We start from the raw sequence: 71420 nt of genomic DNA on the forward strand, positions 1-71420 counted from the left end.
AAAAAAAAAAAAAAAAAAAGCAAAAGACCTTAGTAGACATTTCTTAAAAGAAGGCACAGAAATGGGCAACAGATATATGAAAAAATGTTCAACATCACTAATCATCAGGAAAATGCACATTAAAACCACCGTGAGATAACCATTTTACTCTAATTAGAACAGCTATTTTTCAAAAGACAAAAGAAAACAAGTGTTGATGAGGATGTGGAGAAAAGGGAACAGTTGGCGTGGGTGGAAAACAATAGGAGGCTCAAGAAATTTATAATCGGCCAGGTACGGTGGCTCACACCTGTGATCCCAGCACTCTGGGAGGCCAGGCAGGAGGATCACTCGAGCCCAGGAGTTTGAGAGTAGCCTGGGCAACATAACAAGACTTGATCTCTACAAAACATTAAAAAAAAAATTAAGGCCGGGCGCGGTGGCTCATGCCTGTAATCTCAGCACTTCGGGAGGCCAAGGTGGGCGAATCACCTTAAGTTGGGAGTTCGAGACCAGCCTGATCAACATGGAGAAACCCCGTCTCTACCAAAAATACAAAATTAGCCGAGTGTGGTGGCACATGCCTGTAATCCCAATTACTAGGGAGGCTGAGGCAGGATAATCGCTAGAACCCGGGAGGCGGAGGTTGCGGTGGGCTGAGATCATGCCATTTCACTCCAGCCTGGGCAACAAGAGTGAAACTCCGTCTCAAAAAAATAATAATAATAATCATAATAAAATTTAGCCAGGCTTGGTGGTGCACACATATAGTCCCAACTACTCCGGAGGCTGAGGTGGGAGATTGCTTGAGCCCAGAAGGTTGAGGCTGCATGAGCCGTGACAGTGCCACCGCACTCCAGCCTGGGTGATACAGTGAGACCCTGTCTCAAAAAAAAAAAAAAAAAAGAAAAGAAAAAACAAATCAAAAACAGAGCTAACTACCATCTGATCTAGCAATCGCATTGCTGGGTATATATCCACAGGAAATGAAATGGTGTGTCAAGGAGATTTGCCCCCTCATGCTTATTGCAGCATTATTCACAGTAGCCAAGTATGGAATTAACCCAAGTGTCCATTAATGGATGAATGGATAAAGAAAATGTAGTATCTATACACAACGGAATCCCATTCAACCATAAAAAGAATGAAATCCTGTCATTTGCGACAACACGAATAAACCTGGAAGACATCATGTTAAGTGAAATAAGCCAGACACAGAAAGACGAATACTGTGTGATCTCACATGTGGAATTTTTTTTAAAAGAGGTGAGGGTAGGTGCAGTGTCTCACAAGTGTAATCCCAGTGCTTTAGGAGGCCAAGGCAGGAAGATCCCTTGAGGCCTGGAGTTTGAAACCAGCCTGGGTAACCTATCGAGACCCTGTCTCTACAAATTTTTTTTTTTTTAATTAGCCGGGCATGGTGGTGTGAACCTGTAGTCCCAGCTACTCAGGAGGCTGAGGTGGGAGAATCATTTGAGCTCAGGAGTTCAAGGCTGCAGTGAGCTAGGATCATGCCACTGCCCTCCAGCCTGAGTGACAGAGTGAGACCCTGTCTGTATACAAAACAAAAAAAGCTGATATTGTAGAAGCACAGAGTAGAACAGACTGGGGAAGGGAGCATGGGGAGAGGTTTGTCAATAGTACAAAATAACAATTAGATGGGAGGAATAAGTTCTGGTGTTCTGTGCACAATGGGATGATGATGATGGTTAACAGTAAGATATTGCACATTACCGTTAAAATAGCTAGAAGAGGCTTGTCATCCTAGCACTTTGGGAGGCTGAGGTGGGCAGATCACCTGAGGTCAGGAGTTCAAGACCAGCCTGGCAAACATGGTGAAACCCCGTCTCTACTAAAAATACAAAATTAGCCGGGTGTGGTGGCGCATGCCTGTAGTCCCAGCTACTCGGGAGGCTGAGGCAGGAGAATCACTTGAACCTGGGAGACGGAGGTTGCGGTGAGCCAAGATCGCACCACTGCACTCCAGCCTGGGGGCAACAGAGCAAGTCTCCATCTCAAAGAAATAAAATAAAAAATAAAATAGCTAGAAGAGAGGTATTTGCAGGTTCGCACTGTAAAGAAATGATACTTGCATGAGGTGATAGATACACTACCGTGATTGGATCATTGTGCAACATGATATGAATTGACATCAAATTGTGCCACCATAAATATGCATGATTACAATGTGTTGAGAAAAAACAAATAAAGCCAAGAAAATAATCTAAAACTCCAGATTTCCTCAATATTTCTTTATAAGAAAAATCCTTGAATAGATTACATAGTTTTATTCTTCATTTAAAAGATAGCTCAATGTCTTCTCTCCAGTTTTATCACAGTATGAGGTATGTAAAAGTGACAATAGGAACACTGCGCTTTAGTTTTTTGCAAGATTTGAGATGTATCCATTATGATTTTCTCTTGAGAAATTGTATTATGTTGACCTTTCTAAACCCGTAATACTTACCTTGCAGATCACGTACGTCAGCATTTTTTACACTAAATATCTAAGGTTTTGTAAATGTAAACATGAGCTGAGCTAAACTGAGTTATAATAATGAATATCTGTATTTTTTAAATCAACCTTTTAAACTTCCAACAATAGCAGTAATTTTGTAGCCCTACAAAGTTACTCCACCTTGTAAACAGAATAAATTTTAGTGTCATATTTGTCAAATTTTATTCATCAAGTGTGATCATATTGTGCTTCAATGTCACCCTACTATAATTTCTTTCTTTTTGTTTTGTTTTCTTTTCTTTTTTTTTTTTTAAAGACAGATTCTCGCTTTGTTGCCAGGCTGCAGTGTAGTGGCACAATCTTGCTCCACTGCAACCTCCGCCTCCCAGGTTCAAGCGATTCTCCTGCCTCAGCCTGCTGAGTAGGTGAGATTACAGGCATTCGCCACCACGCCCAGATAATTTTTGTATTTTTAGTAGAGACGGGGTTTCACCATGTTGGCCAGGCTGGTCTCAAACTCCTGACCTCATGATCCGTCCACCTCGGGGTCCCAAAGTGCTGGGATTACAGGTGTGAGCCACCACGCCCGGCCATTCTACTACAATTTCTAAGACTCCCTCATCTACTGACTTTGAGACCTGCAGTGGACAATAAATTGAGGTAATTAGCAAGTATATTTACCTGGATAATCTCCAAAGGAATTAAAATTCATGAAGACAAAATGCAAATGCACACAGTTATTTCTGACATATGTGTATTCTAGTCTATGCATAAACACAATGGTGCCACACAACACTCATAAATCAGAAAATCACTGTAGTCTAAACATTATTTTGTGCTATGCCTGGATTTTTACTTACTTATTTATTTTTTTAGAGACGGAGTCTCACTCTGTCACCCAGGCTGGAGTGTACTTGTGCAATCCTAGCTCACTGTGGCCTCAAACTCCTGAGCTCAAGTGATCCTCCCATCTCAGCCTCCCAAGCAGCTGGGATCACATGCAGGTGCCACTACGCCTGGCTAATTTTTGTATTTTTACTTTTTGTAGAGATGGGGCCTTGCTGTGTTGCCCGGGCTAGTCTTGAACACCTGGCCTCCAAGCAATCCTTCCACCTTGGCCTCCCAAAGTGCTGGGATTACAGGCATGAGCCACTGCGCCCAACCTATGCCTGATTTTTAAATTTTTGCTATAAAACGTAAACTCTTAAAGCAATAAATAATACCACTACCTGAACATCTCTGTGTGTGTGTGTGTGTGTGTCTGTCTCTCTCTCTCTCTGTGTGTGTGTGTGTGTGTGTGTGTGTGTGTGTGTGTGTGTGTGTGTGATGGAGTCTCACTCTGTTGCCCAGGCTGGAGTGCAGCGGTGCGATCTCGGCTCCCTGCAACCTCCATCTCCCAGGTTCAAGCAATTCTTCTGCTTCAGCCTCCCGAGTAGCTGGGATTACAGGCATGCACCACCATGCCTGGCTAATTTCTGTATTTTTAGTAGAGACAGGGTTTCACCATGTTGACCAGGCTGGCCTTGAACTTCTGACCTCAGGTGATCTGCCCGCCTCAGCCTCCCAAAGTGCTGGGATTATAGGCATGAGCCACTACGCCTGGCCCTGAACATCTTTTAATGTGACTGCATGTAAGTGTATGTTTACATAGACATACATAGAGGTGTATTACATCCATGAATGTTTTTAAAAGTTTCTGTATAATGGAGTGCAGAGGCCTGGGCGCAAGGGAGAAAAGAGTCTTTAAGTAATCAATATATTTTCAACCTCAAGTATCCTATCTAGAGCCAGAGGTTTTTTTTCTCACCCTACTAGGAGCTCACAGCACTGCAAATCTGTTAACAGAGGTGCTTTCATGCTGCCCCTTGGCATGGTTATTTCATAACTGCAGCCAATTGTAAGAGAATAAGCAATCAAACAGAACAGACAGCAAAGGCTCTTCCCTTGTGGAAGAGCTAAAATTCCCACTGCTTCTCACGTTACTTTCTCCTGTGTGTTGTTATCAAATATTGGGACTCTGGTTACACTGCCGAGGCCATGGGCCTTTCTTGTTCTAGGGCAGCTGTGCTCCTCTCTTAAGCAACTGACCCATCTCCCCGGGCAACTCTCTTTGGTACCGCCTTCTCCAAGATCAGTCCTCAAATTAATAACAACACTGACAATGGGCTTCGGACCACCGTGTTTGGTAGCCGGCTGCTTGGGACCATCCAGGTTTGCCCCTTTGCCTGGTTTGGGTAACCCACTGTATGGTGGGTTAAAGGCCGATGCCGAGAAGAATGAGGCTTGTAGTTATGAAAAGTGACTCAATTGGATTATAAAATCTACCCTGCAGGCTGGGAGCAGTGGTTCACACCTGTAATCCCAGTGCTTTGGGAGGCCAAGGCAGGAGAGTCGCTTGAAGCTAGGAGTTGGAGACCAGCCTGGGCTATATAACGAGACCCTGTCTCTGCAGAAAAAAATACAAAAATTAGCTGGGCATGGTGGTGTGTGGCTACTGTAGTCCCAGGTACCTCGAAAGGCTGAGGCAGGAGGATCACTTGAGCCCAGGAGGTCGAGACTGCAGTGAGTTGTGATCGTGCTACTACTGTAGCCTGGGTCACAGAACAAGATCCTGTCTCGGAAAAAAAAAAAAAAAAAAAGTATCCTGTAAATGTACAAAAATGTCACTAATTTCAATGTGTTTCAGTAAAAAGGAATGAAGTCCTGATACATGCTAAAACTGAGATCGATCTCAAAAACATTATGCTCAGTGAAAGAAGCCACACACAAAAAGTCACATATCAGATGATTCACTTTATGTGAAATATCCAGAATAGAAGAATTCATAGATACAGACAGCAGATTAGGGGTTGTCAGGGGCTGAGGGATTAGGGCATGGGGAGTGGCCATGTAATGGATACGGGGTTTCTGTATGGGGTGATGAAATATTCTGAAAGTACATAGTGGTGATGGTGGCACAACGTGCATTAGTAAATGCACTAAATGTCACTAAGTAAATGCACTAACTACAATATTGGCCAGGCATGGTGGTTCACAACTATAACCCCAGCACTTTGGGAGGCCAAGGCAGGAGTATCATTTGAGCCCAGGAGTTCGAGACCGGCCTGGCCAACATGGCGAAACCCCCATCTCTACAAAAAAATACACAAAAAATTAGCCATGTATGGTGGCATACATCTGTAGTCCCAGCTACTTGGGAGGCTGACGTGGGTCGCCTGAGACCAGGAGGCAGAGGCTGCAGTGATTGGAGATCGCGCCACTGCACTCCAGCCTGGGCAACAGAGTGAGACTCTGTCTCAAACAACAACAAAAACACAATATATTTTGGTAATTCATAACTTCTTAGGATGAATTTTAAATGTTTATTTTTTATGCAAGAGCTAACACAAGTGCTCTCAGCATGATGACTTCTTACCTTCTGAAAGATTGTACTGTGAGCTTTAAAATCTCTTTGTCCATTAATAGTTTTAGTGACTCACAAAATGGAGATTTCCAGACCCAAGATAGCTAGAAACAAGTGGCCTAGCAGGACAAGGTCATGGTGTACAGCCAAGCTGTACCTTGGTGTGAATGCAGTGGCTAGAATGCATCAACACCAAGGTTTATCAAGTAGTGACACTGTGGACACCAATACTTGGAAAATGGTAGTGCCACCATCATAGACCCCCACTTTCCCCATCAGAGATCCCAGTGCCAAGGATGTGCCAACTTCTTCCTGTTCCTTGGGTTTTCTCTCTTTTTTTTTCTTTTTGTGGGGGGACAGGGTCTCGCTTTTGTCACCCAGGCTGGAGTGCAATGGCACCATCTCAGCTCACTGCAACCTCTACCTCCTGGGTTGAAGCAATTCTCCTGCCTCATCCTCCAGAGTAGCTGGGATTACAGGCGCCCACCACCACACCTGGCTAATTTTTGTATTTTTAGTAGAAACGGGGTTTCACCATGTTGGCCAGACTGGTCTCGAACACTTGACCTCAGGTGATCCACCCACCTCGGCTTCCCAAAGTGCTGTGATTACAGGCGTGAGCCACAGTGCCCAGCATAGGGTTTTCTCTTAAACGTGGGAATGGACGGAACACCTTTCACTTCATGAGGTAGATTGTTTCCAAAGGTGGCTGCTCCCATGGCTCCCACTCTGCATGTCCTTCTACAGCATTACTTGGCACTCTGCCCAACAAGAGGCAGAGGCTTTTTCCCCTTCTCTGGAATCAGAGCTGGCCTTGTGACTTGTTTGGACTACTAGGATGTGGCAGACGGAACATTAGGTGACTTCCAGGCCTAGGCCATAACAGGCTTTGCAGTTTCTGCCGTTGCCCTCTTGGAAGCCAGCACTGTAGACAGAAGTCTGGGCTATCCTGCCTGAGAGGCCGCATGGAGAGAGAGGCCCTGCAGGATGAGACGCCATGTGGAGGAGAGTAATACAAGCCAGCTAACAGCCAGCACCGACTGCCAGACATGGGATGGAGGCCATCTTGGATGTTCAAGCCTTGGCTAAGCTCCCTGCTGGATGAAGTCACATGAGTGACCCCAACCAACACGAGATGGAGCAGAAGAACCAAGCCTTACAGGTCAGTCAATACATAAACTCATAAGAACTCATCAATTGTTATTTTATGCCACTAAATTTGGGGGTGGCTTGTTGGGCGGCTCTACACTTGAGATCCAGACCAAATGGAGAGACTATGGTAAGCTCTGGGGAGCAGGTCGCAACCTGAAAGGCCTGGCGGACTCAACTTGTGGAGGAAGACTGCTGGCCCCTACTTATTCCCCCAGCAGAATAAGTAATAATTACAAAGGATTTGAAGGGAAGAAGGGAAATTGATGAGGGAGAGCCGGTTCTTGTTCTCTATCTGTCTTGGAATATTTTTTGGCATCATCCTTAGTGTACTATTTCTAATAGTCATACAATGACGTATTGTCCTCTTGCCCTTTCTCTATTTCTCCATTTAACAGGTTAGGTCTGTGCAGGCTGGATGCTGCAGCTCAGACATCGAGGACCACATTATATCCTATATGCCTCCGTGGCAAGAGATAGTATCACAATGTAGAAAATGTTTGTATAGGCTGGGCGAGGTGGCTCACACCTGTAATCCCAGCACTTTGGGAGGCTGAGGTGAGCGGATCACTTGAGGTCAGGAGTTCGAGATGAGCCTGGCCAAGGTGGTGAAACCCCGTCTCTACTAAAAATACAAAAATTAGCCAGGCATGGTGGTGCTTGCCTGTAGTCCAGCTACTTGGGAGACTGAGGCATGAACATTGCTTGAACCCAGGAGGTGGTGGTTGCAGTAAGCCGAGATCACACCACTGCACTCCAGCCAGGGGGACAGAGTGAGGCTCTGTCTCAAAAAAAAAAAAAAAAAAGAAAGAAAAAAAAAAAAAGAAAATGCTTGTGTAGCAAACAGGTTATGCTTTAGAAAACCATAGCTATCTTTGATAGAGGAGTTTGGGTTGAGAACATATTCAACTTGACTTTTATTTGTTTAAATGATTACGTCGATGACCAACCTCAGGTGAGCTTATGACTGGGCAGGGAATGTGACCAATGTCTGAAGTCTGTGCCACGCCACTGCCCACGGCTGCTCAGCTTCAGAACAAAGTGGTTATTTGTATCAGTGAATCCAGGTTGGTCCTCTTGCCTCCCATGCTATCATTGGATATATCAAGTTTGTAAGTACAATATCACCAGAAATGTCACTTGTAAATACAAAGCTCAAATAATCAGATCCAAGACTCTAAGAAACCCAGCCTTGCAGAACAAGGATGGAACTTGAAAGGGGAGAGAATGTGCTAGAGCTTACCCTGATGACCTGGAGGGTCACAGCCTTACCCAGATGCACAGGGGCTGCAGTCAGAGTGGGGACAAGTTTTCTGTTCAAAGGCAGTAAAAAGCTTTTTAGAACAATGGAAGCAAATAATATCTCTTGTTGCGTCATGTACAAAATGTGAGACAGATCAATGGAATACACACAATAACAGATAAAGGAAATATACAGGAAATGGGCGCGAGAAAAACACCTGGGTCCCTGAATGACAGGAAATAGTGCTGTTTAAATGGGTTTGCACTAAGGTTCTGTTAGAAATTTCTTCCCTAGCAATGAAAGACAGTTAAAGGGAATCATGTCATTGTATGTGTAAATCTTGATATTTTAATTGCATATCTATGGTATAAATCAAGCTTTTGTCTGACTTCCACTGTCTGTAAGAGTTAAAATTAAAAAAATAAACACTTGGCTGGATCACACATTGAATTAATGATCTTAACACAAAAATGATACTGAAGACAATGTGAATGCACTAATGCCACCGAACTGTATACTTAAAAATGGTTAAGATGGTAAGTTGTATGTTATGGGTATTTTACCACTATTTTTAAAAAAGCTTTTAAGAAAAACGGCTAATAAGATTTCTGGGTTCAGGCAGGAGTAGGAAGGCAGTGAAAACCCGAATTCCCCCACTTCTCCTAAAAGAAGTCCAAATACAAGAAGAATGAATGAAACCCCCTCCTTGATATACTGGAGAAAACCAGAACCTATGACATCAGAAAGCGCTAGGGTGTGACAAAGCAGGGAGGGGACTACAAAGGGCCTCAGCGGTCCTGACCAGGATCCACCCTTTCAGGACATGGCCCAGGCCAGCGCAGGATCGCATGGCGGCAGATGCGAGCCCCAGGAGAACTTCCTAACGCACGAACTGTGCGGCGGCGCCAGAAGAGGGCGCCCGGGAGCCGAACAGGAGGCCAAGCCCCGGGCCTTCCCGCGTTCCCGGGGGGGTCCCCGGGCTAAGGCAGATAGAAGGCGCCCACCTGTCAGCAGTGAGAACCAGAATCCACAAAGGCCTACGTGCGGCAGGCACTGGGACAAAGCAAAGCGACCCACAGAGCAAGAGGACCCAGCTGCCGCCGCCGCCGCTCACCGGAAAAAGCGTTGCACAGGGCCCGAGGCAGGGGCTTCGCAGAGGCGTTCAGCTCCTTCCTGCTGGCAGTTGTTCTGGGTCTCCCGGTCCCACGGGCCGTTTGCCCAGCCGTTTCCGAAGCCGCAGCCTTGCTCCGGATTCGTCTTTTTTTTTTTTTTTTTTTTTTTTTGACAGTGCTAGGAAACATGCGTTTAATAAAGAAATTTAGGCATGCAGTTTTCAATTAACATGGCCCATGATGTCTCTCTCCCTCCGCTTACACTGAAGATCAGGACCATGAGGTGAATTTGAATTTCTTTCTTTTCTTTTCTTTTTTTCTTTTTCTTTTCTTTTCGAGACAGGGTCTTGCTGTATGGCCCAGGCTGGAGGATCATGGCTCACTGCAGCCTCCACATCCAGGCCTCCAGCAATCCTCCCACCTCAGCCTCCTGAGTAGCTGTGACTACAGGTGTGCACCACCACGCCCAGCTAATTTTAAAATTTTGTTAGTAGAGATGGGGTCTCACTATATTACCCAGGCTGGTCTCCAACACCTGGGCTCAATCGATCCTCTCACTTTAGCCTCCCAAAGTGCTGGGATTACAGTCGTGAACCACTGGACCCAGCCACAAATTCCTTATTTTCTTTGTCCTACAATATGAGCAACCAGTGAAAAGAGAAGCCTGCCACGGGGAGGGGAGCGCAGACCCAGCAGGCAGGCTCTCAATGGGAGGTTCAAGGCGAGTCCCCCTCCTACGCACCTGTTCCCAGCTGAGAGTCCATCTGGGCCTCTGGTGGGCAAGGACAAAAAACTCCATTTGGTTGAGAAGACATGACTGGCACTGGCTCAAAGCCAAGCAAATACTTGGTGGGCCTGCTTGGAGTTTAGCTCATACTTTTTGATTTTCTATTCATTGAATTTCACTGCTGTAGGAGCCTCATATAAATGGAATCAGATAGTATTTGTTTTTTATGGCAGGCTTTGGGGGATGTATCTTTTTGAAGGCTCTTTATCACTAAACACTAAATAGTTTAATTACAGTGGAAATTCTCTGGACTAGATTGTAAATGTGGATCAGATTTGGAAATAAGACTTTTTTCAAGTCAAAGAAGAAAAATCAATTTAAAAATACAAGGCAATGGCCAGGTGTGGTGGCTCACGCCTATAATCCCAGCACCAGGGAGGCCAAGGCAGGTGGATCACCTGAGGTCAGAAATTCGAGACCAGGCTGGTCATGATGGTGAAACCCTGTCTCTACTAAAAATACAAAAGAAAAAATTAGCCGGGCATAGTGGTGCATGCCTGTAGTCCCAGCTACTGAGGACGCTGAGGCTAAGGAGGATTGCTTGAACCCGGGAGGCAGAGGTTGTAGTGAGCAAAGATCGTGCCACTGCACTCCAGCCTGGGCAACAGAGTGAGACTCCACCTCAAAAAAGAAAAAAAAAAAAAGACATGTCAGAAACAAAGAAAGACACAACAGGCTCAGAATCAACGTCAACCTGGGCAAAGGTCAGAAATGGAGCAAGGACCCTTCTTTGTGAGCAGATTTGAAATGATAGGTTCAGCAACTTCAGCTCTTCTGATTCTCTCTTTCTTCTTGAGTCCATTTGGGTGAGTTGTGTTTTCCTGAGAGTTTGTCCATTCCATCCAAATGTTCACATTAGTCGGGATCTGTGAAGAATGTCAATGGCTGTGAGGCGAGGGCCCCTTGCCAGTCCCCATGTTCGTTATTTATGGATGCCTGATGCCCACAACCTCGACTTCTCAGCTGAGGGCAGCTCCTCCCGTCCTCTCACTGCTTCCACCTAAGCCACCAGGAAATCCTATTGGCTCCACTTACAAAAGCTCTCCAGAGTCTGCTACCTCTCACCACCCCACTGTCGCCTTCCTGACCTGGTCTCCCTGCTTCTGCCCTGGCCCCCACAGCTCGCAGACAGCTGCCAGAGGAGTCTGTCTGAATCAACTTCAGATTGCGTCACTTTTTTTTCAAAATCCGACAAAGCTCCCTATTCCATTCAGAGTGAGAAGGGCCCTGCCATGTAGCCTTTCCTCCTCCTCCTCACCAACCCCACTCTCACTCCAGCCATCCTGATCTCCTTGCTGGTCCTGGAGCAGGCTGGCCATGCTCTTGCCCCAGGGCCTTTGCACTTGCTGCCCCTCTCCTGGGATGCCCTCCTGGATCTCTGGATGGCTCCCTCCTGCCCTCCCTCCCTCGAGTCTTTCCTCACATGTCCCCTTCTCAGAGGGGCTCACCCTGGTGCCCTTCGAAAGTGGGCATCTACCGCCTTCCCACCCTGGCACCTGCACCCTCCTGTCTTCCTTTTTCTGTTCTCCATCCTACTCATCTCCCCCAACTAGAAAGGGAGCTGCAGCTGTCAGAGCATGGGATCTCCATCTGTTCGCAAATGTATCCCGGGACCTAGAAGAGTGCCTGGCCCTCAAAAAGTACCTAATAAGTATCTGCTGAATGAATAATTGGCTGAGTTTTCTGTACCAAAGACTGAGCTAAGACTCTTTAAACGGATGATCTTATTTAAGCCTTACAGCAAGTAAATGTTATCCCCATCTTCCTGATGAGGACACAGTGACCACCACGCTCAAGGACACAGAGGGTGGACGTGCCACATCCACACTCTTGACTTAGAGCGGCTGGATGGACAGGGACTTAGGAAGCCTGCAGCAGCCAGCATGAGATTATGAGGCTGAGCTGAGAATATCAAGACTATACTGAGCAGGGGGCCTTGGCAAGTGCGGAGAGCCCGGCGGCTGAGGAAGAGGTCGGAGTATGGTGTGTGTTTACAGACCTCTTCAAACGAGGTAGGAAGGCCAGAAGTCAAAAAGGAAACAAGTGATATTTAGCCACATAAAAATGAAAATCCAGTGGTTGGAAATCCATTCCAAATACACACAGGCAACGGATAAGTGACCCAGGCCAGGCACAGAAGGCCACGCACCTGTAGGATTGCACTCTAAGCTCCCAAATGCATAGGAATAGAAGGGCGGGTGCCAGGGGCTGAGGGGTCGGGAAAGGGCACGGGTGTTTCATGGGGACAGAGCTTCCGTTTCATGAAGTGAAAAGAGTTTGGAGACAGATGGTGGTGACTGGACTGTACACTTACACATGGTAGCGATGGTACACTTTGCATTATGTATATTTTACCAAGATTTTTTAAAATGTCAAAGGCAAATGACCAAATGGTTCCTTGTCCTGTAGCTGTAGCAGCCATCGGCTATTAGTGACAAAGCCCCTGAGTCAAGATGACAGCAGCCCCCATAACTCCTAATCGGCTCTCCCGCGTGGAGTCATTTAGGAGTAGTCGCATTAGAGACAAGTCCGACATTTAATCTTCCACCGTGGCCAGGGACCCAGCTGGCAGCGAGGATGGGAGACTCCGGGCAGAGCAGAGGGCGCTGACAGTGGGGCCTGGCCTGGCTTGGGTCCCTCTGGCCTTTCACCAGGGGCCACCCTTCCTTGGGGCTTTCTTGGGTCGCCGCTGCTCCTGCTCCTCTCCCCCTATCTTACCCCCTCACCCCCTCTTTCTTCACATCTTTCTCTAGCACTCCCTCCACTTTCACCCACCCTTCTGCAAGAGTGTGGGACCACAAATGAGTTTTCACCCGGCCTGGGGACAAACATGCCCCCACAGGTGCTGGGTGACTTTCCAGGACAGTAATCTGCTTTAGGCTAAAATGGGACTTGATCTTCTGTTAGCCCTAATCATCAATTAGCAGAGCCAGTGAAGGTGCAGAACCTACCACCTTTTCAGGCCTCCTCCCACCTCTGCCACCTCCACTCTCCTTCCTGGGATGTGGGGGCTGGCACACGTGTGGCCCAGGGCATTGGTGGGATTGCGCTGAGCTGGATCATTAGCGTAATCCTGGACAAGGGCAGGCAGGGCAAGCAGAGGGCCAGCTCTGGGGCTCAGGCGAGGCTAGGGGCTTCCCCCAGACACCCTGCTCCTCCTCTGCCGGACCCCCACTTCACAGGGCACTTCGTGTTCTCAAAGGGCTTCCAAACAACATGGTGGCCTTGAATGCCCAGGGAAACCTCAGAGTTGCTTATCTCCCTCTAGACAGAAGGGGAATCTGGGTCAAGAGGGAGAAGTCGCCCTGTCCAAGGCCACTCGGCCAGCTCATGGCGGTGCTGGGACAAGGCTTGCCAGCCGTCCCATGCTCAGAAGGGACCTGGTGGGGCAGGTGATCTCAGAGGAGGCCCACTTCTAGGTCTCACATTCTTGTATCCTTGGATTCTCTGACTCTGGTGGGGACAGGCAGATCAAGCTCTCTTGGACCTGGGAAGAGGGACCCTTGGAAGTCCCTTGGGATTGAGTTCTAGAGACTTGACACTGTTTCAGCAAGTGGCATTGTGAGGTCTATGCCTTGAACACACCTCAGGCATCTCATCCACAGAACAGGGACAATGACCATTCCATCTTGCCAAGGAGTGGGGGCACACACCATGCTGCTGGCAGCCAGAGTAGAAAGTCAAGGGGTCCCAGCTGAAGCACCGCCACAGAGGCAGGATGCAGTCCAAGAGGGGACTTCAGAGCAGGGACCCGAGGCCAAGGCATCAGGGAGGTCTTTCTGCAGGGGGATCTCTTTAGGAGTTGGGCCCTAAAAACAAATAAGAGGAGGAAAGGCACTTGGTGGTTTTGGTCTATTCACGGTGCTGTGCAGCCATCACCACCATCCAGCCACAGAACTCGTTCATCTTCCCAAACTGAAGCTCTGGCCCCGTCCAACACCAGCTCCCCACCCCCCAGCCCCTGGCACCCCCCCTTCCACTGTCCATCTCTATGGAGTTGACCACTCTAGGCCCCTCGTATAAGTGGTAATTTTACAGTATTTGCCCTCCTGTGACTGGCTCATTTCACTGAGCAATGTCCTCAACGGTCATCCATGTTTGAGCATGTGTCAAATTTCATTTCTTTTTAAGGGTGAATCATATTCCATTGTCTGTATAGACCACAATTTGTTTATCTAATCATCCATTGATGTTTGTTTCTTTGTTTGCTTTGAGACAGAGTCTTGCTCTGTCACTCAGGCTGGAGTGCCCTGGCGCCATCACAGCTCACCGCAGCCTCAACCTCCCAGGCTCAAGCAATCCTCCCACCTCTCCACCTCCCAAGTAGCTGTGACTACAGGCGCCTGCCACTGTGCCCTGCTAATTTTTGTATTTTTTGTAGAGACAGAGTCTCACTATGTGGCCCAGGCTAGTCTCAAACTCCTGGGCTCAAGTGATCCTCTCACCTTGGCCTCCCAAAGAACTGGGATTACAGGCATAAGCCACCATGTCCAGCCCAATTGTCTGTTGATGGACACAGGTTGCTTCCATGTTTCAGCTGTTGTGAATCATTCCTGTAATCCCAGCTCTTTGGGAGGCCCTTCCAGACCCTGCTTTCCATTCCTCTGGGCCTATACCCAGCAGTGCGGTTGCTGGGCCCTATGGGAATTCTAGGTTTAACTTTTGCAGGAGCTGCCAAACTGTTTTCCACAGTGGCTGCACCATCACAATCCAATTTTAGAACATTTTTATCACCCATAAAGCATTCCCTGTACCCATTAAGAAGTGATCCTCCATTTCCCTCCCTCCGCTGTCCTGACACCCATTCCTCTGCTTTCTGTGTCTCTGGATTGGCCTATCTAAGCATTTCACAGAGATGGAGCCATGCGCTCTGTGACCTTTTGTGTCTGGCTTCACTCACCGAGTGTGCTGTTTTTCAGGTCTGTGCACGTTGTAGCGTAGGTCAGCCCTTCATTCCCTGTTATGGCCAAATGATACTCCATTGTACGGACAGGCCACTTTTTGATTACCGACTCATCTGCTCCTGGACTTCCAGGTTGCTTCTACCATGTGGCCTGTTGGGAACAGTGCTCTGTTTGTATTCATGTATGGGTTTTTGTGTGGATACACATTTTCAAGTCTCTTGGGTACACAGGCGTAGAAGTGACGGAGTCAGAGAAAAAGCTCACCAGTGCCGCTGGGCATCGAGCCCACCTTTCTAGGCTGTGAATGGACCCTGGCAAGTCTGTGGTCAGGACTCGTCTTCTCTTCCACATGGGGCCCCTAGCTTGGCACCTAGCACGTGGCAGGCAGTGACAGATGTTAAAAGCCATTCTTGCTATGGGTAGCCAGGCTAGGGCTCCATGCAGCCCTGGCCTTCAGCTTGGCAGCCAGGGCCCCCCTGTGCCTGCAGCAGAGGCCATGCTGCAAGGAGTGTAAGTATGAGCCAGGAATGCTGGAGANAAAAAAAAAAAAAAAAAAAAAAAAGAACCATATATTGTCTGAATTTTTTGTACATGTTCATTTTGTTCCCTTCACCTTCAAAATTAGTAACAGATGGCTGCATTTTCTCGAGGGATCTGTGTGACTTTTAAATCTAAATCATCCACTTAGAGGATGTTTGCAAAGCAAGAGGTTTTAGTCCCATTTTCTTTTTCTTTTTCTTTTTTTTTTCCGAGATGGAATTTTGCTCTCGTTGCCCAGGCTGGAGTGCAATGGCGTGATCTCGGTTCACCGCAACCTCTGCCTCCCGGGTTCAAGTGATTCTCCTGCCTCAGCCTCCCAAGTAGCTGGTATTACAGGCATGTGCCACCACACTTCTTTTTTTTTTTTTTTTTTAGTAGAGATGGGGTTTCTCCATGTTGGTCAGGCTGGTCTCGAACTCCCGACCTCAGGTGATCCGTCCGCCTCGACCTCCCAAGGTGCTGGGATTACAGGCGTGAGCCACCGTGCCCAGCCTAAGTCCCCATTTTCTTAATGGGGACTTTCTTAGTGGAATTTGAAATGAGAGATTATTAATATGAGCTGGGCCTAACATCTTTTTTTACTTACAGCTGGGCAGAGCTCCAGAGAGTTGGTTTTCTCCCCTGCTGTGTCTTATCCCCTCCCCCTTTTTAATTAATTAGGACCTGGCTGGACTCACATGCAGGCCGCTTTCTAAGAGCAGCAGTTACTTTGCCAACACTCAGAAAGGTCCTCAGTTACTCTACCATGACAAATTTCTCAGTATGTCACCATTCACTTCCTAAAAGAAATTCATTGTAGAAAGTAGAATGGGATCTTCATGGCATTTCTGGTTAGCAATGCTCCTGAAAGTTCCTCGGTATGTGGAAAGGCCACAAATGAATTTAAGCGTGTGAAAGAATACTCACGTCAGAGGCATAAAGGAAACTTGCCCTGAGTCCACAGTGCTCTGCTGTTAGGAGCTGGCCTCGCTGTGCGCACGGGGAGGGGTGGTGAGGTTACTGGGCTTTAAAGCACCCTTCCAGCCCGTGAGCCCTGCATTCCTTACCCTTGGTTGGATTCTTCCCGGGCTGGGAGAAATGACTGCTTCTATGAGGAGACCATGTGCCAAGATCACGTGTTAGGAAGTCAGTTGCTGTGAGAAATGACCAGTGTCGTGTCTGTCTTTCAGCCACCCTACATCCTGTAGCAGTTCTGCCGAGATCATGTCTGTGCTGTTCTTCTACATCATGAGGTACAAGCAGTCAGATCCAGAGAATCCAGACAACGACCGATTTGTCCTCGCAAAGGTATGCCAGGGGGGAGCCCAGGGCTGCTGTGGTGCTTGCCCGTTAAGCCCAGTTTGAACAGCCACCATGTGGGAACAAGGCCTGAAATGGGCCTCGTTTATCATTTTGGTTCTTTCTTTGCATCTTAAAGCTTTAGTGTTCTAGTGAGGGCCACTTGGAGCCTGTGATAGCATGGTAGGAAGGGTGGCTTGGGAGAGCTGGCTGTCCTTCCTTTCCTTTGGTCATACCCTACCTCACCCCACTTAGCATGAAAGCTTCCTCCTTGGCGGGTTATGCTGCTCCCACCCTCTGTGCTGCCTGAGCAGAGGCAGGCAGCCTCAGTGAATCCCACTCACTGAGCCTGGGGGAAATTGAGCGTAACTGGGAGGGACATCCCACCCCTGTCAGTCAGCTTCCTCTTCTTCTATGTTTCTGCAGATCTGACCTGAAACTGATGGGGCACTTCTCATTAGATTGGGCGCAATACCAGCCACCTCATGATGTTGGGGGATAGGAAAGAAAAAACCTCAAGGTCAATCTGTGTGGCTGGTTTGATGCCATCTCAAAGTACACTGTGTCCCGAAGCAAATTAAAACCTGGCTAGGGGCCGGGCGCAGTGGCTCATGCCTGTAATCCCAGCACTTTGGAAGACTGAGGTGAGCGGATCACTGGAGGCCAGGAGTTCGAGACCAGCGTGGTCAACATAGCAAAACTCTGTCTCTACTTAAAAATAAATAAATTAATTAATTAATTAATTAATTAGCTGAGCGTGGTAGCACATGCCTCTAATCTCAGCTTTTTGGGAGGCTGAGGCACAAGAATTGTTTGAACCTGGGAGGCAGAGGTTACAGTGAGCTGAGATCGTGCCACTGCACTCCAGCCTGGGCGATAGAGCAAGACTCCTCCTCAAAAGAAAAAAAAAAAAAAATCTGGCTGGGTAGAGTACTGTGCCCAAATAGAAATGTCAGATTAGCACAGTGGGAAGTAAAGACAAAAACTATGGGCATAGTTGAGGTGCCTAAAGGTCATAATTGTGACCCTTGTCTTGGTGTCTGAACCATAATGTCAAACGGTTTGGCAAAAAATAAATAGAATTTATATGTGTACACGCATGTGTGGAGAGAGAGAGGAAGTAAATGCCTTCCATTGCTTTTAGTTGGTTACTGGAGGTAAGCAGTATACAGGAAGGAATTCATTGTGCTAGTCTTTAAACATGTCTGTAAACTTGAACTTTTTTTACGTCTTTTTTTCTTTATTTTTGCGGGGAGATAGAGTCTCGCTTTTGCCCAGGCTTGAGTGCAGTGGCTTGGGCTCAGCAAAATGCCCTCCTGACCACCTGGCCTCAAGCAATCTTCCCACTTCAGCCTCTTGAGTAGATGGGATTACAGGCATGCGCCACCACGACCGGCTAATTTTTGTATTTTTTGTAGAGACAGGGTCTCACTATGTTGCCCAGGCTGGCCTTAAACTCCTGGGCCCAAGCACCCACCTCTGCTTCCCAAAGTGCTGGGATTACAGGCAACAAGCCACCACTTCCAGCCCCCTTTACAATGAAAATTGAAAAAAAAATTAGATGTATAAATGCAATATGGGTGTTTAGATTTCTGGTTTAAAATAAGGAAAGGCTGGGTACAGTGGCTCACACCAGTGCTTTGGGAGGCTCTGGCAGGAGGATCTCTTGAGACCGGCCTAGGCAACATAGCAAGACCCCAATCTCTACAAAAAATACAAAAATTAGCTGGGCATGGTGATGCGTGCCTGCAGCTACTCAGGAGGCTAAGGTGGGAGGATCACTTGAGCCTGGGAGACAGAGCGCAAGACCCTGTCTCCAAAAAAAAAAAAAAAGTCTAGACTGTCATGTAACAGCTGCTATCAGAGCCATTGGCCTTAGGGGATGAAGAGGCTTTCTATTGGGCAGCAGCACACCAGGCACTGTTCAGCTGCCAGAATTTGTGTGTTCATCAGATTTAGCTGGTAGATGAAATTGGAACAAAAGAGAAAACATGTGAAGCATAGTCCATTGTGGTTTGCCTGGGGACGGGGCAAACAGCCATCCTCCAGGCAGAGCAGATCTGTATTCTAGCCTTTCACCTCCCTGAATCGTCTACCCCCACAGCATAAGGGTTCTTAAGAAAGACAACACCCATGTGGGAGCACTTCTGCCATAACAGGCATCATACTGATGCCTCACCATTTTCTCAATCTATCCTCACTTTATCCTTAACCTCCTGTCACCTAAGGGGCTCTGGTCTCCACTGCACCCATAAAATCTTTGAGATGGGCCCGCTGGCCTCACACTTCACAGCTAGAGGGAAGCAGAGTTGGTCTGTACTGCTGAGCCCAGGCTCGGTCCATTATTTTGTAGGACTTCCAAGGGCATGCAAGGCGACTGGGAGCCAGAGCTTGTTACCTGAGTGTGGTGGGTGCCATAGGAAGGGAGACGTGACTGGAGACATAGTCAAAAGAGACTTGAGTTGAGTGGGACAGTTGTGCTGGGCTGGTAATGCAGAACCAAAAGGGAGTCTCTGGTGGGCACAAAGCATGCAGAGAATGCCGGAGAAGGTCAAGAGTACCCAGGGAGTAGCAGAGGGTAAGAGGCAAGAAGCAGGAGATCTGAGAATCATAAATACCATCCATCCGTCTACAGTAGTGATGACCCTGCTCTTCTCTGCTGGAAAGGCACTAACGTTTGAGCAGAGGAGGGTGACAGGCAGGAAACAAACTTTTAAGTCAATAGATGGAGTGTCAGGTGGGGCCAAGCATCTGGGATCAAGTAAAAGTGGAGGAGGTAGGAGGCACTGGTTGAAAAAGAATGGTCCAGAAAGACCTCAGTGCTGACGCTTGTGTAGGGATTTGGAAGAGGCAGGAGAGTGAGCTGTGTCCACATCCAGGCACAAGCACTCCACTAGTGGGTGCCATGAGTGCTAAGGCCCTGAGGCAGGTGTATGCCCACTGTGTTCAAGGAGCAGCAAGGAGGCCAGGGTGCCGGAGCAGTGGGAGGAAGAAATGGAGGTGATGGGGGCTGGGGTGGGCAGACAGGTGCAAAAAGTTGAGCTGTACTTGGTGGGAGGTGGGAAGACCTTGAAAAGTTAACAGAGATGTGATCAGTCAACTTCAGTTTTAACAGGCTCCCCCTGGTGGCTAGATTGAGAATGGCTGTGCGGGAGGCTGGGAGGCCACTGCAGTGACAGATGCAAGGAATGTTTAAGACCAGGTCGAAACGGTGGCTGCAGAAGCTGTTGGGTAAATTCAGTATGCTTGCAAGTTGGGCCTCTCCAGTCAGTGCAGCAGCTCTTTGGCATGACCTTGTGGGCCACAGAGGGCCACATTTTCCGCTTGGGTTAGTGATGACCCTGTGCCTGCAAACGGAATGTTGGGGGTGGGGTAAATGCTAGTAGAAAGGGATTCATTTGTAGCATGGGCACTTCTAGATGACCACTTGTAAGATCTCAGTTGACCTGAGTTTTATAAACCAGGGAACCAGAATAGTCTGGTTTCTGTTTAAGAATCCATATCCTCCATAGGATTGAACATCTGATTTGTACATGACCGGGAAAGGCCATGGGAAAATGGCAGAAATCATACTTTACATTTTCTGCTTTGCACTTATGCTCCCTGTCTCTATTCCCAAAGCTCCAGCCACCCTTGCCATACTGTATGGATTAGCTATGACTCCCCAGGCAGGGACAGTGGATGTCTTCGTCACCTTAGTCACCTGAGTTTCCAGCCCGGGCTGAGCCCTGGGCTTGACCCATTGTCCACTTGTAACGTTGATCGGAAGCTTGGGGTGCATATGGGTGTGGGGAAGAGGAATTCACCCAGCGGGGTGGGAGGGGCCGTTTGGATGGAACACTGCTACACAGCTGACAGGAGCAGCCTGCACTCAGTGTGTGAGTCCACCTGATACCATGTCCTGCAGCTGCATCAGGGTTCCCTGGGTCCCTTCTCTTACAGAGACTGTCGTTTGTGGATGTGGCAACAGGATGGCTTGGACAAGGACTGGGAGTTGCATGTGGAATGGCATATACTGGCAAGTACTTCGATCGGGCCAGGTAAGGCTCTTACCCAGAAGCCATTTAACTGCCCTGCATCCCCCTTCCTAGAGTCTTGGGGGACAGCCACCTATCTCTGTGAGGTGGAGAGCCCTAAAGGGCTAGTCCCCATCACATCCCGTGGTGACCCCTCTGGAAGGCTTCCCTGTGCCTTCTCCCCTCCTCGGGCAGCTGCCCCGCTTCCTATCCCACAGGTCTGTTGAAAGGTTTCAGCTGCTGTTGCCTTTCCGTTCTATAGCTTTTTTGAAGATTTCCAGCACTTTAGTGGGGTCTGGGATGTGTGGTTTGTTTTTGAGACTATGTCTCACTCTGTGGCCAGGCTGGAGTGCAGTGGCATGATCTCAGCTCACTGCAACCTCTGCCTCTCGGTTTCAAGTGATTCTCCTGCCTTAGCCTCCTGGGTAGCTGGGATTACAGGCATGCACCACCATGCCCAGCTAATTTTTGTATTTTTAGTAGAAATGGGGTTTCGCCATGTTGGCCAGGCTGGTCTCAAATTCCAGACCTCAGGTGATCCGCCTGCCTTGGCCTCCCAAAGTGCTGGGATTACAGGTGTGAGCCACTGTCCCTGGCCGGATGTGTTTTCTTGATGGGAACACTCACATCGTTGGTTGTGGAGGAATTTACTTCACAGCAGAACACGTTTCCAAGTGGGGTGTTTTGATTGTGATTATTGTAAATAAGTTGTAAGAACAGAACTAGAAAGTGGTGGCTGGGCGTGGTGGCGTGGGCCTGTAGGCAGGAGAGTCACTTGAACCCGGGAGGTGGAGGTTGCAGTGAGCCAAGATCACGCCATTGCACTCCAGCCTGGGTGACAGACACTCTGTCTCAAAAAAAAAAAAAAAAATTAGAAGATGGCAATGCTTTAAAAGGGAACTTACCAGGAAAATGAATGTGTAAATGTTTGGGGAACTTAAGGGTGCTACTTTCTTCCCCTTCCCCTCTGGCCCTGTTTGCTTATTGATAAGGAAATGTGGCAGAAGAACCTAAAAGTTGCTTTACAGTTAGAAAACTAGCCAGAGGCAAAGCCTGTTTGTGAGCCCCAGGCTCTTCAAGCTCGGCTTCCTTAGCTGCTGGGCTGGGGCAGAGTTGATGACGGAAATTGTGGGAAGTGGATGGTCTGAAGCAGCTGCTCCAATTGCTTCCATTTCGCCTCCTGAAACGCATTTGCTTGGTTGGCCCAGATGAGCCCCCACAGGGTCCTAAACCTCTCTTGTCTTGCTCCAGCTACCGGGTGTTCTGCCTCATGAGTGACGGCGAGTCCTCAGAAGGCTCTGTCTGGGAGGCAATGGCCTTTGCTTCCTACTACAGTCTGGACAATCTGGTGGCGATCTTTGATGTGAACCGCCTGGGACACAGTGGTGCATTGCCCGCCGAGCACTGCATAGACATCTATCAGAGGCGCTGCGAAGCCTTTGGGTAACTGTATTCCCTTGCGCTTGATTTCCATTCTGTCCTGCCCCCTTCATCTCTTGTAACCCAGCCTGCTCCTCTGTTGGCAGGTGGAACACTTACGTGGTGGATGGTCGGGACGTGGAGGCGCTGTGCCAGGTGTTCTGGCAGGCCTCTCAGGTGAAGCACAAGCCCACTGCTGTGGTGGCCAAGACCTTCAAGGGCCGGGGCACACCAAGTAAGCAAGCCCTTTCCTCCTGCTCCTGGTTGTTAAAAGCATCTGTCCGCTCAGCAGCAGAGGCGGGGAGAGGCTTAAATGGGCCTAGGAAGATGACTCATTTAGTGAATAGCAATTCTGCCTGGAGTATATGCTGGAGGCTCCTGCTCTCTTATTTTCACTAGCTAGTGTCTGCTTAGCGTAGGAGGGGACATCAGAAGCCCTAGCAGGTGGACAGTGATGTACTGCCTGCACGAGGGAGTGGCTAGGAGTACAGCCCATTGGAGGACTGACGGGGAACAATCTCTACGGTTAGTAGAATCAGAAAGTGTGCTGTGTGTATGAGCAGGTGCAGAAATAAGAGTGCATACTTAAACACGTGCCTAGGTCCACACTTTTCTGGAAGAACCCTGGGAGTTGGGGAAGAAGGGAGCTTGGAATCACCAGCTATCACATTTCAAGGCTGATAGCTGAAATTGTTTATCTCAATTTAACTCATTACAAAGAGTGTAGTTCCTGGATTTTTTTAAAGACTATAGATATTTTAGAATAAAACCGTTCTGTGACTCCTACCGAAAATATAGTTTTACTCTGGTACCCTCCGTTCAGTAACTTATTTTGCCAGTGTGCTCCCAGCAGGACCCTGGGTATTGGCCTTGCCTCTGCCTCCCTCTCATAGGCCCACACATACACCCAGTCCCCTAGATTACATATCTTGGACTCATTCACTCCTCCCCGTCTCTACTACCATGGCTGTTGCCACACCCATCATCTCTCCCAAAGTTCCAGCTGGCCTGCCTCCGCACCAGTCTCTACACTGCCACCACAGTGATCTTTCTATAATGGATCTGATCAGTCACTTTCCCCACTCCAAACCCTTCAATAGTTTCCAATCTTGCTTTAGATAAAATTCAAACTTCTCATACCCACAAGACCCATCCTCCATGGTCTGCCCTACCTGTCTCTCCAGCCTTGTCATCATTCTCCCTTCCACTCACCAGTGGCCCTCAGGGGCATAGCTAGGTGCAGTGGCTTGCACCTATAATCCCAGCTACTTAGGAGGCAGAGGCGGGAGGATCACTCGAGCCCAAGGAGTTGGAAGCTGTGGTGAGTTATGACCACCCGCTGCACTCCAGCTTGGGGAGGAGTCATAGCGTGAGACCCCTGTCTCAAAACAAAAAGCCTCAAGACCTTTGTCCAAGCTGTTCTCTCTGGCTGCAGCAGCATCCCAGGCCCTCCGTGCCAGGTGTTCCTCCTGTGAGTCCTAGGGTGACGTCTTTTTCATCAGGGTCTGTTTTTCAGGTGACCTCATAGGCACTCATTAAATATTTATGGAATGGATGTCTTTTATTTGTTTCATTACAGGTATTGAGGATGCAGAAAGTTGGCATGGAAAGCCAATGCCAAGAGAAAGAGCAGATGCCATTATCAAATTAATTGAGAGCCAGATAGAGACCAGCAGGAGTCTTGACCCACAGCTCCCCATTGAGGACTCACCTGAAGTCAACATCACAGATGTAAGGATGATCTCTCCACCTGATTACAGAGTTGGTGACAAGGTAGGCAGAAAGGTGGATAATTGAATAAATAAGGTATGTCAACTGCTTTGTTCTCTAATGTTGTTCATATATACACAGGATTCTTCATTTATTCTGGTCTCCACGGACGAATCAATTATTAGAGTAATGTATAACAGTTTATAAGCAATAAAGAGAGGTTTGCCGTTTTAAAAAAATAGATTTAGGGGCACAAAGTGCAGTTCTGTCACATGGATAGATTTTGTGTAGTGGTAAGGTCTGGGCTTTCAGTGCACCCAGCATCAGAGTAGTGGACATTGCACCCAATAGGTACTTGATCCTTCACCACTCCTATCCCTCCTTCTCTTTTATTAGGTCTGATTTTTATTTTTGGCTTTCACACGTGTGTCTGAATTTTCTGATTGGTCCATTGCTATTTATTAACTCCTGGTGTGGTGTGCCTTTTTGTTGCTTCCCAACTTCGGTTTGTGCACGGAACTGCTACAATTCTGTATCTCCGCTAAGAATACTGGTCCCAGGCGGGCTGATCTTTTGAACTTACTCTCTGAATTACACAGAGGAGCAGGCCAATTCATCAGAAACCTCAAAAAGGAATAAAATTATGCACAAAACTCTGAATATCAAGTCCTTTTGGTTTTTAGCATGTTTACATCCTGCCTTCTGGTATAGCAGACCTGACATAGGCAAGTTCTCTATGGCCTAGAGGAAGTAAGATGGCGAGCCTAGGGAGGAAGGACACACTTTCTGACCCTTTTTTATTTGGAGAAATTTTGAATGTTGTTTGTGTTTTCTTAGCCTGGTAATGAGGGTTAAAAATAAATGAATTTTGGGCCGGGCGCGGTGGCTCACGCCTGTAATCCCAGCACTTTGGGAGGCCGAGGCGGGCGGATCACAAGGTCAGGAGATCGAGACCACGGTGAAACCCCGTCTCTACTAAAAATACAAAAAATTAGCCGGGCGCGGTGGCGGGCGCCTGTAGTCCCAGCGACTCGGGAGGCTGAGGCAGGAGAATGGCGTGAACCCAGGAGGCGGAGCTTGCAGTGAGCCGAGATCGCGCCACTGCACTCCAGCCTGGGCGACAGAGCGAGACTCCGTCTCAAATAAATAAATAAATAAATGAATTTTGAATACTTGAGAAATCAGAAGATAAAAACCAGAAGAAAGAAAAAGGTGTATCAACAGAGGGTGGGCCAGGCACAGTGGCTCACACCTGTAATCCGAGCACTATTAGGAGGCCAAGGCAGGAAGACCAGTTGAGCCCAGGAGTTCAAGACTAGCCTGGGCAAAGTAGTAAGACCCCATCTCTACATATAATTTAAAAATTAGCCAGGCATGGTGCCATAATGTGGTTCCAGCTACTCTGGAGACTGAGGCAGGAGGATCACCTGAGCCCAGGAGTTTGAGGGGATAGTGAGCTATGATTGGGCCACTGCACTCCAGCCTGGGCAACAGAGCGAGACTCTGTCTCAAAAAAAAATTTTTTTTTTTTTTTTGTTTTTTTTTTTTGTTTTTTTTTGAGACGGAGTCTTGCTCTGTCGCCCAGACTGGAGTGCAGTGGCCGGATCTCAGCTCACTGCAAGCTCCGCCTCCCAGGTTCCCGCCATTCTCCTGCCTCCGCCTCCCGAGTAGCTGGGACTACAGGCGCCCGCCACCTCGCCCGGCTAGTTTTTTGTATTTTTTAGTAGAGACGGGGTTTCACCGTGTTAGCCAGGATGGTCTCGATCTCCTGACCTCGTGATCCGCCCGTCTCGGCCTCCCAAAGTGCTGGGATTACAAAAAAAAAATTTTTTTTTTGGAAAACTGTATAACGCCATAGTTGTATAATTGGTATGAAAACGTGAAAAGCGGGGGGAGCATTTTTAGGAATACATAAAATATCAAAATTGACTAAAAGAGGTACAAAAAACTTAAATGAATCAATAGCCCTAGAAAAAATGGAGAAAGCTATCCAAGGGCTATCCCCCAAAGCTCCAGGCTCACCAGGTTATATAAGAGTGACTCATTTTTAACCTTCCCAAAAAGAGTAATTTCTAAACTGTTTCACATTTTCCCAAATACGGAGGAAGATGAAAATGTCATTGCGATTTATTTATGAAGCGAAAATGTGACAAAGTTAGCCTAAAGAAAACTGTAGAGCAACTTTATTTGTGAATAGCAATATAAGAATTCTAAATAGAACATTAACCCATCTCAACTTCATTAGTACATTAAAAAAGTTAAGTGAATCAGTGAGCTCAAATTAGTAATGCAGGTGACTCATGCCAGGAGACGTAGGAATAGAATTCACTGTTCTAGTATTAGGTCAAAGGACGGGGGGAAGTGTGATCATCATCATACACACTAAACAAAAGCAATTCATAAAATTCAACATTTTTTTTTTTTTTTTGAGATGGAGTCTGGCTCAGTCACCCAGGTTGGAGTGCTTGGCTCACTGCAACCTCTGCCTCCTGGGTTCAAGTGATTCTTCTGCCCCAGCCTCCCAAGTAGCTGGGATTATAGGCACCCGCCATCATACCCAGCTAATTTTTGTATTTTAGTACAGACAGGCTTTCACCTTGTTAGCCGGGCTGGTCTCGAACTCCTGACCTCAGGTGGTCCACCTGCCTCAGTCTCCCAAAATGCTGGGATTACAGGTGTGAGCCACCACACCTGGCCAAGTAATTTGAAAAAATATAATGAGAACCATTGATGTCGGAAATCTCACTCCTGAGCTGTGGAGTGTTTACCTGCTTAGGAAGTGGGGGTCAGGGGAGGGGGGGATGTTAACTAAAAAGAGCACAGTTTGAGAAAAACTTGAGTGCCACATCAGCTATTTAGTATGGATTTAAGATTGGCTAGCAATCCATGTTTATGACATTAAAGGAAATTTTTGGTGAGTCACAAATTTACTTTCTTCAAGATAGATGATAATTTGTCATTCTACGATATGGCACCTTCCTTCTGTAGTCGTTCCTTCTAAATGCATTTGAAGAAACTCTACCCCCTGATTCTTTCTTCTAGATAGCTACCCGGAAAGCATGTGGTTTGGCTCTGGCTAAGCTGGGCTATGCAAACGACAGAGTCGTTGTGCTGGATGGTGATACCAAGTACTCTACCTTCTCTGAGATATTCAACAAAGAGTACCCTGAGCGTTTCATCGAATGCTTTATGGCTGAGCAAAACATGGTGAGTGTATAGTGTCTCTCAGGGCTTCTTACAACTAATGGCCCACTGGACACAGGAGGCCCAGCCTGTGCTAGTTTTTCTTTCCATTTATGAAAGCAAAAGGAGTGGAAAAAAAATTCCAGGGAAACAGGAGGCAAGTAGCCAGGTAGAGTCTGAGAGGTGGCTTCTAGGTCTGCTACGAGGGCCGTAATAGACTACTCGGCACTCTCTGGGCACCCTCTCCAAGTTGGCTGAGGGCAGCAGGCCCAAGGCCACAGACAGTGGGCCCTCTGAGCCTAGAACCATCTGAACCCAGGGCTCTGGGCCTGAAGCATCCCAGGCTCCCTAGTAGCTCATTCTGCCCAATTCTGCAACCACCCAGAGGCACATTGGTTGAGGAGTCACAGGGAATGCAATTTTTTCTCCACTGTAGAGGGGCCTAATATATCACAGAAATGCAAATGTTGTACTTACTGCAATCACAAGAATATCAATACTTAGAGCTGGTGCCTTAGGCAAAGCCATTCTGCTTATCTGTGCCTCAGTCTCTCCCCAGAGGGATACTGATGCAGCGAGTATCTCAAGCACATGCACACAAGCGCACCTCTCTCAAGAGAGGAAGGAGTTACTGCCAGAAAAACCCTTTGAACTCGAAAGCTCCAGAAAACCACAGGCCAGCAGGTCTTATGTGACCACCAGTGACTTTATATCCGGCCCGCGGGATCGTCACTGCAGGCCCTGGAAGAGGGGGTGGGAATTTGGGGAACAAGAGATACGAGAAATGAAGACAAGACAGTGCTCTGATCAAGTCTCTTTTAATGGCGGTAATGCAGTGCCTTATATACACTTGGAGGGGAAGGGGTTGGGCCAAGGCGAAAATGATCTCATCGCGGAGGGTGTGGCCAGATAGGTATTGGTTTCTCTGGTCGAACGTCATGTGGCGCCTGCGCTGTCAGGTAGCAATTTTCACGGGCGCGGGAAAAATAGGTGAAGAAGCAGCAGGAAGAGCGCCATCTTTTATGAGGTATTAATACAGGGGAAAAGGCAAAGATAGGGAGGAGGTGTAAGGTGGAAATGAATAAAGCTCAGGCGTTTTTAATCGTCAATTATTATTCGCTATGGCCGGGGCGTGCAGCTCCGGACAAGTTTATGTGGAACAAGTAGTATTTTTTTTTAAATTTTTTTGAGACGACGTCTCGCTCTGTCGCCCAGGCTGGAGTGGAGTGCTCGGCTCATTGCAAGTTCCGCCTCCTGGGTTCATGCCATTCTTCTGCCTCAGCCTCCCGAGTGGCTGGGACTACAGGCGCCCGCCACTACATCTTGTTAATTTTTTTTGTATGTTTTTAGTAAAGACGGGGTTTCACTGTGTTAGCCAGGATGGTCTCGATCTCCTGACCTCGTGATCCGCCCACCTCAGCCTCCCAAAGTGCTGGGATTACAGACATGAGCCACCGCGCCCGGCCAGTGTTTTAAATTTTTTAAAAATCAGTTGCCAGCATTTAAAAATCAGATTATAGGTGTGGTGGCACAAGCCTGCAGTCCCAGCTACTCGGGACTCTTAAGGCAGGAGGATGCTTGATCCTGGGACTTTAATGCTGCAGTGTACCACTGCATTCCAGCCTGTGAAACAGCGAGACCCCATCTCAAAAAAGAAAGAATCAGGAGGTCTTATATAGAATATACATTTCTGGATTCTTTTGAAAGATGGGAAGAACTGCTACCACAGGGTGGCATTCCCTCCTGACGCCAGTTGACTGAAGCCAAAAAGCACCTCTGTTGAGATGGGTACCCCCACAGCTCCCCATGCTCTGCTGGGCCATTTGATTTTTTTGTTGTTTTTTGTTTTTTGTTTTTTCAAGATGGAGTTTCTCTCTCTCTTTGTCACCAAGGCTGGAGTGCAGTGGCACGATCTCAGCTCACTGCAACCTCTGCCTCCCAGGTTCAAGCGATTCCCTTGCCTCAGCCTCCCAAATAGCTGGGATTACAGACATGCACCACCACGCCTGGCTAATTTTTGTATTTTTAGTAGAGACAGGGTTTCAGAAACCATGTTGGTCAGGCTGGTCTCCAACTCCTGACCTCAGGTAATCTACCTGCCTCGGCCTCCCAAAGTGCTGGGATTACAGGCATGAGCCCCTGAGCCTGGCTCATTAAGCTGTTTTCATTTTGAATGGAAAACAATGCAATCCATAATTTTCTGGATTGACGTTCCTATCAAAAAGTTTGCTCCCCACCTCACTGGTTCCCTCAGCACACAGCCATGTAGTCTTTTCCGTGCCTGCTGATATGTTCTCACAGTTGGAAAAAAGTTGTAAAGAAAAGGCGAGCAGGTGGTATTTAGTGCCATGCCGAAAAAGGTGGCTACAGTGTAGAGCTTGACCGGGGCAGTCAGGGACAGCCTCTCAGAAAAGGTGATACTTAAGCTGAGTCTCACGTGGCGAGGGGTCAGCCGTGTACAGATGTGGGAGACAGCGTTTCAAGCAGGGGGCATGGCCAGCTGTAGGCAGGCCCAGGCTTGGGATGTTTGGAGAGCAGAGGGAAGGCCAAGTGGTAGAAGCATGGTGAACACAGAAAGCTCTCCAGGGCCCAGGTCATATGGGGTCTTACAGAGGCCCTGTTCAGTATCTGTGGTTCTCTTGCAGTTTGCTGGGAAGCAACTGGAGGGCTTTAAGCAGGAAAGTAACAGCCTGCATTTTCCAAAACTCTGAAGAGTGAAGAATGGCTTCACGTAGGAAAGGGAGGAGAAGGAGAGGGTGACTTGGACCAGGGCAGTAGCTGTGGAGTCGGAGGGAAGCAGACTTGTCACATATTGCCTTGGCAGGAGAGCCAGCAGGATGCCAACAGCAGGTGTCAGGACAGGAACCAAGGCTGGCACTTGAGTGTGGGCGGCAGCACCTGAGGGAAGGTGTTATCACCTCTTGAGATTGACAAGACTGGGAGAGAAGTGGACTGGGGGGCACCAGCAGGAGCTCTCTGTGGGCCTAGGGGGTTGGGGCACCGGTTAGATGTACGGAGGAGAGACAGTGGTATCAGATGGCTGGGCAGTAGATCAGTCAGTCATTTTCACATGTGGCTGCTCCACACCGCTAAATGCAGTTTTCTAAACTACATATACCTTGGCATAGTTTTTAAGCTAACATCATTTTTTTATTTTTGTTTTTTGTAGAGACACAGTCTTGCTCTGTCACCCAAGTTGGAATGCAGTGGCACAGTCATGGCTCACCGCAGCCTCAAACTCCTGGGCTCAAGGGGTCCTCTGGCCTCGGCCTCTTGAGGAGCTGGGACTATGAGCATGAGCCACCATGCCTGGCCACATCTAAATTTTTAATCACAAATTTAAATAGTTGCAAAGGATGTAGTTGTTCATATATTGACATTTTTGATACTTGAATACTCAAATCATGCCGTTAAAGATGACACTGGCTAGGCATAGTGGCTCACATGTAATCCCAGCACTTCGGGAGGCTGAAGCTGGAGGATTGCTGGAGTTCAAGAGTTCAAGACCAGGCTGGGCGTGATGGCTCATGCCTATAATCCCAGCACTTTGGGAGGCCAAGGCAGGTGGATCACGAGGTCAGGAGATGGAGACCATCCTGGCTAACATGGTGAAACCCTGTCTCTATTAAAAATACAACAACAACAAAAAAAATTAACCAGGCATGGTGGCAGACGCCTGTAGTCCCAGCTACTCGGGAGGCTGAGGCAGGAGAATGGTGTGAACCCGGGAGGCGGAGCTTGCAGTGAGCCGAGATCGTTCCACTGCACTCCAGCCTGGGCAACAGAGCGAGACTCCATCTAAAAAAAGAAAGAGTTCAAGACCAGCCTGAATAACATAGTGAGACCTGGTCTCTAATTTAAAAAAAAAAAATTCATGCTAAGCCACTTTTCTTTGTCAGAAATTAAATCCCTTTTTCTACTTTATTTCCAATTTCCATTCCATTCATTTCCCCAATATATCTTTATACATGAAAGCCTTTTATTGATTGTCCTTTAATTTTTTCTGCAACAAAAATATGCATATAAATTGATAGCTTTTTAAAAAAAATTATAGGCCTCTGAGCATTAGGTTTTTTCTGAAGTGAGATAGAGTTTTTATTATTATTAGCTAGTATGTTAATGGATGAATATACTTGTAATTTGAATGTGATAGCATTGAGAACAGATTCTGTTCCTGTTTTTCATTTTAATGATGTGCTACGAAACCTTACATGAATAAGTAGATGGGAAGGGAAGTTTTGTTGGAGGAATGTCACTCAATTCTTTGAATTCCTTCCCAGTTATAAGCCAAAAAAATCACATACTGATCTTTCATGTAAAGTTGTTTATAAAAATTATTTGCAGAGTTGACAGTTTCATTAGTTAAGTTCTTCACTTTCTCTCCACCAGCATAGTTATTTCAAATTGTCCTCTTTGCTTGGGTCTGGAGGTTCTTCACTCCAGGATGATCCCCCTGTAAGAGTCAGGTGACTGAGAGGTTGCTAGGAGGTGATTGTTAAAAGAGACAGTGGGAGACCGGGGCAGTGGCTCACACCCATAATCCCAGAACTTTGGGAGGCCAGCCGAGGCGGGTGGATCACCTAAGGTTAGGAGTTTGACACTAGCCTGACCAATATGGTGAAACCTCGTCCCTACTAAAAATACAAAAATTAGCCGGATGTGGTGGCAGGTGCCTGTAATCCCAGCTACTCGGGAGGCAGAGGCAGGAGAATCGCTTGAACCTGGGAGGCGGGGGTTGCAGTGAGCCAAGATTGTGCCACTGCACCGCAGCCTAGGTGACAGAGCAAGACCTTGTTAAAAAAAAAAAAAAAAAAAAAAAGACTGTGGAAGGGAAGTACGGCCCCTCCTTTTGGCAGATGAATGTAGACAGAGTTGATCTGGAGTTTCGGATCTTGAGTGTAACACCCACAGCCACATCCCCTTTGGAAAGCCCATGTGTAGCCCCAGAGAGGTTTGTATTCTAGTTTGAAGCCTACTGGGGTATTTGAGCCCAGACTTCTGGGGAAGTGGGGTAAGGAATGGCAATGTAAAGTGGGGGTCATTAGCAGAATGCAGATCAGGGGAGCATTGGGCCAGATGTGACTTCCCAAGGATGCGCAGGGCCCTGAGGACTTGCCCCAGCAGCGCCCATGAGGCGACAGCACCGGGCCACTGCCACACTGCAGAAACTGAGAGGAGGAAATGTCTTGAGATCAAGGGCCAAGTCAAGTCACAGGCCAGCCAAGGTCAGGCAGCCTCTTGGTTTTGTGGCTTCGAGGTACCTTGTGGGGATGGTAGCCTAGATGAAGTTGGCTGGGAAGAGCGTGGGAAATGAGAAGGAAGGGGCAATGACTCTAGGCAAGTTTTGAGAAGTTTGCTGTGAAGGAGAACACAGATGTGAAGGCAGGACAAGGCAGAGATGGGGGTGTGCAGATAAAAGGTACTGGCACACACCTGAATGGAAATGGAATGATCCAAGAGAAAAGGAAGTAGCACAAGAGGGGAGGAGGAGCTGCATGGCTAGAGATCCCTGTGAGAAAGGAACAGGATGGATTCAGGATGTCCTGTCAGGGCGTGGACCTTGGAAAACTGCGGGCACCAGGAGGGCAGGCAGAAGAGACTCGTCTCTTGCTTCCTAGGAGCTATGAGCTGAGGGCACCATCTGAGCAGGAGGGACAGACGGGTGCCCAGGGTTTGAGGAAAGAGGGGCGTGGGAAGGACGCATGCTAGAACTTCAGAGCAGTTCACCAGGTGCAGAATGGGGGTTATCGTGGGGACTGTGGGAGAAGGGGCAGTGGGGGCAGTACCCAGGGATGTTCTGATTCATATTCTCTGTGTTGCAGGTGAGCGTGGCGCTGGGCTGTGCCTCCCGTGGACGGACCATTGCTTTTGCTAGCACCTTTGCTGCCTTTCTGACTCGAGCATTTGATCAGATCCGGATAGGAGGCCTGTCTGAGAGCAACATCAACATTATTGGTTCCCACTGTGGGGTATCTGTTGGTAAGGGTTTTAATGCCATCATCTTGATAGCCTTCCTCCTTCACAGAGAAAGATAAGCATGTGATTGGTTAAACCATGAATTTCCTTATGGTTCCATGAAGTTTGATTATTCAAGTCTTTTTTTTGAAAGTGCCATGTCGTCCTTTAAAAGTGTCAGACACTCAGGGCAACTTTTGAAGTGCATCTCTCGGTGGTACTGTTGTTTCAGACAGTGAGAAACAGTTGCCTATCCTGAGTGCCCCTTGTGTGTTGAGCTGTGTGCAGGTTATGGACAGGACTGGCAGAGTCATGGAGCCTTTTCTGCCCTCGCTGTGGTTGCAATCTAACTGAAGGTGAATAGCATCACAGAGGACAAGGAGCATTCTGACTGGCTGCACAGCCTGCTCGGGGCGGGGGAGGACCACCACCCCCTCCTTCCTGCCTGGGGCAGCGAGAACCCTGGAGCATGACACAAGGCAGGAACTCTTACAAACACGCCCTTCTCAGAATAGTATTCACCTGGCAGGTGGGCTAGAAGGAAACCACAGGCAATGGGAAGCCGGAGAGGGGATTGAAAGAAGGTGTGCAAGGTGGGAGAAAGCCAGGCGGTGGGGAGGGGGTCTAAGAGTGAAGAGAGAGGTGAATGTGCCTCCTAACAGATGGAGCACTCTGTGATGGTGTGAAGAGCAAAACACACCAATCTCCAGGATTCCTCACTTGGGAAACGTCAGGGAGTCATTTTCATGAATGACAGAAATGACATGGGAAGATGAGCCAGCTGGCGTGCCTGTGGCAGGCAGATGGGCTCAGTAGATATGGCTGCACACACTTCTAGAATGCCAGAGGTGCACATTGTCAGTTTTGAAATAGTCATATGGAGAAAGTGGCCCTAGGTTCCATCCAAAGAAGAACTGGAAGGCTAGGTGCAGTGGCTCATGCCCGTAATCCCAGCACTTGGTGAAACCTCATCTCTACTAAAATTAGAAAAATTAGCCAGGTGTGGTGGCGCGCACCTGTATTCTAGCTACTCAGGATGCTGAGACAGGAGAATTGCTTGAACCCAGGAGCCAGAGGCTGCAGTGAGCCAAGATCACACCACTGCACTCCAGCCTGGCGATAGAGACTTTGTCCAAAAAAAAAAAAAAGCCAGGACAGTGGCTCACACCTGTAATCCCAGCACTTTGGGAGGCCGAGGCAGGTGAATCACCTGAGGTCAGGATTTTGAGACCAACCTGACCAATATGGTGAAACCCTATCTCTACTGAAAATATAAAACTTAGCCAGGCATGTTGGCACATGACTGTAATCCCAGCTACTTGGTAGGCTGAGGCAGGAGAATCACTTGAACCTGGGAGGTGGAGGTTGCAGTGAGCCGAGATCGTCCAGTGCACTCAAGCCTGGGCAACAGAGCAAGACTCTGTCTCAAAATAATGTTAATTAAAAAAAAAAAAAAAAAAAGCTGGGCTGTTGAGGTTAGACAGTGGTCCTAGGCAAGGCAGTGTGCATGGTGACAATCCCCTTCCTAGCTGAGAAGAGCTAAGCCACCCAGTGCACAATAAGATTTCTCTCACATTTCTGGCCAGAAACTGCATTCCCAGATATACCCTAAAGTACCCTGTAGCACCCTCAACGTGCCTTAAAGGTGTGTTAACTACTTGGAAGGCCTGGAGAAATGAAAAAACACCACTTTGGTATGTAAAACCCGGTCTCTGGATATAGAAAAGGTAGAGCAGAAAAGGGAGAACAAAGCCTGAGGACCTTCCTAAAGAGCACGGGTTCAGAGGCTTAGCAGGCCAAACTCAGGCCAATTCTCAGCCATTGCGGACAGTAGCTTGGAGTGATCCATCTGAAAAGTCAACTGGGAGCCTAACCCGAGGCGTCACAGTGTGACCTCAAGGGAGACAGGCGTGCAAGAACACAATGTAAATGAGTTACAAGGATGCAGTAGGACCATTTATGGGGCTCTGCTAGAACTTGGGACATCCAGTGGCAATAGGAATAATTGTTTCTTCAGAGCTAGAAGCGCGTGGAGGGCAGGTTCCTAATGAGGTTATGCTCATGTTTTAATCGGGCTGTGGTTCTCTCAGGTGAAGACGGTGCTTCCCAGATGGCCCTGGAGGATATAGCCATGTTCCGAACCATTCCCAAGTGCACGATCTTCTACCCAACTGATGCTGTCTCCACGGAGCATGCTGTTTCTCTGGCGGCCAATGCCAAGGTATTTTTGAGGAGACACTAGTTTCAGACAGAAAATGCTTCTGGACTCTGCTACTAGTTTCATACTGATGATTGGGCCTTTTTTCTCAGCATAAAAGTGGTAATTCATTTTAGAAAATCTGATGATAGAATTCTTTATAAAAAACAGGCAATTATGCACACAAACACATTTGTTTTGTAAAAGAGTCAAACAGTACAGGATACTGAACAGAACCTGACAGCCTGTCTCAGTCAGGGCTCAGCAGAAGATGCACGGACCATTCTGGGTATTGTAAACAGGAGAAGGTGTTTAACAAAGGTTGCTTAAGAAGCCGCAGGAGCAAGCCCCAGGCAGAGTCCCAGACTATAGTGTTTTAGCCCCCAGTGGCTGCAGCCAGAGGTGAAGAAGCTCCTGCTGCGTCCTGACATCCAGGAAGCTGGAGAGCGGGTGGTAGGATGCCACTACAGACGAATCTGTGTTCCCTGGCCCTGGCTTGCCTTTGGAACAGCTTAGGGCGCCAAGAGTGTGTGGGACCTCATGCAAGGGCATCAGATGGACAGCATCAAATTCCTGTTTAGAACCTAGCTGCACGGGAGACAAGGCAGTGTGGTCTTGATCTTTCCAGCCTGTCCTGCTAACGTTCAGCAGGCTCCCCTTGCCACCCTGCACCTCACCCATGCCCCATACAGGTAACCCCTGGCACAGTTGGGGTGGGGACTATACGTTCCCTTTCCAAGCACTCATGGGTTCTTTGATTTTTTTTTTTTTAATATAAGTGGGCTCCCACTTTACATATTACTATGTACTTTTCTTTCTTTTTTTTTTTTTTTAGACAGTCTCACTCTGTCGCCCAGGCTGGAGTGCAGTGACACGATCTCGGTTCTCTGCAGCTTCTGCCTCCGCCTCCCAGGTTCTCCCGCCTCAGCCTCCTGAGTAGCTGGGACTAGAGGTCGGCTACACCACGGCCGGCTAATTTTTGTATTTTGGGGGAGAGATGGGGTTTCACCATGTTGGCCAGGCTAGTCTAAAAACTCCTGGCCTAAAGCGATCCACCTGCCTTGGCCTCCCAAAGTGTTGGGATTACAGGCATGAGCCACCGCACCTGGCCAATTGTATACCTTTAAAATTAGTTTATCTTGGAGATCGTTCTGTGATTTCACACATACTATAGGATTTCATTTCTAGAAAAGTCAAGAGAGGCGCAAAACAAGATTAGGTGGTAGAAATTAGAGTAGAGGTTGCTTCTTAGTGGGTGGAGACTGACTGGAAAGAGGCACAAGGGCTCTGCTGGCGGAAACACTGCTGGGCTTGGATGAGGGCTCCATGGTGGATGCAGCATTCGGGAAGTGCTGAACTTAGGATGTATGCATTTCACTGCAGCTGAGTTATGCCTCGGTGAAGACACTGAATAAAGATGGGTCATGGCATATGAATGAACAGTAGCGACGTTTCTTGCTATATTCGTTTATGATGCATCCATTAATATGTATGTAAATTAACAAATACTTTAGACATACAAGTGTTCATTTATGCTGGTAAATGTTTATGTGCGCAAATTGGTCATAAAAATGTATTTACATCTGATCGGGAAAGGGGCAAGTCATCTTGTATTCAGATAGATGTTTATGGTCTTTCTAAGGATGAAACATTACAAGCTATTGTGGCAAAAGTTAATGTTTTGACATTCTTTTCTGGGCTTTCTAGTCAATGTGAGTCAGTGCTCCTGCTGTGAGTTAATGTTCTGTGCAGACAGAACAAGTCAGTGAGTATTGGGGAATCTTTCAAGGGGATTGGTGTGATGGCACGGGGAGCTCGTCCTTCAGGGCAACCCCAGGGCCCTGCTGGGACGTGTTGTCCACTGGCTGTATATGCTCACCCCTTGCTCCAAAGCCTACAGTTATAGTAAAAAGAGCTGTCCTGTTCATACCCCTCCTTCACTTCTTTCAATGTCTGTTGTTGGAAATTCATTGTTTGCTTTTCTAAACCATGGCTCCATTTATGTCCTAGGGGATGTGCTTCATTCGGACCACCCGACCAGAAACTATGGTTATTTACACCCCACAGGAACGCTTTGAGATCGGACAGGCCAAGGTAAGGGCTTAAGCGCTCCAGTGTTACTCAGTATCATCTCCTGTAAAAAGAATACTTCTGAATCTATCACCAGGTATCTTCAGGGTTGAGACATCATCCTTTCTTTGCTGTCATTTTTTTAAAAAACAATTGTGATCTTTACCTGCTTTTCCTTGGGAAGGAACATTCTATGAACTTCAGCTTAGCCTGAACTTCTCTGCTTTCCAAATGGAGTCTTTTGTTGTTGAGCTCAAAGATAATAACATGAAGCCACTTGAGCATCGTGGCTGTAATTTATCTTGGCTGCAAGCTAAACAAAACAGAAGCCAGCATTTTGGGAGGCCAAGGTGGGAAGATTGCTTGAGGCCAGGAATTCCAGAGCAGCCTGGGCGACATAGTGAGATTCCCATCTCTACAAAAATTTTTAAAATTAACTGGGAGGCTGGGCGCGGTGGCTCACGCCTGTAATCCCAGCACTTTGGGAGGCCGAGACGGGCGGATCACGAGGTCAGGAGATCGAGACAACCCTGGCTAACACGGTGAAACCCTGTCTCTACTAAAAATACAAAAAAATTAGCCGGGCGCGGTGGCGGGCGCCTGTAGTCCCAGCTACACGGGAGGCTGAGGCAGGAGAATGGCGTGAACCCAGGAGGCGGAACTTGCAGTGAGTGGAGATCGTGCCACTGCACTCCAGCCTGAGCGACAGAGGAGACTCCGTCTCAAAAAAAAAAAAAAAATTAACTGGGTATGGTGGCATGCACCTGTGGTGTCAGCTACTCAGGAGGCTGAGGAAAGAGGATAGAGGAGCGCAGGAATTCAAGGCAGCAGTGAGCTATGATGGATTGCACCACTGTACTCCAGCCTGGATGACAGTAAGACCCTGTCTCTAAAAACAAAACAAGACAAAAAATAATAGAAATTACTTGAAATGAATAATCTGTTAGGTTCAGATTTTACAGATCTGAGGCCAGGAATAAAAGGGAACATGATCTCTGGTATTCTCGCAAAAGCCCTGAGAAGTTAGGTTATCAACCCTATCTTTAGATGAGGATTGGAGAAGGTAAGTGTCTGTCTTAAGGGTTTACAGCTTGTGAGTACCAAGACCAGAATCCAGGCCTGAGTAGTGAGCCCAATCTCCCCAGGCCTACCTACCACACTGACCATCCCCTGCTCAGCCTGCCTGTCAGGGCCATGCATGGGGAAAACCAGAAACTTCTATGGAGAAAATAAGTGACTCTGCTCACCTAGGGAGTGGAGCTTGCAGACATTTTGGCATGCTTCCTTCCTGTCTTTGTTCTAGGCATACATGTATATTTTACACAGTTGCGATCGTACTGCATAGAAAGGTTTGCCCATAGCCACTCTTGAAAGAGCAGCAGGTAACATCTGATTTGGTTGCTAAGGACTAGGCTGCTCCAGAATTCACAGTTGCAAGTGCTCAGAATGGCCAGAGTGCTGCCATAAAGCAGGTGTTTCCAGAACTGTCCACTGTGTGCCATGAGGTAGCTGGAAAACACCACCGAATAGAAAAGTCAGTGTTCACCTTTGGTGTTAACTACAGGTTCTGTTTCTATGGGGAGGGTCTCTTGACATTCACATGGTTTGCAGAGCTTGCTTATTTCCGTCATCTTTTTTCTAATAATTTTCCTGTCCTGACTAAAGCAAGTAAATTTACTGCTAGTAAAGAATGTGAGTTAAATGTGTGTGATAACATGCATGGCATGGATCATTAGAGGGCTGGGCTTTGCAAAGAGGACATGAATATGTGTGCATATGTGTATATGTATTTTAAGAGGCCAGGGCATCCTCAAAGAATGGGGTGGCTCAGAAACCCTATCTGTACCATCAGCAGTGGTTCTTAAGCTACAGGGAAACCTATACAGAGAGGAAGTGGAGAATAATTCCAGATGCCTCCTCCGATGGGTAGCTTTGGAGGCAACTAAACTATGAAAGAAGCCCAGGAACTCTGTCTTTGCTTGCAGAATGGTACGTTACTGAGAGCGAGGGCTTTGATGTCAGCCCCGCCTGGTTGTGGGTCCCAGCCCTGCCCTGGGCCACTTCCTCCTGCTTTGAGATTTGCTTTCCTCAGCTGCAGAATGGTTGTGCCACTGAACAGATCTTACAGGGAGGCTGTGAGGGTTCTCAGAGCTCAGGCACACAAGATCTTAGCACTGAGCATGTTTCCAGTGCCCAGCATGTTCCCATTAACATGTTAGTCATTGGAGTCCAATATTTCCGTGCCATAGTGAGCTCTCAAACCAGACTCCTGGTGGCTATGTGGCATATCCATGCTCCAGGACAGCTGGAGCAGTGTAACTGCCTATCAAAAAGTATGTGTCCTGACTCGTAAATGCATCTGATTTTTTTAGTAGCAAATTATTAAGGAGTGAAATTGTTAGAATTGGAGGATAGCAGCATAGCAAAGTGCCTTCCACTTTGAGATGCATTCTGTGTGTAGTAACCACGGTGTTCTGTTTTGCTGGCACTATACCAGGTCCTCCGCCACTGTGTCAGTGACAAGGTCACAGTTATTGGAGCTGGAATTACTGTGTATGAAGCCTTAGCAGCTGCTGATGAGCTTTTGAAACAAGGTCAGTTGGTTGAGTGTAAGCATTGAAGTTCAAGCTGGGAAGAGGTAGGACTTCAGCTACCTCCTATGCCCTGAGTGCTCTTTTTATTTTTATCCCTGCATGTTAGTTAGCTAAGTCTGTTTCTTGTACCAAGCTGGTTTTTGCTGTTCTGCAGATATTTTTATCCGTGTCATCGACCTGTTTACCATTAAACCTCTGGATGTCACCACTATCATCTCCAGTGCAAAAGCCACAGAGGGCCGGATCATTACAGTGGAGGATCACTACCCACAAGGTGTGTGTGGGCATTGGGAATGCTTTGGAAGGTTTGGTGTTTTTGTTTTCCTTGATTGGCCACATGGCATGCTCTCAGGCATCACCTATAGTCTACCTCTCACCCAGCATGCCTTTGTTGTTTGGTGTTCACTAAGCGTGGGGCCACGCTTATCCACATCTGTGTGTCCCCAACAGAGTGCACAGTGCCCAGTCACCAGGTCGAGTCAGTGGCAACACAGAGGAGTGGCTATTGCAGGCAAGCGAGGTGTCATGAAAAGCATCACTGTTTCTTTAGGTTTGGAATGACGAATAGTATGCCCCAGGTCAGGCATGGTGGCTCACACCTGTCATCCCAGTGCTTTGGGAGGCTGAGGCAGGTAGATCGCTTGAGGCCAGCCTGGTCAACATGGTGAAACCCCAGCTCTACTAAAAATACAAAAATTAGCTGGGTGTGGTGGTGCACGCCTTAGTCCCAGCTACTTGGGAGGTGGAGGCAGGAGAATCACTTGAACCCAGGAGGTGGAGGTTGCAGTGAGCCGAGATCATACCATTGCACTCCAGCTTGGGAAACAGAGTAAGACTCTGCCTCAAAAAAAAAAAAAAAAAGTGTGCCCCGACGAAAGAAGCAGGAATAGTGCCTTGCAAGCAGAGAACACAGCAAGTGCAGAAAAACAGTGTATCAGGGAGAAGGGGCTGGGCAGTGTTTGCGCCTGGAAAGGTTAAGTGGGACAGATGTGATGCAAGGAAGAGCATCATGTGTCCACGCGGCAGGGGCCCTGAGCCTGCACAAGTGGTGCCTGATTCTCTTGAAGGACTCCTGGGACCCAGCACACAGTTGTCCTCACACCTGAGGTTGATGACAGGGAAAGGATGCAGGGTGGGATCCACCAGGGCAGGAACAAAGAAGTCCTGCCTCAGCCTTCCCCTGGTCCCACAAGGGGCATACTGAGAAGTGCCTCCCACGCATTCAGAGGCCTCTGTGTGTTGAGGCTTTAAGGCTGAGGAGCTGCTTTCACGAAAGGGCCTAACATCCTTGTTTTCCCAGGTGGCATCGGGGAAGCTGTCTGTGCGGCCGTCTCCATGGATCCTGACATTCAGGTTCATTCGCTGGCAGTGTCAAGAGTGCCCCAGAGTGGGAAGTCCGAGGAATTGCTGGATATGTATGGAATTAGTGCCAGACATATCATAGTGGCCGTGAAATGCATGTTGTTGAACTAAAATAGCTGTTAGCTTTGGTCTTTTGGCCTCTTTACCCTATGTTTATGTTTGTTCCAAAACCATCATTTAAATCTATACTATCAGGCTTTGTTTCTTAAAAGCAAAGCCAGCTAACACCTTCTTTCATCCCTAGTTTGGAAATTCAAGCTAACTACTTATCCTTTAAACGGTGACTGCATATGCAAGTACCACTGTAATTTTTGAATCATTAAAGGGAGTTACACAACTTTAAGTGAAAAAAATAGGTAACAAAACAACCACCTGATAGTAAGTTTTCTGATAAGACTATAGATAAGTGGTAGAGGTCATCAGTTCTTCAAAAGTGTTTCCTTCGTAACTGGTAGAGGTAATAGTTTTACAGTGTATTTCCTTCATGAGTAAAGAAAATGTGAATTGAAGTATAGATTGCAGTAGCCTAGGTTCCACAGCACAATAACACCATGACACCTACTGCTGTTCCCACCTTGGAATTCTGTGCCATGCCACCTGCAGCCACCCTGGAATTCCCTTCACTGTTTGCCTTAATCTCCCCTCCACAGTTGAGAGGCTGTCAGGCAGCAGCAAAAGCTTGTTAGGATGTCCTATACTGCTTGTGATGAAGGTCTCCACACTGTACTGTTCAAGTCAATGTTAATAAAGCATTTCAAAACCAGCTGCTTTATTCAGCATGTGCCTTCTGTGTGAATCAGTTTCTCAGTGGTCAGTTCCTAAATAAGGAAAGCGCTTTTATCTAAACCAGAAGGAGAATGAGCTGTGGCCCCCCACCAGTAAACCTGGGAAAGAATAATGGGCTGCAGAGGAAGCACTTGCTCGAAAACAACACATGGCCTGAAAAGCTGTCCCTGAGCTGATGCCTTGCTGTCAGCCATAAGCACATAAAGTATGTGGCTAGAGGGCAGGTGCGGTAGCTCACGCCTGTAATCCCAGCACTTTGGGAGGCCAAGGCAGGTGGATCACCTGAGGTCAGGAGTTCAAAGACCAGCCTGGACAACATGGTGAAACCCCCTCTCTACTAAAAAATACAAAAATTAGCCAGGCATGGTGGTGCACACCTATAATCCCAACTACTCAGGAGGCTGAGGCAGGAGAATTGTTTGAACCCAGGAGGTGGAGGTTGCAGTGAGCTGAGATCCTGCCATTGTACTCCAGCCTGGGCAACAGAGCAAGACTCCACCTCCAAAAAAAAAAATTTTAAGTATGTGGCTAGAATCAGAGAGCCAGAAAAAGTTGAACCTGAGCTTCAAAACTAGATTTAAAATTCTACTAGATGTGTCTGCTGTGTCACATTCCTGTTTTGGCTTTGGTTTTGTTTTGAGACAGGGTCTCACTATGTTGCCCAGGCTGGTCTCAAAGTCCTGGCCTCAAGTGATCCTCACGCCTGGACCTCCCAAGGTGCTGGGGTTGGAATTATAGGCGTGAGCCACCATGCCCAGCCCATTCCTTATTTTGCCCAAATTAAGTGGTCAGAGATCTTTGGTGTCATGACCGGTGTGACTGAGGAGTTGTTCCAGAATGTGCAGGATAGAGATGGAAGCACTGGCCTGGGGCTTGGAGTCCTCAGGACCTTTTCCTACTCCTGCCCTTGTAAGTCACTGAGCTGGTTTCCTGGCCTGTAAAATGAGCATGATGCTGCTGCTTATTTCATAAAATTTCAAAATTTATTTTGTAAAAATAGTTCTATAGGGCGATTGCAGAAAATTTAGAAAATGCAAAGAAGCAAAAATTTTTTTACCTCACTTATCTCACTACTTCAAGGTAATCACAGCTTCTCACACTCCAGACAATTTTACTCAAAGTATACAATTTAGTGGTTTTCATTCTTTTTATGGCCACATACTATTCTATTGTACAGAGATAACACATTTTCTTCCATTCAGTTGATGAATGTGGATTAGTTCCACTTTTATCTCTTGTGAATAGTGTTCTGACAATTCACATATTTTGTGAAGGAGTAGATGTCACAAAATATGTGAAAGATTTTGTGTAGATGTAGATTTTCCCTTCTTAGGGATGTGTATACTAGGAGTGGAATTGAATTGCTGTGTTGCAGGATAATTCTATGTACCCTTTCAAGTGTGTGGTGGGGGATGGTGTTTAAATACTGTTTTGCGAGGAGTAGATGCAGTGACACTGAAGGTGGCTGTAAAGCATTACTTTAGAGGAAGGCATTCTTAACAGACAAGCCATGCTTGCTTGTATTCAGGTGCAAAATGTCGGATTTGGTGAGACAACAGGACACAGCGCACTGTGGCAACAAATAGAGCAACAAATTCCATGATTAAAATGTATAATTTCTAAACACATGAAAGAGCCCCCAAAGCCTCACTTCAGTCCCCTAGAAGGTTCTGGGCAGAAACAGTAGGGCAGATCAAAGTAATGAGCACAGGAGCCATGATCGCCCAGCGAGGGGAGTGAGCCCTGTTCCCAGCTTGGCCTGGCTATGGCTTCTGAGTAGACAAGTGTGTTTCTTAGCTGTTACGAGACTGGTAATGAATACTCCCTGGAAGATGCCATGGACCCTGGCCTCGGGCCAGCCCCCTCGCCCTTGAGTCCTCCTAACACCTTGCTGCTCTGATTACTTCCCATGGAGAAGCCACCCAGCAGGGACTCGGGAACAATGTGTCCCAAAACCTGGCTTGAATCCCCAAATCTGCTTCTTGACTGTGGGGCCTTGGGTAGCTGTAGAAGGGGATGATGGCGCTCATGACGGGGACAGTATGTATCACACAGGGCTGTGGTCAGGATGTTAGTGCCATCATTTTGAAACACCCATGCAGGCCTGCCCTGCATACCTGGCAGCTTCCTATTCCCCAGCGCACCCTTGGCTGGCCAGCCCCATTGTCCCCTCCTCACGCTCCTTCCCCGCCTCACTGGGGTTATGTTGGGGTTGGCAGCAACCAACCCACCTGCCCATTCCTGGGCCAGCCAGCCCCCGGGCTGCTCTCCTGTCCCCGCCGTCCCACCGCCCTCCCTGGACACCAGCTACCCACTATCGGACACCGCCTCGCACCAGCCCCGCACACCCTCCCACCCCGGAGGGAACGGAGGTGCAGGTGCGGCGTGGGTGGAGGCGTGCAGCCCGGGCCCTTCTGGACACCAATGCAGGGAGGAAAGTCCTGGAGAGCCGGACACTCGCCTTCACCCTCGGAGCCCGGCCTCCCCTGGGCAGCCAAGAGAGGTTCTACCGCTTCATGAGGCCTCCTCACCCTGCCAGGCCGAGGTTGGGGTTAGAGAAGCTGGGTCGTTAGATTCGGGAGAGCTAGAATGATCCAACGTGTCATTCCGTACTTGGGTGAGGAAGCCAAGCACACAGTTACTGCTCAGGGCAGGACCTGGGCTGCAACTGGTATCAGGGCCCATCTGAGACATTCCCTCCCTCCCTAAGTGTGTACCTGACACTAGTTCTGGGTCTAACGACAACGATCTAGTTGTAGAGGGTCTCCTGGATGATACAAGTGAGTGTCCCCTGGCAAGGCTCCTCCCCAGGTAAACTTGCGACAGAGTTCTCCAACAAAGAAACACCAGTCCCCCAGACACGGGAGGTCGAACCACCTCCACTACCAAGGGAGGTGCAGAGGGACTGGGGGCTTCTTGAGTCTCAGCTTCAACCAAGGCCAACCAGATGGCCCAATTCCGGGTTTCAGGGTCCCATTTTTCCCAAATCACTGCCCACGATTCACGTGTGAAATGTGGCAAGGCTGGGAATTCATCACTTTGGGAATCTGTAACTGGCACAATCAAATGTGATTGTCAGAACTGTCAGCCCTGCAGGTACAAGGAGTAAGGGAATTTTGAGGCCTTTCCTGGAAGCACCCTGGTTCTCTCACTGTGGCTTGAGCTGAGAGTTAGGGAGCCTGAGCCCATCGTGTCTTCATAGTACATAGTCAGGGCCACTAAGGATCATCCCATACCACAGCCCTCATAGCCATCTGCGACCACCATGACAGTCAGGTGCAGCAAGGACTTGAGCTCCCTGGTGCTTACTTCAGTTGGCCCATCATCCCAAGCAACCGAAGTGACAGCTCGATTAACTGTGAAGCCACTGCAGGCCATGGATGGCTCGTGCCCCACTTCCCACTGGGAAAATGCTCAACCCTGCACTCCAGCCCAAAGGCAGGACCAGACCAATCCCCAAACTCCGTATACATAGGCCTTTTCTTCTAGAACCTCACCCAGGGCCAGTTATGGGTTAGTCAGGAACCAGTTAGGAGACAAAAATACACACCTAGTATCTCAAGAAAGGGAATTGAAAGCATGTTTACTTGGGGTTTGAGGGCTGAAAGTGCAAAAGGGACACTGAAGTAACAGAGTTGGTGAAGGAAGAAGCTATAACCCCCAGAGCAGGGGGTGGGGGGGGCAAAAATAAAGACATTGGGGTGGCCAGGAGTCTAGTAGTGAGCCTGGGAGCATGGAAGGCCTAGGGCTCCAGACTCCAAGGAGGGGCTGCTGCAGTGCATCACAGAAGTAGGAAGCCACATTATCTGCTAAGAACGAGGCAAGAGGAAGTGTCTTTGGTATCATCTTCCAGGTCACTCATTCTGTCTTCAGGGGCATCGATTTGCTGTTGAGTTCATCAGATGAGATTTTTATTTCAATGACCAGGCTTGTGTATGTGCTGCTTTTCAAATCTCCCTGGACTTCTAAACTAACTTTTCTCTTTTGTATCCCTTTCTTTCTACCCTCAGGTGGTTGTATCAGAGAGACTATTAGAGATCTGAGGAGTCAGTAGCTTGACATCACAATAATGCAAACATCTATGAGAACTGCTCTGTGATCTGCTGAGAATTCTAAGCTGGTCAGTCTGTGCTTGCAGAGTTCACCCGATTAGGCCAGAGAGGAGAACAGTGGTTCTCATTTTACCCTACTATGTTTTTCGTGTGATGACCCGAGGCCTGTGAGATACTGAGCCAGACTTACCTCTGACTCCTTCCTTCCACATGCACCACAATCCACACACCACACACCACGGGGAATCTCAGAGGGCAGGAGCGGGAGTGAGTGCAGCAAATCCGAGAAAGGGCTCAGGCTCTGGAGCCCAACTTCATGAGTCACATTTCCCTCCTGTTCTTGTCTGAAAATGGGGGTAACACTGGCACCGACATCCTAGGGCTGCTGTGAGGAGGGGGTGGATGCTCCCAGCCATTGCTGACAATGATGTGATTGGGGCTCTTCGATGATTCCACCCCAGAACCGTGACAGGTCCAGCCTGACAGGTCCAGCCTTGCTCTTTGACCTGGCCACTGATTCTCCATGATGGTGGCCAGTGCTGTCATTGTGAGGCTGTGGGCCCCACTTCAGCTTTACCTCCAAAAGTCCTGTGGCAGAATCCTGGGGTGATGTGTCCCCTCTAGGGAAGGTAAGTTGTCTCTGCCAGGATCCCAGCAGTATGACTGCACCAGGGAGGTGAGGTGATCTATCAGCCGGGGCTCACAGAGACCTGAGCCCTTTCCCCGCGCCTCTGGGCAAGCAGGCCATGCTAGAGGGTGCTCAAGGCACCTGCTGGGAGGCGGGCAGATTCCTCCTCGCCTGCTCACACAGACCCAGGCTGATATGGACCTGCTATCCCTGAGCTCCCTGTGCTGAGGGAGGGCTCACGCCATCTTTCCTTTATCCCGGAGGTAACCCTGCAAAAACACTGGATTGAGCTGAGGGGCTCCGTTCGGCACACTCACCACCTGAAGGCATAAAGACTCCTGTCCCAGAGGCCATCAAGACCAAGCACAGCAAGCTGCCACTGCACGGGCCCAGCCTCAGGTCCTGCTTAGGCCTGTTTTTTCTTTGTTTGCTTGTTTCTTTGTTTGTTATTTTTTCCCCTGTATTTAGAGACGGGGTCTCACCTTGTTGCCCAGGCTGGTCTCCAGCGATCCTTCCGCCTCGGCCTCGAAAAATGCTGGGATTACAGGTATGACCCACCGAGCCCCAACCCCTCTGTGTTTTCATTTGCCCTTTGTTTCTACCCAGGGACCGCCCTCACTCACCTGTGGCCCAGGTATGCTTGAAATGACACAACTACAAGTTGTATCATTGCTCCTTTCCTTGCCTTCTCCCAAACTCCACTACGGATGCATGGAGGACAGGCAATGGGGTCTGACAGGATGCGAGGCTCATCCCAGCCTAGTCAGCACTGGCTCATGTAACCTAGACCACAGGCTATAGCCGGACAGGGCTGGTGGGGTGACCTGCCCAGCTTGGGTCAATCAGGAATTTGTAACAGGCACTCAGAAATCCCACCTACAGTTGGGCGAGGTGGCTCACGCCTGTAATCCCAAGACTTTGGGAGGCCAAGGTGGGCAGATCACGAGGTCAGGAGTTGGAGACCAGCCTGGCCAACGTGGTGAAACCCCGTCTCTACTAAAAATACAAAAAATTAGCTGGGCATGGTGGCGCATGCCTGTAATCTCAGCTACTCCGGGGGGGCTGAGGCAGGAGAATTGCTTGAACCCCGGAGGCAGAGGTTGCAATGAGCCAAGATCACACCACTGTACTCCAGCCTGGGACCACAGAGCAAGACTCCTCTGTCTCGGAAAAAAAGAAAAACAAAAAAGAAATTCCACCTACAGTCTCCTCACTCTCTAGTGGGTGTTAAAATGAACTTTCCGTAGCCACTTTGGGCAGAGGGAGGATACAGTCTAATCCTGCATGCCCTAGAAGGTCGTGCAGGCTGTTCTCTGCACAAGGACACCTTCCTGGGGAGTGAGAGGGCTGAAATCCCTCCCGTGTCCTCGCCTCCAGCTGACTACCTGCCTGGAGAGCGGAGTGCCTCTTGCTGATCCGCACACAAGCCTGCAGGGGCGGGTGGGGGCCCTGGAGCCCAGACAGGCACCAAGCAATCTTNCTTATTTTTTTTATTCTTTTTTTTTTTTTTTTTTGAGACGGAGTCTCGCTCTGTCGCCCAGGCTGGAGTGCAGTGGCCAGATCTCAGCTCACTGCAAGCTCCGCTTCCCGGGTTCCCGCCATTCTCCTGCCTCAGCCTCCCGAGTAGCTGGGACCACAGGCGCCGCCACCTCGCCCAGCTAATTTTTTGTGTTTTTAGTAGAGACGGGGTTTCGCCGTGTTAGCCAGGATGGTCTCGATCTCCTGACCTTGTGATCCGCCCGTCTCGGCCTCCCAAAGTGCTGGGATTACAGGCTTGAGCCACCGCGCCCGGCCTCAGCTGTGTTTTCTTAGGGTGGAGACCGAGTGTATTTGGAAGACCTCTATTCATATGCATAAATGCAGATCATTGGCTTTCATTAACCCTTTAGAGTGGGAGCTTCCTTTGAGCTGGAATGTAACTAACCTCTTTTTAATGGACCGTTTCTTTTGTTTGTCCTTGATCTAGGTTTTCTAGGTGTCCCCTGGCCTACGGAATGCTGCCGTTGCTATGCGGGGTCAGGGTAGGTTGCCTGTCGCTTAAAGTTGTGTGGTCCAGGCTAGTCGCCCTTTTTAAATGGGAGGCTAATTACGAAAATGGGGGAGGAACTGATGTATGATTTTCCTGGGGGGTTGTGTGTCAGTTTCTTTGTCACTTTTAATTTCAGCACCAGAGATCTGAGTAGTAGGCTGAGGAGTTTGGATTTTATTTGGTAGTTAGATAAAACCATTAAAAGTTCCTGAGGTGATCTATCTGGGTTTATAAAGACCACACTGACTGCGGTGTCTTGAATAGACTGGGAATGAGGGAGCTGAGGTGGAAGTGTCCAGTGCCTGGGTGAGTTAAGTACACTAGACAGAAAAGACCATGCTCTCAGTTTTGAACTGGCTGAATGGGACAAGTGCCCAGGGTGTGAAGAATGTGCTCAAGTAGAAGAATATGTGTTCTCCCAGGAGCTGGAGCAGAAAACTCTAGCCCGAGAAACACGGCACGCTGCATCCTGTACACCCATTTCTGTGCTTCGCTCTTTGCCAGCCACACCATTGTAAGGGGAGTGTGGAGGAGGTAGAAGGCCCTCATGTATCTGAAGGCAGAGAAGTGAGAGATATTACCGGGTGCAGAAGGCCTGGGGGTGCTTCCTTGCTGGTCTCTGCAGAGTCAGGAAGGTGGGATCTGGAGAGGCACAGGTGTAGAGCCCACCGGGTACCACTGGTCAGCTTACAGGGCAGGGCTGGCTTGCTGTGTCTCTGCTTTAGGACACCTAACCCAAGTTCTCTTGTGTCTGGATATGGCTTACCTCCAAAATTCGGTCTCAGGCGGACATCGTATCTCGACAGCACCCTGTCCAAAATCTTTTGAACCACAGCTTCATTTGCACAATTTTTGCTGAAACAGAGAAGTCATAAGTAAATGCTGGTCGATTTGGGGCCGACTTGCCAGTGGTTGCCTTGCTAGGGCCTTCTCTTCTCCAGCACATACGCAGACATGTCCAGTCATATGTGTACACACTCTCTCTCCCTGCTCCCCTCCCTCCCCATGGTGAGTCAGCCAGAAGCGCAGTGGTGACGCAGACTCCTCTTCCCCCCTATCTTCCCAGCTTTAATCCAGAGGGTGGGGCTCAGAGACTGGATCCCTGTTACCAGGCAGGACTTGTGGGGGTTGAAGAGAGGAGGCGGTAGGAGAAGGGGAGACGAAGAAGAGTGGGCAGATGAAAGCCCTCAGAAAAATGCATTACCTCAGCCCCCTCAAGAGCCCCATCTTGCAATCAGCCTGGGCGCTGTTTTCTAGGTTGGTGGGGGTCCTCCCTCCAGGGGCACCTGCTTGCTCCAGGAAAAGTCATCTTTCACTCTCAGTGCCCTCGTAAGATGAGCTCAAAGTCACATTTTCCTTTACCTGGGCTAGGGCTGGGCATTTTTTAGTCACTTTTATGTCAACCTTGTTTCTGTACACCTCTGTTTTCCAGACTTGGCATATGGCATAAGACACACAGAGAGAGCCTTGCTGGTGTAGCTGAGATTTATGACCCTCATCCAACCAAACCATTTCAGATTCTTGGGGCTCAGAGCTCTCCTCGGAAAGACATCTATTCTGGGAGCAGCTATCTCTCTTGCTAAGCATGTGCTTCCACCCTGGAGGTGTCTTGGGTGAGCATAGGTAAGTGGACCCACCCCAGCTCTGCGGAGAGCTGACCTTTCCAGAGATCTCTGACATGCTCACCCAATTCACCAAGACCTTCAACAGGGCTCCTTCCCCAACAGGGCTTGTGAATCAGAACAGGCCCCGGCATCACTGTGACTCTTCGAATCTTTGACGCATTGCCCAGGGAACGTCAGCCCCTGCAAATGTGTGTGTGTGTGTGTGTGTGTGTGTGTGTGTGTGTGCGCGCGTGCGCGCGCGCATGTGTGCATGTTCACTGGCGCAGTATGGTATGTTGGGCACTGCAGGGCTGTTTGCTGGAACCTTGCCAAACTAACACCACCCCCCCCCCCCGCCTTTTATGAGTACATGTTAATTTCTGGCTTGCCATTTAAACATTGTTAAAAATTACTCCTAATCATCTTTAATCAAAAATTTCATTTTGCAACATTCCAAAATGTGTACATGAATTATTCCCAAATTAAAGCAATGCATTCCCACCTGTTTCCAAGCACACATTACCCATGTGCCAAAGCTCAGGATCTGTGGCCACCCCAAATACACATTTCTGTGTGATTTACATGTAAAGGCTTCAGATATTCGCACATCCAAACAAACTTGAAATCAAAATGAGAAAAAAACCGGAATCTTCAAATATTTTCACACGACTAAGTACAAAAGCATACCCATCCCAGACCACACGATTCGTGGTTATTCAGACACGATCGCACTGTCTGGGCTCCGATGGGTTTGAGTTAATCATTTCTATCTGCCGCATTGGAAAGAGTCCTTCACCCCCTCAACACATGCATGCACGCGCGCGCGCCTCAGGGAATGTACTAAAATGTAGACTCAAACAGGTGTCTCTCCTGTCTATGTTTTGTGAATTGCCCATCATCCTGTACCCTCCTCCCCAATCCCACAGGTGCCAAAGCTGGGGAAAGCTGCCGGGAACCTTAAATCCTTGGGGATGGATGGGCAGATCCTGGGACGAGGGCAACTCCCGCCCCCACCCCTCGGGCTGCGGTTTGGGCACACGCAGGGCTCAGTCAAGCTCCGCAGTAACAGGTGGGCGGAAGCACAGGGCTCCATTTCAACACCCCACTCCCACCTCACCCCTTCTAGGGGCCAATAGGCAGGGCCCGGGCGCCAGGGCTCAGCAAGCCCGGGTCCAATTCCCCCCCAGCCCGCTCCGTCCAAGAGGCCAGAGGTCATCTGCCCGTCTCCATTCCCGTCCCCGCCATGCCTAGCCTGGCGGTGCCCGCTTACCAGTTGAAGAGGTTCAGGACGACTTCGGGCACAGCGGAGGAGAACTCGAAGTGGAATTTCGGGATGGGACTGGGGTAGTTGCCCTCCGCGAGCCAGGTCCTGATGAGCAGCAGGATCACTGCGGCTCGCAGCATGCCTCGGATGCCCATGGCTGGGGCGTTCTGGGCGCCTAAAGGCGCGGGAGATGGGGCCTCGAAAAGCGACAGAGGTGGGGTGGGGAGTGGATCACTACTGGGGCCGGGGAAGGCGGGATTGCTGGCCCTTCCCCAGAGTCGCCTCTACGGAGAGAGCAGCGAGGGCAAGGGAAGTAGGGGTTGCGGGGGTAGGCCCGGATACCGGAGGTGAGAGCCCGGGAAAAGCAACCACCCAGCAGCTCTGCCGGACGCAGCTCCCCCCAGGGCGCGCCCGGCAGCTGCGAGGTGCGCTCCGTCTGCTGCCACTCCTGGCTGCGACTGGGCACAGATCCCAGCTCGCTGCTGGCTCCGCCCACTCCGACGGCGGCGCAGACCCAGCCAATCGGACAGGTGCTAGGAGCCGCACAAAAAGGCGCGCGCTCCTGCCTCCGCCCGCAGCTTGCGCGCCTCCCGGCCCCCGCCCCTTCAGGCTTCTGCAGTCTTTCCCCGGCCATCTCCAGACACAGACAGGGCGGGGCCGGGCTGGGGGAGGGGGAGGAGGGCTGGCTCCTCGGGGGTTGGGCGGGGAATCCGCCTCAAGGGGCACTGGGTCCTCTCTCTTCTCTGCAAAATGTGAAATGTGTGTTTTTCTTGGAAGAAAGAGCCTGTGCGCGAGAGTTGTAATTTATGGTGAAGGGAGTATGGTAATTTGACTGCCATGGCTGAATCTGCATTCTGAAAGACTTGGACAATTTGGGGGATCAGGAAGTACCCAACGACTGGTCACTCAGTACCCTTGAGCCTCCAGTAACCCCGCGTGCCTTGCCTCTGAGTGAGGTCAAGGGGGATCCTAATGGGTTTTGTTACAGGGCTCCGGCCACATAGGAATGCTCCTCCATCAGAACGGACATTGGGCTACAGGAGCCCAAGAGTTGCTTAAGACTTAAATTTCCTCGAGTGCTCTTCACCCCAACTTTGGGTACTCAGGAAAACGACTCAGGGAACTGGAAGGGCTCACCAACTGGGGTCTCTCTGAGACGTGGTCGTGTCTCATCAGCTGGGGGATGCAGAATGATGGTTCAGGGCTGACACCAGAAGGGGAAAAGAAGGCCAAGGTCAGTGTTTGGGGGTGTTCAAGGGAGTTAGGCACTGGAGACCAGGGTATGCTCATGTTCCTGCGTTCTGACTCCATCATATGGAAAAGCCTGGCATCTTGACTAGAGGGCTCTTATTCTTTCCACTACCTCAGACACTGCCCCTCTGGGACAGAAAAATCGTGGAGGATAAGAAATGCCTCCACCCAATTTCCTATGTCCTTCCTATCCCATGACAAAGCAAGTTCAGAAAGCTTAGAAAGTGACCTCACCAGAGCTCATAGGTCAAATGGGTAATCAACAAATAGAGCTGCCATGTTCACCAGCATGCCATCTCCCACATCATGCCATTGAGAAGAGTTGCAATCAAAATGGATTTCAGGTTTACTTTTGGTTAACTGAACATTCACTGAGAAACAAAACATCTCCCCGTTTTTTCCCCCTCAGTATTTGAAGAAATGAGTTGAGATTGCTTGTGCCCAGCAAAGCATGACTTAACCTGGTAGGCCAAGCGATTTTGCACAGCTGAGCGTTTAACTCTTTTACCACTCCCCATTTAAAATCATTTTAGAACCGTACTTTTATTAAAAATGTCGCTCATAGTTTCCTGCCTTCACCTTTCTTTCCCATCTCCCCTCTTTCCCTGTCCATTGCAGTAAGAAAAAGGATGGTGGGACCCATTTGTCAGGATCACATATAAGAGCAGATTAAACCCACCCCTACTGCTATCAGTCCTGCCCCATGACCTCTGGTCACACAGATGTCGTTGTAGAGAAAATCCTTGTTTGCCAAAAATGTTAGGGCCATTCCGGGGCATTTTGTCCAGCCACCTTGGTTGTAATGTAGGGAAACTGAAGCCCAAAGAAGAAAAAGGGATTGGCCCAATGTCACACAGTAGCGGAGGCCAAAACTAAAATCCGTATTTCCAGGTTTGCTTACTTCGAGAAGAGTGCATTTTCAGTCTAAGTCAGCTTTGACTGGAAGTTCAAGCAACCACCAGCAGGTGGGAGTAGATTTGTTTGAATGTGGGATGTTCCCAGCACTGAGGAATCAAATTCCACAGGCAATTGGTCTGGTCCCTCACTTGTCAGAGGAAACAAGCCTGAAGCCTGAAATTTTGTTCTTAGATACCCTTGTGACTATGAAGATCGACAAAAAGTTGATGGCAACGATGAATTCTCTTCCAGAACTTACATCCCAGAAGGCCCTCCCCTACTTCGGGTCTCCCTAGAGGTAATGCTTCATTGAAATTTCTGACTCACAAGAAAAGGATAGGCAAAATGCAACAAGAAATACAAAAATGCCATTATAATTTGTACTTATTAAGCGTTTGTCTAGTTAATTTATTATAATATCCATAAAGATCTAGATTGAATAAGCTTAAGCCTGAATATAGGATAATGGTGTAGGGCAAAGAACACTCATCTGGAAGTTAGCCCATCTGTGTTCTGACCCAGCTCTGCCCACGACAGTGAATATTCCAGTTTGGCTGGAGGGTAGAGTAAGTTTGGAGGTAAGAAAACAGGTGAAATAGGTAAGAGGTGAGAGATTAGGTAGAACTTGACTTTGTAAGCAACACACACTCAGTGCACAATAAATTCTTGTGTAATGAATGAGGCAAGAGAAAGTATCTGGGTCCTAATTTTCCAAAATAAAAAATTGTATTTTATTTTAGAGTCAACAGTAATCTTTTGAAGGATTTGTGCAAGGGAATGACACAATCAGAGTGGCACCTTGGCACTGAAGGAAACACTGGGAGGAAGAGGGACTGGGGGCAAGAAGAGCACACATCTCCTTCTGATAATAGCCAGCTAGGTAGCTTGAACTAACTGTTCCAGTGAGGACAATGAAACAAACTGGCTGAATGTAGAAAGAAATAATTGTTATAAAGAACTGAGAGATACTGAGGCTAAAATCCAGAAGAAGACAAGAACCCAGGGAGGAAAGCCCAGCACTAGAATCCTCTTTTGTCCTGATGGCTTCTATTGAATCTGGAAGAGAGTTATGAAATTGAGCTGCAGTTTTGGTGGCATCATAAGGAAAAAAGTGAAAGCTCAAGGTCCAAGGAAGTAGGGGATTTGATTAGCATTCTTGTCATTCTCAGCTGAAACCTTGAGTGGCTACCCCTTTGGGTTAATGGCGACCCATAAGTAACCAGCCCTTGTGTGGTCTTGTAAACCTAGATACTCATCATGTGGGCAGTCCAAGGAACCTAAAGCCATGATCTTGGGTTAAAATGGCCTTGGACAAGTAGTATCCTCAGGCATTTGAAAATACCCCCAGCAAATGAAAAGACTCTCTACTGGAAGGTATTATCATTTTGGGCTTAGAATCATTTGTACAATAATTTTTCAAAAATATGCCAGCATATAGTCAAAGATAACTTGGAATAAAAGGAAAAACATAGACCATGACAGCCAGTAGAAAAGAATAAACAACAAAAACAAACTCTCAAAGACTTCAGGTATCAGAATTACGTGACAAAGACTACAATAACTATGATTCACTTTATTCCAAAAAATTAAAATTAAGTTTGAAAATATCTGTAAGGAACAGAAAATCATAAAGACTAATAGAGCTATTTTGAAAAAAATCAAGGCAAAAAACGAAACTATAGCTAGTTTAGTTATACTAAAAACTATAACAATGAAACTGGAGAATTTAATGAATAGGTTTAAGAGAAGGCTAAACACAACTAAAAAGAGAATTATTGAATTGGAAGATAGGTCATAAGAAATTGCCCAGAGTTCTGTCTGGAGAAACCAATTATTTGGAAAAATAAAAAAGGGAGGATGAGAGACTCAATTAATAGAGTGAGAAGGTCTGCCATATATTTAATTGAAGTCCCAATTGAAGATGATGGCTGTAAATTTGAATTCACAAATTCAAAAAGCCCAATAAATCATAGGCAAGATAAATAAAAAGAAATCTACTCCTAGACACGTCATAGTGAAAAGAAAGCCAGAAAGCCATAAAGAAAGCCGGAAACAAAGAAGGCTATACTACTGGTCCAATTAAAAATAATGAGTTCATGACCTAGAGCAAGAACAGGAGAGACTGAGACTAGGGGATGGAAGTTAGACCCTGGACTTTAGAATGCTTTTACTCATTTTTTTCCAAGTTGAAAAAGGCACTTGTTAGAATAACCTGACACCCACGAGCCCTCCCTAGTTGTCATGTTTGGAAGGCCATTGTTCTATCAGTGTGTGTCCATCATCTCATGGGCCATCAAAGAGGCAAATATTTTCCATGGGTGTAAAATGCTAGTTGCTGCTGAGGTCTAAGGCTGGAGAAATGTGCTTATATATGGCTTCTTAAGAGAAATCAGAATAGAAGTGAATCTTTGTAGAAAAGTTCCCTTCTGCTTACCCTGCCCCCATCATTCACTATTTCTAAGGAAAAATATACAAAATGAACAGTTCTGTGGTTCTCAGGATGTCTTGCTACACTTGGGCTTCACTATATGCACTTGCTCCTTGGGCTATCTCATGCTGGAGCAGAGTAACATTCCTGCAGGGGTTTATATTATAATACACCGAGCTAAAAATGAAATAGGCTGTCTTTTGAGAGTGTGGGCTCCTTATCTGTTACTAGAGCTGTTTATACAAAGACTGAATGAATGGCCTCTTGTCATGGGTAGAATAGAGGAAATTCTGCTCCATATGGGAAGTTGCATTAGAGCTCCTGTGTTTGGCTCAAAATCCTTCATGCATTTATTCTACTTGAGGGACAAGCATTTTTATGTACCCTTAAGGACTCTTCCACCACCACCACCACAACCACCACCACCACCACAACCACCACCACCACCACAGAAATCTCTTTTTCCAAGAGTGGAGAGTGGGAGGGCAGGAAAGCCTTCTCTATTGCCTAACCTTAAATCAATCAGAATGCTGTCTGACAGTGAAGACACAGACCTACCTTCACTTGTAGCATTCAGTATGTGACCCACACTTTTGACTAACTGTCACAAAGGGAGGGGGTGCTGAATTTTGGTTCTGAGTTTCCATATTTTCTCTTCACTTTTTCTGGGAATTCACAGTTTATGTAGGTCACAGCTCCCTCTCTCCCCGCAAGCCTGCAGAAATGGGTACTGCATTAGGTGTAGCATCTTCTAAAAGCATCTCCCTCCCTAACTATGAAAGGGCAGGAGCAGTGAGAATACTCCACTAACTCTAGAGTTTTTCTCCCAAAGACAGGTTGTATCATAGTGTATTAAAAGGGCATTTGATTATGAACTTGAAGATCTAGATTGGAGCTCTGTCACCAGCTATTATACATAGGCATGTGTCTCAGCCTCTGAAGCTCAACTCTATCATCTGGAATATGGGGGTGATAATAATGCCTACTTGTTAATGGGACAATCCAGACAAAAGGGGCTCCCTTTCCATCACAACTTCCTAGCTTTGGTACCTCACCTCCCTTATCCAGTCAGATTTCTCCTTTCTCCATCTGGAAAGGCTGCAGTCACTACCAGATAGAGCTACTAGAAGGCCTAAGCTCCCCTGGTCTAATTGTGGAACAAACCTTTCCATTTATCTATTAAGTAATTGTTTCCCTGAATCCAATAACAACAGCAAAACACCTTATTCAGAAGCTCACTGAAACAGAAGGGGATAAGCACAGGGAGCAGAGACTTTTTTGGAGGAGGAAGTTTTAGTGCACAGATGGATAGACCTTTATTTCTACACTGGGGTCGTTGCTGCCATCAGCTACTCTGCCCCTCAGTGAGGATGGTGATGGCTAACTTGTGTGCATTCCTGCCCCTGTTCCCAAGGGGTGAGAAACATTGATCCTGTACAAATTGTGAACGGATATCTCCTGGAGTTGTGGAGGGCACAGCCAGAGTGGCCACATGTGGTACACCTGGTGAGAAAGACTGCTTTCTTACCTGACTCCCTTACCCCTGTGATATAGTTTGGCTGTGTCCCCACCCAAATCTCATCTTGAATTGTAGTTCCCATAAATCCCCACGTGTCATGGGAGGAACCTGGTAGGAGGTAAATGAATCATGGGGGCGGTTACCCTCATGCTGTTCTCGTGATAGTGAATGGGTTCTCATGAGATTGGATGACTTTATAAGGGGCTTTTCCCTCTTTTGTTTGGCACTTCTCCTTGCTGTCGCCATGTGAAGAAGGATGTGTTTGCTTCCCCTTCAGCTATCATTGTAAGTTTCTTGAGGCCTCCCCAGCCATGCTGAACTGTGAGTCAATTAAACAAACCTCTTTCCTTTATAAATTACCCAGTCTCGGGTATGTATTAACAGTGTGAGAACCGACTAATACACCCTGCTAGTCTTGCACCTGTCCTCAAATCATTTTGGGTTACATAACCCCCCTTAGCCCCTAATTAATGTACTCTTGTATCTTTAGCCATGTGCTCTCTGCTCCTCCCTCAGGTTAAGTTCTACCTGACCAGAGGATTTTCTTTTAGATAGTCTTTTGACATCAGTATACTCTACATTTGTGGTAACAGCAATAATTCATAAGGCATTGAATCTTTCAGCAACTCTAGTCCCTTGTACTTCTCCAAATTGCTCAAAACCGTGCTTTTCTGCATGATCTCTGAGACAGAGTCAGTAGTACTCACTTCAATCTGCAGGCTCCTTTCAGTTAGTTGGGGCCATGTAACTGGTTTTAGACAATGAAATGCAAACATAAGTGGCACAGACTATTCCCAGGATGAGGCATTTGAGAGTCAGTTTACTATCCTTAAGCTCTCTCTTTCCTTGCCCTGGTGACCCTGAAAGCCATATGTTGAAGTGGGAATCTCAAATATGGAGAGAACCTAGACCCTGAGTCTTCCAATAGAGGATGTGACCTGTATCTGACCATGTGTGACCTGGAAATCAAGCTTTGGTATGCTAAGCGGCTAAGATTTAGGGACTTAGTTATGATTTCAGCAAAGCTTAGCCTAACTTGATAAATAGATTCTGGCACTCCTCTCAGTTCCTGTACCATTATTCTAAAGTCCCATGTGCAACTCTTTCTGCATGCTTCACAGGTAGCTTGAATCCAAAATATCCCAGTCTCCTCCTACTACTCTGCAAACATGCTCCTTTTGGTGTGTTCTCAGTCTCTGTGGTCTCATATTCAGTTGGGACCCGGTTGGGACCTATAATACATCTATAGCATTTCCTTCTATCTCCCCACCCCCATATTCAGAAAGTCATCACTCATTCATTCATTAGCTGTTTACTGAGTACCTTTTGTGTACCAGGTACTACTCTGAGAACGGGGATATAAAAGTAGAAAATAAAACAGTAAAAGAAATCCTTGATATAGTGGAGCTTATATTATATAGGAACAGGAGGCAGATTACACAGAATTGAAATAAATAAAGTATCTGGTTTATTAGATGATGATAAGTGCAACAAAGAAAAGCAAATCAGGGAAGGAGGGTAGAGAATGCTGGGCAAATGAGGTGGTAATGATTGGAGGGCAAAGATATTATTTTAAATAAGGTGGTCAGGGAAGAACTCATTGTGAAGGTGATATTTGAGCAGAGACCAGGGTGTAAAGCCGTATAGACATTTGGGGGAAAATGATTCCAGGAGAGTGGACAAGAAGGGGAAATGCCTGAAGTTTTTTGGTGTATGCAAAGAATAATAAGGAGGCCAGTGAGACTGGAACACAAGTGAGTGAAGCAGAAAAGAAATAGGAGATGAGGCCAAAGTATAACGGGGGCTAGATCATGTTGTGACTTGTAAACCATAAGAACTTTGGCTTTTACACAGAGTGAGAAAGGAAGCTGATGGCAGATTTGGACATAGGAATGACATGAGCATATTTATATCATGATAGTGGGATCATGCTCTTTGCTGATTGGAGAATAGGCTCCTGGGGTGGGGGTAGGGCAGAAGCACAGAGAGCAGTTGGGAAGCTGCTGCAATAACCCAGGTGACAGATGATGGGCTCAACAGACCAGGGTGGTAGCAGTGGAAGATGTGAGATGTGGTCAGATTCTGGATATCTTTTCAAGGCAGAGTTGAAAGGATTTTCTGACAGATCAGACAGAGGATATGAAAGAAAGAGAGGAGTTACAAAGGATTCCAAGAGTTTTGGCCTGACTAGGTGAGGTAACTGATTTGCCATTCATTGAGTTGGGAAAGACTCTGGGAGGAAGAAGTTAAAGTGCGTGAATAGCCAATAATTTTATTTTGAACATTTTAAGTTTGCTTTGATGTTAGGCAGCTAAGTGATGATGTTACATAGGAATTTGTATATATGATCGTCACTTTCCCTGCGCAGAACATTTCTACTCATCCTTTAAGGCCCAGTTCAGCTGTGATGAAGCTTTTCTCCCAACTGGCCAAGCAAAGATAGTGACTCCTTCCTTCATGCTACAAGGGAGCCTTCAACAGTCCTGTAGAACAGCATTTTACTCCTGTATTGTCATTACTGCCTTTCACCTCTCTTCCATGACAGACTGACTGGGCACTCCTTTAGTCCAGGGACTATTTCTGGTTCATCTTGTGCCTGCCTAGAACACAGTCCAGAGTCTGGGTTATGGTAGGCTCTCAGAATATATTTGTTGAATGAAGCATCCCACAAATGAAAATAAATTTTCCATAAGCTGGAGCTCATGAAAAATAAAGACTTGGAAGTGGCCACCATATTTATTGGTTAGAAGGCTCATCGGTGACCCCTGGGACAGCAGAAGCCTGAGAGCCACATTGAGGAGTCAGGAATAGGATACCCTTCTGAAAGTGTTGATATGTGGCCTTTTTTGCCTTTCATTTTGATAGTCTTGTCAGTGTTTCTCAAGTGTTTAGGTGATGAAAGGGATCAAGATTTGTGTCTCTAATTGCACCTCAAAGAGGGCATCCTCTTCCCTGGAAGAAATGCTGTAACTGTAGTAGTGGATGGGATTTATAAGGAGACAGATTGGCTTAGATTTAGTTCTAATGAAGGGAGCACCAGAGTCAGACAAATTTAGCAGCTCAAGTCCCAGCTCTGCCACTCATCAGCTGTGTGACAAGTAACTTTCTCTCCTTAATCCTCAGATTCCTCATCTGTAAAATTTGATGTTGTGGCGATTAAGTGCAATCAAGTTGGCAAAGAGCCTTCAATAGTTACTGACACAGTAATTGCTAGGGAAGAGTGGACAAAAGAGAAGCAATAGCAGGGCTAACCAAAGATAGAATGCGTTCCCCATTCCTGGAGATATTCAAGGACAGACTGCATTCCCATTTTGTGGGAACATCATGGAAAGGATTCTAATGGTTGGACCAGTTGAAAATTGAGGTCCAGTTTAGCCTTGAGTTTTATAATCCTAAGAATCCCAAGGAATAGAAATGCAGATACAAATGTTACTACTGAAACCACTCTACTCATAGTGGAGCACTCATGTGCCAATGGGGTCTTTTCCAAAGGCTTGTGTGTGCATGGCAGCATTGTCTGTGCGGCGATGTTGTGTGGGCAGCAGTGCTGTTGCTGCTTTGAGAGCACACTGCCAGCTGTGCTGCCTGCTGCTGCCACACCTGGCATGCTGCCTCAGCACTACATGTCCCTTCCATAGTCAAATAGGCCCCTGAAGTGACTGCATGTTCATTTTACTCTTTGATTCAGTCAACTGGGGCGTCCCCTGCTAATCTCTCATTTACTCCTTTGCAGTATAATCATAATTGACTCCCGTTTGGGGAAAAGGCTTCAGGAGGTGGTACAGTGAGAATGCTTGCTGCTTATCTTGGTTTTACTGTGTGGCGTTACCACTGATTTTTCAATTTGACCTTTGAGACTATCTCTGTGATGCTTCTCCCCACTGTGTCCTCCTCACACCCTGCTCCTACCCCGAGCTCAGGCCTTCATCCCTGTCTTGCACTCTTGTAATAGTCCCCCTTTGGTGTTCACCCTATCTTTAATCCACTCTGATTCCAACTTACACTTTTAGCTCCTTCCTCTTCCTCCTTCCTGTCATGCCCACCCAGTTCCAGTGCATAGGGGCTACCGGCCTTTCTCTGAGTGACCCCCACCTGGCAGTTATTCAGTTAGTCTCCTTCATCTGCCAAAATTAAATCTATCTTTTAAACCCAAGACCAGATACCCTTTTCCCCAAAGCTAGCTGTGATAGTTTTGACTGGGTGGCTTTATTTGTGCCCTGATCACATGGTGCCTTTTTTAAGAGTCCCATGTGTGCATCTTATTTCCCTTAAAAGTCTGGGAGCTTCATTTCTCTCATCAGTAGCTACATTATCTCCATATCTCTCCTCATTTTGAAAACAAACTCTTTTTGTCCACCATGATTTCTCCCCTGAATCCCTACCTCATTAAAGAAATAAATGAATAAACCCAATCAGGATTTCTGTGGGTTGTACTGAAAAGTAATTTTAACACCTGACATCCTAAAAGCACAAATCGCGTAAGTAATTTTAGGGACTAATTGACAATGTAGAAGTCTGAGTGAAAACAAACTCAGGCTGAAAATGATTGATTCTGCTGAATGTTGCCTAAGTGCTCTTAATTAATCAACAAGGAGCCACATTTGCTCCCCTGGTGCCCTTTTCTCTCCTTTAGAAAAGCCAAGCCCAAGGGAAAGGTGTTTAAACTATTTATTTGATTCATTTCTTAGCTTCTGAGCTTGACTAGCTTAAGCCTTTGGTTTGTTCTTGAGGATTATGGGGCTTTTAAGAATTGAGCCATTCTCTAGTTTGCTCTTCAGGGTATGGGCATATTGCATTCATCTAATCCCTTGAATTTACAGAGTGGGCTAGCATAGAAACCAGAAGTGAGTATAGCATTTATTTGAGCAGCATGAATTTCGATAAAAGAAGGTGACAGGAACTCGCTGCAGTCCTTCTGTCAGCTCCCATATTCCTGATGTTTATAAGAGCATTGCTTATATAGTGAATCGTTCCCCTAGACAAATTTCTTCCACATGATGCCTAATGAGTTGAGGTGGAGCGTGAAGGGCCAACATGCCCTAGTGGACAAACAGCCACCAAAGCGATGTTTACTAACACTTTCACCACTAAAGTATGGCAAAGGGCTTTCAGAACAGGGTGCACTCATATTCAAGTGCATGACACTGTTCCACAAGTTATTATGACCGGAAAAGCTTTATTTTGAATTGAAGATGCTACTTGGGAGTCAGTTTTAGAAATAAAGTCAAAATGACCCTTCTTGTGTTCCATTAGATGTAAATATACTGAGACAGCTTCTTCCCAATGAAATGCACTATTATAGAACTCCCCTTATACAGTACTTCACTTTAGGTTCACTTAGATTTATTAAACTAAATGCTTGTTCCAGACACCTAATTTGCAAAATGTACTCACTATTCCAGCCCACTGCTCAGAAAATGGCCAGCCTACTCCAGAAACCAATAATAATAATTTAATCATAACAATAGTGCTGTAATCTGGGTACTATTATCCTTCCATTTTCCAGCCAGGAGTGGAGAAGACATGATGGGGGTCAGAGCTTGAGCTCTAAAGCCTGACTGTCTGGGTTTGAATCGCAGCTCTGACACTCACTTTCTGTGTGATCTTAAGCAAATTACCTAACTTCTCTGTGCCTCAGTTTCTTCACCTGTAATGGGTATAGTAATAGGAATTCCTTATGGTGTAAAATGAATTAATACATGGAGAGTACCTAAAATTGCTGAGCACATGGTCAATGCTCAAGTAATGGGAAATCTTCTGGAGTTAGGTGGCTGTTTTCTGGTCAATCAGTAAGACAAATGGGATGAAGAGAACAAAAAATGTGGGTCATTGGAGCAGGCTGGACTTACCCATAGTTACTGGGATAAGCTATGTGATTCTGGTTGGGGCAGAGGCACATGTATAGAAAGGTTGCAGAATGCAGGCCAGAGGGAGTCAGTGCTTGGGATGTGTCCCAAATGTGTCTGCCCCAGCCTGAAGCTCCTAAAGCCCAGGAAATGAATAGAGGCCTTTTCCTACACAGACAAGACTATAAGAAGAGTTGAGAACCCCAAGTAATACGCAAACTACTAAGTTCAATGAGCCACAATTCATTTTTAAACAATTAATTCACCTTCTTTTTTTAAAAAATTTATTTATTATTATTATACTTTAAGTTGTAGGGTACATGTGCATAACGTGCAGGTTTGTTACATATGTATACTTGTGCCATGTTGGTGTGCTGCACCCATCAACTCGTCATTTACATCAGGTATAACTCCCAATGCACCTTCTTAATTTAGATGTGGCAATTTACGAGGAACAGCTCCAGTCTCCAACTCCCAGCGCCAGCGACACAGAAGACCGGTGATTTCTGCATTTTCAACTGAGGTACTGGGTTCATCTCACTGGGGAGTGCCGGACGATCGGTGCTGGTCAGCTGCTGCAGCCCGACCAGCGAGAGCTGAAGCAGGGCGAGGCATCTTCTCACCTGGGAAGCGCAAGGGGGAAGGGAATCCCTTTTCCTAGCCAGGGGAACTGAGACACACAACACCTGGAAAATCGGGTAACTCCCACCCCAATATTGCGCTTTAAGCAAACAGGCACACCAGGAGATCATATCCCACACCTGGCCGGGAGGGTCCCACGCCCACCGAGCCTCCCTCATTGCTAGCACAGCAGTCTGTGATCTACCTGCAAGGCAGCAGCGAGGCTGGGGGAGGGGCGCCCGCCATTGCTGAGGCTTAAGTAGGTAAACAAAGCTGCTGGGAAGCTCCAACTGGGTGGAGCTCACAGCAGCTCAAGGAAACCTGCCTGTCTCTGTAGACCCCACCTCTGGGGACAGGGCACAGCTACACAACAACAACAACAACAACAACAACAAAAAGCAGCAGAAACCTCTGCAGACGCAAACGACTCTGTCTGACAGCTTTGAAGAGAGCAGTGGATCTCCCAACACGGAGGTTGAGATCTGAGAAGGGACAGACTGCCTGCTCAAGTGGGTCCCTGACCCCTGAGTAGCCTAACTGGGAGACATCCCCCACTAGGGGCAGTCTGACGCCCCACACCTCACAGGGTGGAGTACACCCCTGAGAGGAAGCTTCCAAAGCAAGAATCAGACAGGTACACTCGCTGTTCAGAAATATTCTATCTTCTGCAGCCTCTGCTGCTGATACCCAGGCAAACAGGGTCTGGAGTGGACCTCAAGCAATCTCCAACAGACCTACAGCTGAGGGTCCTGACTGTTAGAAGGAAAACTATCAAACAGGAAGGACACCTACACCAAAACCCCATCAGTACATCACCATCATCAAAGACCAGAGGCAGATAAAACCACAAAGATGGGGAAAAAGCAGGGCAGAAAAGCTGGAAATTCAAAAAATAAGAGCACATCTCCCCCGGCAAAGGAGCGCAGCTCATCGCCAGCAACGGATCAAAACTGGACGGAGAATGACTTTGACGAGATGACAGAAGAAGGCTTCAGTCCATCAAATTTCTCAGAGCTAAAGGAGGAATTACGTACCCAGCGCAAAGAAACTAAAAATCTTGAAAAAAAAGTGGAAGAATTGACGGCTAGAGTAATTAATGCAGAGAAGGTCATAAACGAAATGAAAGAGATGAAAACCATGACACGAGAAATACGTGACAAATGCACAAGCTTCAGTAACCGACTCGATCAACTGGAAGAAAGAGTATCAGCGATTGAGGATCAAATGAATGAAATGAAGCGAGAAGAGAAACCAAAAGAAAAAAGAAGAAAAAGAAATGAACAAAGCCTGCAAGAAGTATGGGATTATGTAAAAAGACCAAATCTACGTCTGATTGGGGTGCCTGAAAGTGAGGGGGAAAATGGAACCAAGTTGGAAAACACTCTTCACGATATCATCCAGGAGAACTTCCCCAACCTAGTAGGGCAGGCCAACATTCAAATCCAGGAAATACAGAGAACACCACAAAGATACTCCTCGAGAAGAGCAACTCCAAGACACATAATTGCCAGATTCACCAAAGTTGAAATGAAGGAAAAAATCTTAAGGGCAGCCAGAGAGAAAGGTCGGGTTACCCACAAAGGGAAGCCCATCAGACTCACAGCAGATCTCTCGGCAGAAACTCTACAAGCCAGAAGAGAGTGGGGACCAATATTCAACATTCTTAAAGAAAAGAATTTTAAACCCAGAATTTCATATCCAGCCAAACTAAGTTTCATAAGTGAAGGAGAAATAAAATCCTTTACAGATAAGCAAATGCTTAGAGATTTTGTCACCACCAGGCCTGCCTTACAAGAGACCCTGAAGGAAGCACTAAACATGGAAAGGAACAACCGGTACCAGCCATTGCAAAAACATGCCAAAATGTAAAGACCATCGAGGCTAGGAAGAAACTGCATCAACTAACGAGCAAAATAACCAGTTAATATCATAATGGCAGGATCAAGTTCACACATAACAATATTAACCTTAAATGTAAATGGACTAAATGCTCCAATTAAAAGACACAGACTGGCAAACTGGATAAAGAGTCAAGACCCATCAGTCTGCTGTATTCAGGAGACCCATCTCACACGCAGAGACATACATAGGCTCAAAATAAAGGGATGGAGGAAGATTTACCAAGCAAATGGAGAACAAAAAAAAGCAGGGGTTGCAATACTAGTCTCTGATAAAACAGACTTTAAACCATCAAAGATCAAAAGAGACAAAGAAGGCCATTACATAATGGTAAAGGGATCAATTCAACAGGAAGAGCTAACTATCCTAAATATATATGCACCCAATACAGGAGCACCCAGATTCATAAAGCAAGTCCTTAGAGACTTACAAAGAGACTTAGACTCCCATACAATAATAATGGGAGACTTCAACACTCCACTGTCAACATTAGACAGATCAACGAGACAGAAAGTTAACAAGGATATCCAGGAATTGAACTCATCTCTGCAGCAAGCAGACCTAATAGACATCTATAGAACTCTCAACCCCAAATCAACAGAATATACATTCTTCTCAGCACCACATCGTACTTACTCCAAAATTGACCATATAATTGGAAGTAAAGCACTCCTCAGCAAATGTACAAGAACAGAAATTATAACAAACTGTCTCTCAGACCACAGTGCAATCAAACTAGAACTCAGGACTAAGAAACTCAATCAAAACCGCTCAACTACATGGAAACTGAACAACCTGCTCCTGAATGACTACTGGGTACATAACCAAATGAAGGCAGAAACAAAGATGTTCTTTGAAACCAATGAGAACAAAGATACAACATACCAGAATCTCTGGGACACATTTAAAGCAGTGTGTAGAGGGAAATTTATAGCACTAAATGCCCACAAGAGAAAGCAGGAAAGATCTAAAATTGACACTCTAACATCGCAATTAAAAGAACTAGAGAAGCAAGAGCAAACACATTCCAAAGCTAGCAGAAGGCAAGAAATAACTAAGATCAGAGCAGAACTGAAGGAAATAGAGACACAAAAAACCCTCCAAAAAATCAATGAATCCAGGAGTTGGTTTTTTGAAAAGATCAACAAAATTGACAGACCACTAGCAAGACTAATAAAGAAGAAAAGAGAGAAGAATCAAATCGACACAATTAAAAATGATAAAGGGGATATCACCACCGACCCCACAGAAATANATTATAATTCAACATGACATGGGCCCTGGGAATGCACATGGAGCCAGATGTCTATAAAGGGCCTGAGTGTCCACTGGGGCCTGAGGTTCACCAGGAGCACAGACACCCACCTAGGACCTGGTGTCCACCTAATACCTGGTGTTCACCTAGAGCCTGGGTGATCACCTGGGATCTGATGTTCAGCTAAGGCCCAGAGTTCAACTGATGCCTGTGTGTCAGCCTGGTACCTGATGCACATGGGACGACTAGGTGCCCACCTGAGGACTGGCGTTCATGGGGGAACTGGTGTTCAGCTGTGGCTTGATGACCAGCTGGGTCCTGATGTCCTCCTGGCACCTGCTGTCCACCTGGGACTGCATGCTTACCTAGGGCCTGGTGTTCCCCTGGGGCCTGGTGTGCACCTGAGACCTGGGGTCCACCTGGGGCCTAATATACACTTGCACCTAGTATTCAGTTGGGGCCTCATATCCATCTGGAACATCATGTCCACTTGGGGCCTTGTCATTACCTAGGGACTGGCTGTCCTCCTGGTGCTTGAGTGTCCTCCAGGGGCCTGTAGTTCTCCTGGGGCCTGGGTGTACATCTCTGGCCTGATGTCCACCTTGGGATGGATGTGGCCTGAGTGTCCACCTAGGGTCTAATGTCTACCTGGGGCCTGGTGTTTCTCTGAGGCCTTATATGCATCTGTGGCTTTGACATCCATTTGAGGCCTGATGTCTACCTAAGACTTGGTGTTTAATTGGGGCATAGATTTCTTCCTGGAGCCTGATGTTCATCTGGAGCCTGAAGTTCACCTATGCTTGTTGTCTACCTGAGGTCTATGTGTCAACCTGGGGCCTGATGACCACCTTGAGTTGAGTGTTCACCTGGGGCCTGATGTCTACGTGGAGTCTGGGTGTCCACATAGGGCCTGATGTTGACTTGGGACTGAAGTATTTACCTAGGGCCTGGGTTTCTACTTAGAGCCTGACTTCTACCTGGTTCATTGTGTCAACCTGGGGCCTGATGTCCACTTAGGGCCTAGGTAATGTCCTTATGACTAAAGCCCACATGGGGGCTGAAACCCTCTCAGACCTTGTGTTACCCTAGGGCCTAGTGTCCACCTAGGACCTGCCTGCAACCTGGTGACCCCCTGGAGTCAAGGTATCCACCTTGGGCGTGATGACCAACTGGGGCTTAAGGATCTACCTAGAGACTAGTGTCAACCTGGAACCTGATGTCCACTTGGGGTCTGGTGTACACCTTGGGCCTGATGTCCACCTGGGCACAGGTGTACACTTTGGGTCAAGTGTGCCCCTGAAGCCTGAGTGTCAAGCTGGGTCTTGATGCACACTTTTAGTCAAGTGTTTAACTGGGGCCTGATTTACACCTGTAGACTGGGTATCCACCTGGGGCCTGATGCCCACTTGCAGCCAGATGTCCACCTGGCACCAAATGTCTACCTGGAGTCTGGGTGTCCACCTTGAACATGATGTATTCCAAGAGACTAGGCATTCACATTAGGCCTGGGGTCCCCCTGGTTCCTGATATCTACCTGAGGCTGGTATTGAACTGGGGCCTGTGTGTTCACTTGGAGCCCAATGTTCATTTGGAACCTGGTGTTCACTTCTGACGTGGGTATCCACCTGGATCCTGATGTTCAGCTGGGGAGTGGATATAGACCTGGGACCTGATGGCCACCTATGGTATATGTAACCCAACCACCTGGGGCCTGGTGTTCACCTGGGGCCTGATATCCACCTGGTACCTGTGTGTCAATCTAGTGCCTGATGTCCACTTGAGGACTAGGTAGACACCTGAGGCTTGGTGTTCACCTGGGGCCTGGTGTTCATCTTGTACTCAGTGTCCACCTGGACCCTGCATATCACCCTATGGCCTACATGGCCACTTGGAGCTTTATGTGCACCTGGGGCTTGAGAGTTTCCTAGTATCTGATGACTACTGGGGCCCAGGTGTATGTTGGGCCCATCCACGTGGGACATCAGGATCCAGGTGTACACCCAGGCTTCATGTGGACACCAGGCCAGGAGAACTCCAGCCCTTATCTGAACATCAGGTCCTAGGCGGATGCCCAGGCCCCATATGTACTTCAAGCCCCAGGTATACACTGGACTCCAGGTGAACACCAGCACCCAGTTGGATACACACACTCAAGGTGGACACCAGGCCCCAGGTGAATTCCTACATACCAGGTGAACATCAGGTCTCAGGTGGACACCTGGACCCCAGGTGGATACTAGGCTCTAAATCAATACCAGGTCTCAGGTTGTCCTCAGGAGCCATGTGGACATTAGTCATCAGGAGGTTACCGAGGCCCAAAGTGGACATCAGGCCCCATGTTGACAAAAGAACTAGTTGGAAGTCAGGCCCCAGGTAGATACCTAGGCCCTAGGTAAATACTTAGGTCCCAAGATGACAGCAGGCCCTATGTGAACACTCAGAACTCAGGTAGACATCAGGCCTCAGGTGTACATCTGGGTTCATCTGGAATCTGGTGTTACAGGCCCCATGTAAACACCAGGCCTTAGGTAGATACCCAATTCCTAGGTGGATATCAGAGCTCAGATTGACACAAAGACCCCGGTAGACATGATGTACCAATGAATATCCAGGCCCCAGGTAAATACCTAGGCCCCAAAACGACACCAGGGTCTATGTGGACACACAGGCCCCAGGTAGGAAACAGGCCCAAGGTGGACACTGGACTGGACATCAGGTCCTAGGTTGACAACCTTGCTTCAAGTTGACACCAGGCCCCAAGTGAACAGCTGGACACTAGTCCCCTGGTGAATACCTAGGCTCAAGGTTGACATCAGGCCCCGCGTGAACACAAGACCCCAGATAGACACTTATGCCCTTTATGCCCTAAGTTTACATCAAGCTTCAGGTGGTTCCCCAGTCCCCAGGTTAACATCAGGACCCAGATGGTCAGCAGTTATCAAGTGGATTCCTAGTCCTCAGGTGAATATCAGGCCCTAGGTGGATACCTGGCCCCAGGTGGATACCAGGATCCTGGTAGACCTCAGGTCCCAAGAAGACACTAGAACTCAGGAGTACATTAGGCCACAGATTAACACCAAGGCACCAGATGAATACCAGGCCAACTTGTGGACATCAGGCCTGAGAAGTGTCCTTGGGTCCCAGATGGATATCAGGCCCCAGGTGAACATCCAGCCAGCACCCAGATGAACATCAAGCTTCAGGTAAACCTCATGCCCCAGGTGAACTCCAGGCTCCAGCTGAACATCAGGCCCCAGGTGGATGCCCAGGTTCCAGGTGCACATCTGACCACAGTTGGACATTCAACCCCAGGTGACCATCAGGCCATGAGTGAATGCATGGTTTCCAGGTGGATATCAGGTCAAAGGTGAACATCAGTCCCCCAGTGGACATCAGGCCCAAGGTGGACACTGAACTAGAGGTTTACATCAGGCCACATATTGACACCTAGTCCCAGATGAACATCAGACCCCAGGTGGATATCCAGGCTCCCAGTGAATTTCAGGCACCAGGTTGACATTCAGGCCCCCATTGGTCATTTGGCCTCATGCAAACTCAGACCCCAGGTGCACATGATGTCTCAACTGGACACCAACCCCTAGTTTGATACCCAAGTCCCAGGTGGACACCAGGTCCAAGGCTGACACTCAAGCCCTAAGTGAACACCACACTCTAGGTGAATAATTCAACCCATGTGGTCATTAGGACCCAGCTGGATACCAGTCCCCAGGTTAACACAAGGCCCCTGGTGGGCATCTAGGCACCAGCTGAACATCAGGCCTTATGTAAACACCTGGGTCTCAGGTGAACACTGTGCCCCAGGTGGACATCAGGCCCTAGGTGGATACGGGGTCACAGGTGGACTTCTAGCCCCTGGGAGACATCCAGTCCCAGGTGGACATAACCGTTTCCATGGATAGACCATTCCCAGGTGGACATCAGCCTCAATAGGATGGCAGTCACCAGGTAGACATCAGGCCTC

At 47.7% G+C, this 71420-nt stretch overlaps 2 protein-coding genes across 2 annotated transcripts in view; both read left to right on the top strand.

Annotated features, from left to right (window-relative positions):
• The first annotated feature begins 16497 nt into the window (after positions 1-16497).
• TKTL1 (transketolase like 1) lies at positions 16498-42122 on the top strand. The gene is made up of 12 exons (XM_025371758.1): positions 16498-16862; positions 20796-20893; positions 22121-22312; positions 22396-22523; positions 23868-24061; positions 27041-27205; positions 33004-33160; positions 35227-35357; positions 37344-37427; positions 39901-39997; positions 40152-40271; positions 41298-42122. Exons 1-12 carry the CDS (start codon positions 16779-16781, stop codon positions 41468-41470), a joined length of 1623 nt encoding a protein of 540 aa, XP_025227543.1. The 5' UTR covers positions 16498-16778; the 3' UTR covers positions 41471-42122.
• Positions 42123-69505: 27383 nt separating this feature from the next.
• Positions 69506-71420, top strand: part of LOC112615312 (uncharacterized protein C2orf27A-like) — a 4325-nt gene continuing 2410 nt past the window's right edge. The window contains 2 exon segments of the mRNA XM_025371867.1: positions 69506-69611; positions 70583-70714. Coding sequence (XP_025227652.1) covers positions 69506-69611; positions 70583-70714 — 238 coding nt within the window.

This window comes from Theropithecus gelada, chromosome X (assembly GCF_003255815.1).
Source record: "Theropithecus gelada isolate Dixy chromosome X, Tgel_1.0, whole genome shotgun sequence".
Taxonomy (NCBI): Eukaryota; Metazoa; Chordata; class Mammalia; order Primates; family Cercopithecidae; genus Theropithecus; species Theropithecus gelada.

Excerpts from the sequence above, each read along its gene's own strand:
- TKTL1 (XM_025371758.1), top strand. The coding sequence starts at position 16,779 with ATGTCTGTGCTGTTCTTCTACATCATGAGGTACAAGCAGTCAGATCCA. Across the intron at positions 20,894-22,120 it reads AAGTACTTCGATCGGGCCAG|CTACCGGGTGTTCTGCCTCA; the intron begins GTAAGGCTCTTA and ends GTCTTGCTCCAG. Across the intron at positions 24,062-27,040 it reads ATTACAGAGTTGGTGACAAG|ATAGCTACCCGGAAAGCATG; the intron begins GTAGGCAGAAAG and ends TCTTTCTTCTAG.